Genomic DNA, 72,089 nt, shown 5'->3' on the forward strand with positions numbered 1-72,089 from the left:
AGGGATATAGGGTAGCTATTATTATTATTAATTATTATTATTAATTATTATTATGTACCCATTTTATCTAGATCTTGAAACCCTGTGCCTGTTTGAACCATCCCCTAAAACCCTGCACCTCCAAGACCAAGCCATTGATACCCTCTACCCCTGTGTACCCACTCATTCATAACTTGCACCCTTATGACCTAGTTTTTGATATCATTGACCCATATTTACTAACTACCTTCTCCACTAAACAAAAAAAAACCCTTTATTCATAACTCTCATGTCGTTTTATTATCAACCCCATCTCTTATTACAACCTTAACCCGTCGTCTCATAACCCTATAATCTTAACCACCCGGACATAACCTGACAGAATTACTTCTCCGTTTATTACAATCATTTAAGATCTGTTTTACATTCTTTTCTGGAGAATTATTTTGTTCTTATACACAACTTCAAGCTAGTTTCTGCTTTGTGAATTGCTTCACCAACAATTTACTCATCGGGTCAGGCACGAGGTCACTCGAGTTTAAACAAGCAATTATCTCCGTTCCTATAACACGTACGACCTCATTATGAATGGGGGAGATCTGTTAGATCTGTTTTACATTCTTTTCTGGAGAATGATTTTGTTCTTATACACAACTTCAAGCTATATTCTGCTTTGTGAATTGCTTCACTAACAATTTACTCATCGGGTCAGGCACGAGGTCACTCAAGTTTAAACAAGCAATTATCTCCGTTCCTATAACACGTACGACCTCATTTAACACTCTAACCTTTTGCCATCGCTGTTAGAATCCTTTGCCTTTCATGTTACTCCAACAATACCATATTTTCCGAACAAATTCGCATCATTTACGTGAGCTTATCTATTTCATGGTAACGCATCGGCTTGTGTCAAAGCGTTCGTTCGTTCTAAATTTGGTCGCATATTTTACTTACCGAATATGCATAAGTGCTACGTCACTTCCGTTCTATTCTTAACCCAGAAAAGTTAGTTTTCTTTGTTTACTTTAGTCTTATAATATTATTTCTTATAATATTTCTGCGCTACAATTTATTTTACAATTACTTTCGCTGTAATAGAAACTATTCTATTATTTGTGGTGTTTTTTTGTACACTTTTTTGACATATTTCCTGTTCATTTTTTACATCATTTAGGCATTAGATTCATACTCTATATTCACTGTTAGTTTCAGAGAGTAGTTTTAACTCCAAAAAGGGAGTAAAAAACTAAGGTACAAAATGACTCCCTTTTTGGAGTAATTTTTTACTCCCTTTTTTCTACTCTCTCAAGGGAGTAGATTTTACCCCTGTAGGGGAGTAACTAAAGGGAGTGATTTACTAGGTTGCTTGCTATTACTCCATTAAAGGAGTACAATTTACCCTCAAAATGGAGTTATTTTTACTCCTTTTTTTCCTACTCTCTCAGGGGAGTAGATTTTACCCACTTTAGGGGATAGCTAAGTGGAGTAATTTACTAGGTTGCTTGTAGTTACTCAATTAAAAGAGTACAATTCACCCTCAAAATGGGAGTCAATTTTTACTCCCTATTTTGTTATTTCCCCCTACTAATTGGGTAACTAAAGGGATGATTTCAACCCCTCCCCCCTGTTTTTACAAAATGGCCGTTTAAACTCCACCTACTTCAGGGGTTAATACTGGAGAAATTAGAGTAATTTAGAAACACCAAGGGAAAGACGTTATTATGAATTTGACAAATCATTTAATTAAACAATTCAGTTTAAGAAATAACAAAAATATAAGTTGAAAAAATGTTTGAAAAATAATAGTCATTTGACATAAAGTATCCAGGACAAAATTACTACAAGTGTCCCAACATAACAAAGCTGAAACAAACATACACAATATTATTTTTCTATAACAACTTTAACAGCTTTTGAACATTACCCTTTTTGGCATCATTACGGTTTTCCAAAAGAACTGCCTCCTCCTCCATCTTTGTATATTCAGATAAGAAGCTAGAAGCCTAATGCCTCTATATGCACCATTTAAATTTAAACCTGGTAGGCTAGCTTGAAAAGATAACTAGGTTATTCATATGCAGGGTTTACGGTGATCAGAATATACAGACAAAAACCAACTACAGTAACATTAGATATTCAGAATAAATATCTGGACAAATTTTAGGTGCAAGACTGATTACTAGGTTTTTACTAAGCTAAGTTATTCAATTAAACAAGAGACTCTTTCAGGGGTGTTAAGGTAAGGACGATGGCATTAGGGGGTGGGTGCACAGGGGTACAGGATATGAACGGCAGGGTCACAGGGGTGCAAGTTGGTAAGCGCTTGGTCATACATGGGTAAAGGGTAGTTATGTGATTAGGTGTCATAGGGGTGTAGGTCAGTTAGGGATGGGTAGGCAGGGATATAGGGTAGTAAGTGCTAGGTCATAGGGGTGTAGCTTTGTTAGGGGTTGGTACTCAGGGGTATAGGGTAGTAAGTGCTAAGTCATAGGGGTGTAACTTAGTTAGCGGTGGGTACTCATGGGTATAGGGTAGTCAGTGCTAGGTCGTAGGGGTTTAGCTTAGTTAGGGGTGGGTACTCAGGGGTATAGGGTAGTTACAGCCAAGTCATAAGGGTGTAGCTAAGTTAGGGGTAGGTATTCAGGGGTATAGGGTAGTTAGTGCTAGGTAGTAGAGGTGTAGTTTAGATAGGGTTGGGTATTCAGGGGTATAGGCCAGTTAGTGCTAGGTCGTAGGGGTGTAGCTTAGCTAGGTGTAGGTACTCAGGGGTAAAGGCTAGTTTGTGCTAGGACATAGGAGTGTAGTTTAGTTAGGAGTGGGTACACAGGGTTATAGGGGTGTAGTTTAGTTAGGGTATGGTTTTAAGGGGTATAGGGTAGTTAGTGCTACGTCACAGGGGTGTAGCTTAGCAAGGGTTGGGTACTCAGGGGTAAAGTGTAGTTATTGCTAGGTCATAGGGGTGAGGCTCAGTTAGGGGTAGGTATTCAGGAGTATAGCGTAGTTAGTGCTAGGTCGTAGGGGTGTAGCTTAGTTAGGCGTGGATACTCAGGGATATAGGGTAGCTATTATTATTAATTATTTTTATTAATTATTATAATGTACCCATATTACCTAGCTCTTGAAACCATGTCACTGGTTGAACCATCCCCTAAAACCCTGCATCTCCAAGACCAAGCCATTGATACCCTCTACCCCTGTGTACCCACTCATTCATAACTTGCACCCCTATGACCTAGTTCTTGATATCATTGACCCTTATTACCATCCCTTGAATTCTAGTACCCGTTTGACCAACTCTTGTTACCCTGTACACCTGTCAACTCACCCACTAACTCACTTATCTTAAAGTTCCCTTAACTTCCTTATCTTAACACCCCTGAAAAAATCCCAAGTTGATCTGACCTGGATTCGAACCACGGGCCTCTTGTTTGAGAAGCGAAGCCCGTACCACTGAGCTATCGCGCCACTCTTGAAAACTAGAAGTAACTACCGTATAGCCTTGTTTACCCAGCCTTATAAGGTATAGAGTAGTTTTTCCTTGATATCTCGAGAGTGGCGCTATGGCTCAGTGGTACAGGCTTCGCTTCTCAAGCAAATGGGCCAGGGTTCGAATCCAGGTAAGATAAACTAGAGACTTTTTCAGGGGTGTTAAGGTAAGGACGGTGGCATTAGGGGGTGGGTGCACAGGGGAAAAGAATGTAAACGACAGAGTCACAGGTGTGCAAGTTGGTAAGTGCTTGGTTATACATGGGTAAAGGGTAGTTATGTGATTAGGTGTCATAGGGGTGTAGGTCAGTTATTGATGGGTAGGCAAGGATATAGGGTAGTAAGTGCTAGGTCATAGGGGTGTAGCTTAGTTAGGGGTTGGTACTCAGGGGTATAGGGTAATAAGTGCTAAGTCATAGGGGTGTAGCTTAGTTAGCGGTGGGTACTCATGGGTGTAGGGTAGTTAGTGCTAGGTCGTAGGGGTTTAGCTTAGTTAGGGGTGGGTACTCAGGGGTATAGGGTAAGTACAGCCAAGTCATAAGGGTGTAGCTTAGTTACGGGTGGGTACTCAGGGGTATAGGCTAGTTAGTGATAGGTCGTAGGGGTGTAGCTTAGCTAGGTGTGGGTACTCAGGGGTATAGGCTAGTTTGTGCTAGGACATAGGGGTGTAGTTTAGTTAGGAGTGGGTACACAGGGTTATAGGGGTGTAGTATAGTTAGGGTTGGGTATTCAGGGGTATAAGGTAGTTAGTGCTACGTCACAGGGGTGTAGCTTAGCAAGGGTTTGGTTCTCAGGGGTAAAGTGTAGTTATTGCTAGGTCATAGGGGTGAGGCTCAGTTAGGGGTAGGTATACAGGACTATAGCGTAGTTAAAGCTAGGTCGTAGGGGTGTAGCTTAGTTAGGCGTGGATACTCAGGGATATAGGGTAGCTATTATTATTATTAATTATTATTATTAATTATTATTATGTACCCATTTTATCTAGATCTTGAAACCCTGTGCCTGTTTGAACCATCCCCTAAAACCCTGCACCTCCAAGACCAAGCCATTGATACCCTCTACCCCTGTGTACCCACTCATTCATAACTTGCACCCTTATGACCTAGTTTTTGATATCATTGACCCATATTTACTAACTACCTTCTCCACTAAACAAAAAAAAAAACCCTTTATTCATAACTCTCATGTCGTTTTATTATCAACCCCATCTCTTATTACAACCTTAACCCGTCGTCTCATAACCCTATAATCTTAACCACCCGGACATAACCTGACAGAATTACTTCTCCGTTTATTACAATCATTCAAGATCTGTTTTACATTCTTTTCTGGAGAATTATTTTGTTCTTATACACAACTTCAAGCTAGTTTCTGCTTTGTGAATTGCTTCACCAACAATTTACTCATCGGGTCAGGCACGAGGTCACTCGAGTTTAAACAAGCAATTATCTCCGTTCCTATAACACGTACGACCTCATTATGAATGGGGGAGATCTGTTAGATCTGTTTTACATTCTTTTCTGGAGAATGATTTTGTTCTTATACACAACTTCAAGCTATATTCTGCTTTGTGAATTGCTTCACTAACAATTTACTCATCGGGTCAGGCACGAGGTCACTCGAGTTTAAACAAGCAATTATCTCCGTTCCTATAACACGTACGACCTCATTTAACACTCTAACCTTTTGCCATCGCTGTTAGAATCCTTTGTCTTTCATGTTACTCCATCAATACACATATTTTCCGAACAAATTCGCATCATTTACGTGAGCTTATCTATTTCATGGTAACGCATCGGCTTGTGTCAAAGCGTTCGTTCGTTCTAAATTTGGTCGCATATTTTACTTACCGAATATGCATAAGTGCTACGTCACTTCCGTTCTATTCTTAACCCAGAAAAGTTAGTTTTCTTTGTTTACTTTAGTCTTATAATATTATTTCTTATAATATTTCTGCGCTACAATTTATTTTACAATTACTTTCGCTGTAATAGAAACTATTCTATTATTTGTGGTGGTTTTTTGTACACTTTTTTGACATATTTCCTGTTCATTTTTTACATCATTTAGGCATTAGATTCATACTCTATATTCACTGTTAGTTTCAGAGAGTAGTTTTAACTCCAAAAAGGGAGTAAAAAACTGAGGTACAAAATGACTCCCTTTTTGGAGTAATTTTTTACTCCCTTTTTTCTACTCTCTCAAGGGAGTAGATTTTACCCCTGTAGGGGAGTAACTAAAGGGAGTGATTTACTAGGTTGCTTGCTATTACTCCATTAAAGGAGTACAATTTACCCTCAAAATGGAGTTATTTTTTACTCCTTTTTTTCCTACTCTCTCAGGGGAGTAGATTTTACCCACTTTAGGGGGTAGCTAAGTGGAGTAATTTACTAGGTTGCTTGTAGTTACTCCATTAAAAGAGTACAATTCACCCTCAAAATGGGAGTCAATTTTTACTCCCTATTTTGTTATTTCCCCCTACTAATTGGGTAACTAAAGGGATGATTTCAACCCCTCCCCCCTGTTTTTACAAAATGGCCGTTTAAACTCCACCTACTTCAGGGGTTAATACTGGAGAAATTAGAGTAATTTAGAAACACCAAGGGAAAGACGTTATTATGAATTTGACAAATCATTTAATTAAACAATTCAGTTTAAGAAATAACAAAAATATAAGTTGAAAAAATGTTTGAAAAATAATAGTCATTTGACATAAAGTATCCAGGACAAAATTACTACAAGTGTCCCAACATAACAAAGCTGAAACAAACATACACAATATTATTTTTCTATAACAACTTTAACAGCTTTTGAACATTACCCTTTTTGGCATCATTACGGTTTTCCAAAAGAACTGCCTCCTCCTCCATCTTTGTATATTCAGATAAGAAGCTAGAAGCCTAATGCCTCTATATGCACCATTTAAATTTAAACCTGGTAGGCTAGCTTGAAAAGATAACTAGGTTATTCATATGCAGGGTTTACGGTGATCAGAATATACAGACAAAAACCAACTACAGTAACATTAGATATTCAGAATAAATATCTGGACAAATTTTAGGTGCAAGACTGATTACTAGGTTTTTACTAAGCTAAGTTATTCAATTAAACAAGAGACTCTTTCAGGGGTGTTAAGGTAAGGACGATGGCATTAGGGGGTGGGTGCACAGGGGTACAGGATATGAACGGCAGGGTCACAGGGGTGCAAGTTGGTAAGCGCTTGGTCATACATGGGTAAAGGGTAGTTATGTGATTAGGTGTCATAGGGGTGTAGGTCAGTTAGGGATGGGTAGGCAGGGATATAGGGTAGTAAGTGCTAGGTCATAGGGGTGTAGCTTTGTTAGGGGTTGGTACTCAGGGGTATAGGGTAGTAAGTGCTAAGTCATAGGGGTGTAACTTAGTTAGCGGTGGGTACTCATGGGTATAGGGTAGTCAGTGCTAGGTTGTAGGGGTTTAGCTTAGTTAGGGGTGGGTACTCAGGGGTATAGGGTAGTTACAGCCAAGTCATAAGGGTGTAGCTAAGTTAGGGGTAGGTATTCAGGGGTATAGGGTAGTTAGTGCTAGGTAGTAGAGGTGTAGTTTAGTTAGGGTTGGGTATTCAGGGGTATAGGCCAGTTAGTGCTAGGTCGTAGGGGTGTAGCTTAGCTAGGTGTAGGTACTCAGGGGTAAAGGCTAGTTTGTGCTAGGACATAGGAGTGTAGTTTAGTTAGGAGTGGGTACACAGGGTTATAGGGGTGTAGTTTAGTTAGGGTATGGTTTTAAGGGGTATAGGGTAGTTAGTGCTACGTCACAGGGGTGTAGCTTAGCAAGGGTTGGGTACTCAGGGGTAAAGTGTAGTTATTGCTAGGTCATAGGGGTGAGGCTCAGTTAGGGGTAGGTATTCAGGAGTATAGCGTAGTTAGTGCTAGGTCGTAGGGGTGTAGCTTAGTTAGGCGTGGATACTCAGGGATATAGGGTAGCTATTATTATTAATTATTTTTATTAATTATTATAATGTACCCATATTACCTAGCTCTTGAAACCATGTCACTGGTTGAACCATCCCCTAAAACCCTGCACCTCCAAGACCAAGCCATTGATACCCTCTACCCCTGTGTACCCACTCATTCATAACTTGCACCCCTATGACCTAGTTCTTGATATCATTGACCCTTATTACCATCCCTTGAATTCTAGTACCCGTTTGACCAACTCTTGTTACCCTGTACACCTGTCAACTCACCCACTAACTCACTTATCTTAAAGTTCCCTTAACTTCCTTATCTTAACACCCCTGAAAAAATCCCAAGTTGATCTGACCTGGATTCGAACCACGGGCCTCTTGTTTGAGAAGCGAAGCCCGTACCACTGAGCTATCGCGCCACTCTCTTGAAAACTAGAAGTAACTACCGTATAGCCTTGTTTACCCAGCCTTATAAGGTATAGAGTAGTTTTTCCTTGATATCTCGAGAGTGGCGCTATGGCTCAGTGGTACGGGCTTCGCTTCTCAAGCAAACGGGCCAGGGTTCGAATCCAGGTAAGATAAACTAGAGACTTTTTCAGGGGTGTTAAGGTAAGGACGGTGGCATTAGGGGGTGGGTGCACAGGGGAAAAGAATGTAAACGACAGAGTCACAGGTGTGCAAGTTGGTAAGCGCTTGGTCATACATGGTTAAAGGGTAGTTATGTGATTAGGTGTCATAGGGGTGTAGGTCAGTTATTGATGGGTAGGCAAGGATATAGGGTAGTAAGTGCTAGGTCATAGGGGTGTAGCTTAGTTAGGGGTTGGTACTCAGGGGTATAGGGTAATAAGTGCTAAGTCATAGGGGTGTAGCTTAGTTAGCGGTGGGTACTCATGGGTGTAGGGTAGTTAGTGCTAGGTCGTAGGGGTTTAGCTTAGTTAGGGGTGGGTACTCAGGGGTATAGGGTAAGTACAGCCAAGTCATAAGGGTGTAGCTTAGTTACGGGTGGGTACTCAGGGGTATAGGCTAGTTTGTGCTAGGATATAGGGGTGTAGTTTAGTTAGGAGTGGGTACACAGGGTTATAGGGGTGTAGTATAGTTAGGGTTGGGTATTCAGGGGTATAAGGTAGTTAGTGCTACGTCACAGGGGTGTAGCTTAGCAAGGGTTGGGTACTCAGGGGTAAAGTGTAGTTACTGCTAGGTCATAGGGGTGAGGCTCAGTTAGGGGTAGGTATACAGGACTATAGCGTAGTTAAAGCTAGGTCGTAGGGGTGTAGCTTAGTTAGGCGTGGATACTCAGGGATATAGGGTAGCTATTATTATTATTAATTATTATTATTAATTATTATTATGTACCCATTTTATCTAGATCTTGAAACCCTGTGCCTGTTTGAACCATCCCCTAAAACCCTGCACCTCCAAGACCAAGCCATTGATACCCTCTACCCCTGTGTACCCACTCATTCATAACTTGCACCCTTATGACCTAGTTTTTGATATCATTGACCCATATTTACTAACTACCTTCTCCACTAAACAAAAAAAAACCCTTTATTCATAACTCTCATGTCGTTTTATTATCAACCCCATCTCTTATTACAACCTTAACCCGTCGTCTCATAACCCTATAATCTTAACCACCCGGACATAACCTGACAGAATTACTTCTCCGTTTATTACAATCATTTAAGATCTGTTTTACATTCTTTTCTGGAGAATTATTTTGTTCTTATACACAACTTCAAGCTAGTTTCTGCTTTGTGAATTGCTTCACCAACAATTTACTCATCGGGTCAGGCACGAGGTCACTCGAGTTTAAACAAGCAATTATCTCCGTTCCTATAACACGTACGACCTCATTATGAATGGGGGAGATCTGTTAGATCTGTTTTACATTCTTTTCTGGAGAATGATTTTGTTCTTATACACAACTTCAAGCTATATTCTGCTTTGTGAATTGCTTCACTAACAATTTACTCATCGGGTCAGGCACGAGGTCACTCAAGTTTAAACAAGCAATTATCTCCGTTCCTATAACACGTACGACCTCATTTAACACTCTAACCTTTTGCCATCGCTGTTAGAATCCTTTGCCTTTCATGTTACTCCATCAATACCATATTTTCCGAACAAATTCGCATCATTTACGTGAGCTTATCTATTTCATGGTAACGCATCGGCTTGTGTCAAAGCGTTCGTTCGTTCTAAATTTGGTCGCATATTTTACTTACCGAATATGCATAAGTGCTACGTCACTTCCGTTCTATTCTTAACCCAGAAAAGTTAGTTTTCTTTGTTTACTTTAGTCTTATAATATTATTTCTTATAATATTTCTGCGCTACAATTTATTTTACAATTACTTTCGCTGTAATAGAAACTATTCTATTATTTGTGGTGTTTTTTTGTACACTTTTTTGACATATTTCCTGTTCATTTTTTACATCATTTAGGCATTAGATTCATACTCTATATTCACTGTTAGTTTCAGAGAGTAGTTTTAACTCCAAAAAGGGAGTAAAAAACTAAGGTACAAAATGACTCCCTTTTTGGAGTAATTTTTTACTCCCTTTTTTCTACTCTCTCAAGGGAGTAGATTTTACCCCTGTAGGGGAGTAACTAAAGGGAGTGATTTACTAGGTTGCTTGCTATTACTCCATTAAAGGAGTACAATTTACCCTCAAAATGGAGTTATTTTTACTCCTTTTTTTCCTACTCTCTCAGGGGAGTAGATTTTACCCACTTTAGGGGATAGCTAAGTGGAGTAATTTACTAGGTTGCTTGTAGTTACTCAATTAAAAGAGTACAATTCACCCTCAAAATGGGAGTCAATTTTTACTCCCTATTTTGTTATTTCCCCCTACTAATTGGGTAACTAAAGGGATGATTTCAACCCCTCCCCCCTGTTTTTACAAAATGGCCGTTTAAACTCCACCTACTTCAGGGGTTAATACTGGAGAAATTAGAGTAATTTAGAAACACCAAGGGAAAGACGTTATTATGAATTTGACAAATCATTTAATTAAACAATTCAGTTTAAGAAATAACAAAAATATAAGTTGAAAAAATGTTTGAAAAATAATAGTCATTTGACATAAAGTATCCAGGACAAAATTACTACAAGTGTCCCAACATAACAAAGCTGAAACAAACATACACAATATTATTTTTCTATAACAACTTTAACAGCTTTTGAACATTACCCTTTTTGGCATCATTACGGTTTTCCAAAAGAACTGCCTCCTCCTCCATCTTTGTATATTCAGATAAGAAGCTAGAAGCCTAATGCCTCTATATGCACCATTTAAATTTAAACCTGGTAGGCTAGCTTGAAAAGATAACTAGGTTATTCATATGCAGGGTTTACGGTGATCAGAATATACAGACAAAAACCAACTACAGTAACATTAGATATTCAGAATAAATATCTGGACAAATTTTAGGTGCAAGACTGATTACTAGGTTTTTACTAAGCTAAGTTATTCAATTAAACAAGAGACTCTTTCAGGGGTGTTAAGGTAAGGACGATGGCATTAGGGGGTGGGTGCACAGGGGTACAGGATATGAACGGCAGGGTCACAGGGGTGCAAGTTGGTAAGCGCTTGGTCATACATGGGTAAAGGGTAGTTATGTGATTAGGTGTCATAGGGGTGTAGGTCAGTTAGGGATGGGTAGGCAGGGATATAGGGTAGTAAGTGCTAGGTCATAGGGGTGTAGCTTTGTTAGGGGTTGGTACTCAGGGGTATAGGGTAGTAAGTGCTAAGTCATAGGGGTGTAACTTAGTTAGCGGTGGGTACTCATGGGTATAGGGTAGTCAGTGCTAGGTCGTAGGGGTTTAGCTTAGTTAGGGGTGGGTACTCAGGGGTATAGGGTAGTTACAGCCAAGTCATAAGGGTGTAGCTAAGTTAGGGGTAGGTATTCAGGGGTATAGGGTAGTTAGTGCTAGGTAGTAGAGGTGTAGTTTAGATAGGGTTGGGTATTCAGGGGTATAGGCCAGTTAGTGCTAGGTCGTAGGGGTGTAGCTTAGCTAGGTGTAGGTACTCAGGGGTAAAGGCTAGTTTGTGCTAGGACATAGGAGTGTAGTTTAGTTAGGAGTGGGTACACAGGGTTATAGGGGTGTAGTTTAGTTAGGGTATGGTTTTAAGGGGTATAGGGTAGTTAGTGCTACGTCACAGGGGTGTAGCTTAGCAAGGGTTGGGTACTCAGGGGTAAAGTGTAGTTATTGCTAGGTCATAGGGGTGAGGCTCAGTTAGGGGTAGGTATTCAGGAGTATAGCGTAGTTAGTGCTAGGTCGTAGGGGTGTAGCTTAGTTAGGCGTGGATACTCAGGGATATAGGGTAGCTATTATTATTAATTATTTTTATTAATTATTATAATGTACCCATATTACCTAGCTCTTGAAACCATGTCACTGGTTGAACCATCCCCTAAAACCCTGCATCTCCAAGACCAAGCCATTGATACCCTCTACCCCTGTGTACCCACTCATTCATAACTTGCACCCCTATGACCTAGTTCTTGATATCATTGACCCTTATTACCATCCCTTGAATTCTAGTACCCGTTTGACCAACTCTTGTTACCCTGTACACCTGTCAACTCACCCACTAACTCACTTATCTTAAAGTTCCCTTAACTTCCTTATCTTAACACCCCTGAAAAAATCCCAAGTTGATCTGACCTGGATTCGAACCACGGGCCTCTTGTTTGAGAAGCGAAGCCCGTACCACTGAGCTATCGCGCCACTCTCTTGAAAACTAGAAGTAACTACCGTATAGCCTTGTTTACCCAGCCTTATAAGGTATAGAGTAGTTTTTCCTTGATATCTCGAGAGTGGCGCTATGGCTCAGTGGTACAGGCTTCGCTTCTCAAGCAAATGGGCCAGGGTTCGAATCCAGGTAAGATAAACTAGAGACTTTTTCAGGGGTGTTAAGGTAAGGACGGTGGCATTAGGGGGTGGGTGCACAGGGGAAAAGAATGTAAACGACAGAGTCACAGGTGTGCAAGTTGGTAAGTGCTTGGTTATACATGGGTAAAGGGTAGTTATGTGATTAGGTGTCATAGGGGTGTAGGTCAGTTATTGATGGGTAGGCAAGGATATAGGGTAGTAAGTGCTAGGTCATAGGGGTGTAGCTTAGTTAGGGGTTGGTACTCAGGGGTATAGGGTAATAAGTGCTAAGTCATAGGGGTGTAGCTTAGTTAGCGGTGGGTACTCATGGGTGTAGGGTAGTTAGTGCTAGGTCGTAGGGGTTTAGCTTAGTTAGGGGTGGGTACTCAGGGGTATAGGGTAAGTACAGCCAAGTCATAAGGGTGTAGCTTAGTTACGGGTGGGTACTCAGGGGTATAGGCTAGTTAGTGATAGGTCGTAGGGGTGTAGCTTAGCTAGGTGTGGGTACTCAGGGGTATAGGCTAGTTTGTGCTAGGACATAGGGGTGTAGTTTAGTTAGGAGTGGGTACACAGGGTTATAGGGGTGTAGTATAGTTAGGGTTGGGTATTCAGGGGTATAAGGTAGTTAGTGCTACGTCACAGGGGTGTAGCTTAGCAAGGGTTTGGTTCTCAGGGGTAAAGTGTAGTTATTGCTAGGTCATAGGGGTGAGGCTCAGTTAGGGGTAGGTATACAGGACTATAGCGTAGTTAAAGCTAGGTCGTAGGGGTGTAGCTTAGTTAGGCGTGGATACTCAGGGATATAGGGTAGCTATTATTATTATTAATTATTATTATTAATTATTATTATGTACCCATTTTATCTAGATCTTGAAACCCTGTGCCTGTTTGAACCATCCCCTAAAACCCTGCACCTCCAAGACCAAGCCATTGATACCCTCTACCCCTGTGTACCCACTCATTCATAACTTGCACCCTTATGACCTAGTTTTTGATATCATTGACCCATATTTACTAACTACCTTCTCCACTAAACAAAAAAAAAACCCTTTATTCATAACTCTCATGTCGTTTTATTATCAACCCCATCTCTTATTACAACCTTAACCCGTCGTCTCATAACCCTATAATCTTAACCACCCGGACATAACCTGACAGAATTACTTCTCCGTTTATTACAATCATTCAAGATCTGTTTTACATTCTTTTCTGGAGAATTATTTTGTTCTTATACACAACTTCAAGCTAGTTTCTGCTTTGTGAATTGCTTCACCAACAATTTACTCATCGGGTCAGGCACGAGGTCACTCGAGTTTAAACAAGCAATTATCTCCGTTCCTATAACACGTACGACCTCATTATGAATGGGGGAGATCTGTTAGATCTGTTTTACATTCTTTTCTGGAGAATGATTTTGTTCTTATACACAACTTCAAGCTATATTCTGCTTTGTGAATTGCTTCACTAACAATTTACTCATCGGGTCAGGCACGAGGTCACTCGAGTTTAAACAAGCAATTATCTCCGTTCCTATAACACGTACGACCTCATTTAACACTCTAACCTTTTGCCATCGCTGTTAGAATCCTTTGTCTTTCATGTTACTCCATCAATACACATATTTTCCGAACAAATTCGCATCATTTACGTGAGCTTATCTATTTCATGGTAACGCATCGGCTTGTGTCAAAGCGTTCGTTCGTTCTAAATTTGGTCGCATATTTTACTTACCGAATATGCATAAGTGCTACGTCACTTCCGTTCTATTCTTAACCCAGAAAAGTTAGTTTTCTTTGTTTACTTTAGTCTTATAATATTATTTCTTATAATATTTCTGCGCTACAATTTATTTTACAATTACTTTCGCTGTAATAGAAACTATTCTATTATTTGTGGTGGTTTTTTGTACACTTTTTTGACATATTTCCTGTTCATTTTTTACATCATTTAGGCATTAGATTCATACTCTATATTCACTGTTAGTTTCAGAGAGTAGTTTTAACTCCAAAAAGGGAGTAAAAAACTGAGGTACAAAATGACTCCCTTTTTGGAGTAATTTTTTACTCCCTTTTTTCTACTCTCTCAAGGGAGTAGATTTTACCCCTGTAGGGGAGTAACTAAAGGGAGTGATTTACTAGGTTGCTTGCTATTACTCCATTAAAGGAGTACAATTTACCCTCAAAATGGAGTTATTTTTTACTCCTTTTTTTCCTACTCTCTCAGGGGAGTAGATTTTACCCACTTTAGGGGGTAGCTAAGTGGAGTAATTTACTAGGTTGCTTGTAGTTACTCCATTAAAAGAGTACAATTCACCCTCAAAATGGGAGTCAATTTTTACTCCCTATTTTGTTATTTCCCCCTACTAATTGGGTAACTAAAGGGATGATTTCAACCCCTCCCCCCTGTTTTTACAAAATGGCCGTTTAAACTCCACCTACTTCAGGGGTTAATACTGGAGAAATTAGAGTAATTTAGAAACACCAAGGGAAAGACGTTATTATGAATTTGACAAATCATTTAATTAAACAATTCAGTTTAAGAAATAACAAAAATATAAGTTGAAAAAATGTTTGAAAAATAATAGTCATTTGACATAAAGTATCCAGGACAAAATTACTACAAGTGTCCCAACATAACAAAGCTGAAACAAACATACACAATATTATTTTTCTATAACAACTTTAACAGCTTTTGAACATTACCCTTTTTGGCATCATTACGGTTTTCCAAAAGAACTGCCTCCTCCTCCATCTTTGTATATTCAGATAAGAAGCTAGAAGCCTAATGCCTCTATATGCACCATTTAAATTTAAACCTGGTAGGCTAGCTTGAAAAGATAACTAGGTTATTCATATGCAGGGTTTACGGTGATCAGAATATACAGACAAAAACCAACTACAGTAACATTAGATATTCAGAATAAATATCTGGACAAATTTTAGGTGCAAGACTGATTACTAGGTTTTTACTAAGCTAAGTTATTCAATTAAACAAGAGACTCTTTCAGGGGTGTTAAGGTAAGGACGATGGCATTAGGGGGTGGGTGCACAGGGGTACAGGATATGAACGGCAGGGTCACAGGGGTGCAAGTTGGTAAGCGCTTGGTCATACATGGGTAAAGGGTAGTTATGTGATTAGGTGTCATAGGGGTGTAGGTCAGTTAGGGATGGGTAGGCAGGGATATAGGGTAGTAAGTGCTAGGTCATAGGGGTGTAGCTTTGTTAGGGGTTGGTACTCAGGGGTATAGGGTAGTAAGTGCTAAGTCATAGGGGTGTAACTTAGTTAGCGGTGGGTACTCATGGGTATAGGGTAGTCAGTGCTAGGTCGTAGGGGTTTAGCTTAGTTAGGGGTGGGTACTCAGGGGTATAGGGTAGTTACAGCCAAGTCATAAGGGTGTAGCTAAGTTAGGGGTAGGTATTCAGGGGTATAGGGTAGTTAGTGCTAGGTAGTAGAGGTGTAGTTTAGATAGGGTTGGGTATTCAGGGGTATAGGCCAGTTAGTGCTAGGTCGTAGGGGTGTAGCTTAGCTAGGTGTAGGTACTCAGGGGTAAAGGCTAGTTTGTGCTAGGACATAGGAGTGTAGTTTAGTTAGGAGTGGGTACACAGGGTTATAGGGGTGTAGTTTAGTTAGGGTATGGTTTTAAGGGGTATAGGGTAGTTAGTGCTACGTCACAGGGGTGTAGCTTAGCAAGGGTTGGGTACTCAGGGGTAAAGTGTAGTTATTGCTAGGTCATAGGGGTGAGGCTCAGTTAGGGGTAGGTATTCAGGAGTATAGCGTAGTTAGTGCTAGGTCGTAGGGGTGTAGCTTAGTTAGGCGTGGATACTCAGGGATATAGGGTAGCTATTATTATTAATTATTTTTATTAATTATTATAATGTACCCATATTACCTAGCTCTTGAAACCATGTCACTGGTTGAACCATCCCCTAAAACCCTGCATCTCCAAGACCAAGCCATTGATACCCTCTACCCCTGTGTACCCACTCATTCATAACTTGCACCCCTATGACCTAGTTCTTGATATCATTGACCCTTATTACCATCCCTTGAATTCTAGTACCCGTTTGACCAACTCTTGTTACCCTGTACACCTGTCAACTCACCCACTAACTCACTTATCTTAAAGTTCCCTTAACTTCCTTATCTTAACACCCCTGAAAAAATCCCAAGTTGATCTGACCTGGATTCGAACCACGGGCCTCTTGTTTGAGAAGCGAAGCCCGTACCACTGAGCTATCGCGCCACTCTCTTGAAAACTAGAAGTAACTACCGTATAGCCTTGTTTACCCAGCCTTATAAGGTATAGAGTAGTTTTTCCTTGATATCTCGAGAGTGGCGCTATGGCTCAGTGGTACAGGCTTCGCTTCTCAAGCAAATGGGCCAGGGTTCGAATCCAGGTAAGATAAACTAGAGACTTTTTCAGGGGTGTTAAGGTAAGGACGGTGGCATTAGGGGGTGGGTGCACAGGGGAAAAGAATGTAAACGACAGAGTCACAGGTGTGCAAGTTGGTAAGTGCTTGGTTATACATGGGTAAAGGGTAGTTATGTGATTAGGTGTCATAGGGGTGTAGGTCAGTTATTGATGGGTAGGCAAGGATATAGGGTAGTAAGTGCTAGGTCATAGGGGTGTAGCTTAGTTAGGGGTTGGTACTCAGGGGTATAGGGTAATAAGTGCTAAGTCATAGGGGTGTAGCTTAGTTAGCGGTGGGTACTCATGGGTGTAGGGTAGTTAGTGCTAGGTCGTAGGGGTTTAGCTTAGTTAGGGGTGGGTACTCAGGGGTATAGGGTAAGTACAGCCAAGTCATAAGGGTGTAGCTTAGTTACGGGTGGGTACTCAGGGGTATAGGCTAGTTAGTGATAGGTCGTAGGGGTGTAGCTTAGCTAGGTGTGGGTACTCAGGGGTATAGGCTAGTTTGTGCTAGGACATAGGGGTGTAGTTTAGTTAGGAGTGGGTACACAGGGTTATAGGGGTGTAGTATAGTTAGGGTTGGGTATTCAGGGGTATAAGGTAGTTAGTGCTACGTCACAGGGGTGTAGCTTAGCAAGGGTTTGGTTCTCAGGGGTAAAGTGTAGTTATTGCTAGGTCATAGGGGTGAGGCTCAGTTAGGGGTAGGTATACAGGACTATAGCGTAGTTAAAGCTAGGTCGTAGGGGTGTAGCTTAGTTAGGCGTGGATACTCAGGGATATAGGGTAGCTATTATTATTATTAATTATTATTATTAATTATTATTATGTACCCATTTTATCTAGATCTTGAAACCCTGTGCCTGTTTGAACCATCCCCTAAAACCCTGCACCTCCAAGACCAAGCCATTGATACCCTCTACCCCTGTGTACCCACTCATTCATAACTTGCACCCTTATGACCTAGTTTTTGATATCATTGACCCATATTTACTAACTACCTTCTCCACTAAACAAAAAAAAAACCCTTTATTCATAACTCTCATGTCGTTTTATTATCAACCCCATCTCTTATTACAACCTTAACCCGTCGTCTCATAACCCTATAATCTTAACCACCCGGACATAACCTGACAGAATTACTTCTCCGTTTATTACAATCATTCAAGATCTGTTTTACATTCTTTTCTGGAGAATTATTTTGTTCTTATACACAACTTCAAGCTAGTTTCTGCTTTGTGAATTGCTTCACCAACAATTTACTCATCGGGTCAGGCACGAGGTCACTCGAGTTTAAACAAGCAATTATCTCCGTTCCTATAACACGTACGACCTCATTATGAATGGGGGAGATCTGTTAGATCTGTTTTACATTCTTTTCTGGAGAATGATTTTGTTCTTATACACAACTTCAAGCTATATTCTGCTTTGTGAATTGCTTCACTAACAATTTACTCATCGGGTCAGGCACGAGGTCACTCGAGTTTAAACAAGCAATTATCTCCGTTCCTATAACACGTACGACCTCATTTAACACTCTAACCTTTTGCCATCGCTGTTAGAATCCTTTGTCTTTCATGTTACTCCATCAATACACATATTTTCCGAACAAATTCGCATCATTTACGTGAGCTTATCTATTTCATGGTAACGCATCGGCTTGTGTCAAAGCGTTCGTTCGTTCTAAATTTGGTCGCATATTTTACTTACCGAATATGCATAAGTGCTACGTCACTTCCGTTCTATTCTTAACCCAGAAAAGTTAGTTTTCTTTGTTTACTTTAGTCTTATAATATTATTTCTTATAATATTTCTGCGCTACAATTTATTTTACAATTACTTTCGCTGTAATAGAAACTATTCTATTATTTGTGGTGGTTTTTTGTACACTTTTTTGACATATTTCCTGTTCATTTTTTACATCATTTAGGCATTAGATTCATACTCTATATTCACTGTTAGTTTCAGAGAGTAGTTTTAACTCCAAAAAGGGAGTAAAAAACTGAGGTACAAAATGACTCCCTTTTTGGAGTAATTTTTTACTCCCTTTTTTCTACTCTCTCAAGGGAGTAGATTTTACCCCTGTAGGGGAGTAACTAAAGGGAGTGATTTACTAGGTTGCTTGCTATTACTCCATTAAAGGAGTACAATTTACCCTCAAAATGGAGTTATTTTTTACTCCTTTTTTTCCTACTCTCTCAGGGGAGTAGATTTTACCCACTTTAGGGGGTAGCTAAGTGGAGTAATTTACTAGGTTGCTTGTAGTTACTCCATTAAAAGAGTACAATTCACCCTCAAAATGGGAGTCAATTTTTACTCCCTATTTTGTTATTTCCCCCTACTAATTGGGTAACTAAAGGGATGATTTCAACCCCTCCCCCCTGTTTTTACAAAATGGCCGTTTAAACTCCACCTACTTCAGGGGTTAATACTGGAGAAATTAGAGTAATTTAGAAACACCAAGGGAAAGACGTTATTATGAATTTGACAAATCATTTAATTAAACAATTCAGTTTAAGAAATAACAAAAATATAAGTTGAAAAAATGTTTGAAAAATAATAGTCATTTGACATAAAGTATCCAGGACAAAATTACTACAAGTGTCCCAACATAACAAAGCTGAAACAAACATACACAATATTATTTTTCTATAACAACTTTAACAGCTTTTGAACATTACCCTTTTTGGCATCATTACGGTTTTCCAAAAGAACTGCCTCCTCCTCCATCTTTGTATATTCAGATAAGAAGCTAGAAGCCTAATGCCTCTATATGCACCATTTAAATTTAAACCTGGTAGGCTAGCTTGAAAAGATAACTAGGTTATTCATATGCAGGGTTTACGGTGATCAGAATATACAGACAAAAACCAACTACAGTAACATTAGATATTCAGAATAAATATCTGGACAAATTTTAGGTGCAAGACTGATTACTAGGTTTTTACTAAGCTAAGTTATTCAATTAAACAAGAGACTCTTTCAGGGGTGTTAAGGTAAGGACGATGGCATTAGGGGGTGGGTGCACAGGGGTACAGGATATGAACGGCAGGGTCACAGGGGTGCAAGTTGGTAAGCGCTTGGTCATACATGGGTAAAGGGTAGTTATGTGATTAGGTGTCATAGGGGTGTAGGTCAGTTAGGGATGGGTAGGCAGGGATATAGGGTAGTAAGTGCTAGGTCATAGGGGTGTAGCTTTGTTAGGGGTTGGTACTCAGGGGTATAGGGTAGTAAGTGCTAAGTCATAGGGGTGTAACTTAGTTAGCGGTGGGTACTCATGGGTATAGGGTAGTCAGTGCTAGGTCGTAGGGGTTTAGCTTAGTTAGGGGTGGGTACTCAGGGGTATAGGGTAGTTACAGCCAAGTCATAAGGGTGTAGCTAAGTTAGGGGTAGGTATTCAGGGGTATAGGGTAGTTAGTGCTAGGTAGTAGAGGTGTAGTTTAGTTAGGGTTGGGTATTCAGGGGTATAGGCCAGTTAGTGCTAGGTCGTAGGGGTGTAGCTTAGCTAGGTGTAGGTACTCAGGGGTAAAGGCTAGTTTGTGCTAGGACATAGGAGTGTAGTTTAGTTAGGAGTGGGTACACAGGGTTATAGGGGTGTAGTTTAGTTAGGGTATGGTTTTAAGGGGTATAGGGTAGTTAGTGCTACGTCACAGGGGTGTAGCTTAGCAAGGGTTGGGTACTCAGGGGTAAAGTGTAGTTATTGCTAGGTCATAGGGGTGAGGCTCAGTTAGGGGTAGGTATTCAGGAGTATAGCGTAGTTAGTGCTAGGTCGTAGGGGTGTAGCTTAGTTAGGCGTGGATACTCAGGGATATAGGGTAGCCATTATTATTAATTATTTTTATTAATTATTATAATGTACCCATATTACCTAGCTCTTGAAACCATGTCACTGGTTGAACCATCCCCTAAAACCCTGCACCTCCAAGACCAAGCCATTGATACCCTCTACCCCTGTGTACCCACTCATTCATAACTTGCACCCCTATGACCTAGTTCTTGATATCATTGACCCTTATTACCATCCCTTGAATTCTAGTACCCGTTTGACCAACTCTTGTTACCCTGTACACCTGTCAACTCACCCACTAACTCACTTATCTTAAAGTTCCCTTAACTTCCTTATCTTAACACCCCTGAAAAAATCCCAAGTTGATCTGACCTGGATTCGAACCACGGGCCTCTTGTTTGAGAAGCGAAGCCCGTACCACTGAGCTATCGCGCCACTCTCTTGAAAACTAGAAGTAACTACCGTATAGCCTTGTTTACCCAGCCTTATAAGGTATAGAGTAGTTTTTCCTTGATATCTCGAGAGTGGCGCTATGGCTCAGTGGTACGGGCTTCGCTTCTCAAGCAAACGGGCCAGGGTTCGAATCCAGGTAAGATAAACTAGAGACTTTTTCAGGGGTGTTAAGGTAAGGACGGTGGCATTAGGGGGTGGGTGCACAGGGGAAAAGAATGTAAACGACAGAGTCACAGGTGTGCAAGTTGGTAAGCGCTTGGTCATACATGGTTAAAGGGTAGTTATGTGATTAGGTGTCATAGGGGTGTAGGTCAGTTATTGATGGGTAGGCAAGGATATAGGGTAGTAAGTGCTAGGTCATAGGGGTGTAGCTTAGTTAGGGGTTGGTACTCAGGGGTATAGGGTAATAAGTGCTAAGTCATAGGGGTGTAGCTTAGTTAGCGGTGGGTACTCATGGGTGTAGGGTAGTTAGTGCTAGGTCGTAGGGGTTTAGCTTAGTTAGGGGTGGGTACTCAGGGGTATAGGGTAAGTACAGCCAAGTCATAAGGGTGTAGCTTAGTTACGGGTGGGTACTCAGGGGTATAGGCTAGTTTGTGCTAGGATATAGGGGTGTAGTTTAGTTAGGAGTGGGTACACAGGGTTATAGGGGTGTAGTATAGTTAGGGTTGGGTATTCAGGGGTATAAGGTAGTTAGTGCTACGTCACAGGGGTGTAGCTTAGCAAGGGTTGGGTACTCAGGGGTAAAGTGTAGTTACTGCTAGGTCATAGGGGTGAGGCTCAGTTAGGGGTAGGTATACAGGACTATAGCGTAGTTAAAGCTAGGTCGTAGGGGTGTAGCTTAGTTAGGCGTGGATACTCAGGGATATAGGGTAGCTATTATTATTATTAATTATTATTATTAATTATTATTATGTACCCATTTTATCTAGATCTTGAAACCCTGTGCCTGTTTGAACCATCCCCTAAAACCCTGCACCTCCAAGACCAAGCCATTGATACCCTCTACCCCTGTGTACCCACTCATTCATAACTTGCACCCTTATGACCTAGTTTTTGATATCATTGACCCATATTTACTAACTACCTTCTCCACTAAACAAAAAAAAACCCTTTATTCATAACTCTCATGTCGTTTTATTATCAACCCCATCTCTTATTACAACCTTAACCCGTCGTCTCATAACCCTATAATCTTAACCACCCGGACATAACCTGACAGAATTACTTCTCCGTTTATTACAATCATTTAAGATCTGTTTTACATTCTTTTCTGGAGAATTATTTTGTTCTTATACACAACTTCAAGCTAGTTTCTGCTTTGTGAATTGCTTCACCAACAATTTACTCATCGGGTCAGGCACGAGGTCACTCGAGTTTAAACAAGCAATTATCTCCGTTCCTATAACACGTACGACCTCATTATGAATGGGGGAGATCTGTTAGATCTGTTTTACATTCTTTTCTGGAGAATGATTTTGTTCTTATACACAACTTCAAGCTATATTCTGCTTTGTGAATTGCTTCACTAACAATTTACTCATCGGGTCAGGCACGAGGTCACTCAAGTTTAAACAAGCAATTATCTCCGTTCCTATAACACGTACGACCTCATTTAACACTCTAACCTTTTGCCATCGCTGTTAGAATCCTTTGCCTTTCATGTTACTCCATCAATACCATATTTTCCGAACAAATTCGCATCATTTACGTGAGCTTATCTATTTCATGGTAACGCATCGGCTTGTGTCAAAGCGTTCGTTCGTTCTAAATTTTGTCGCATATTTTACTTACCGAATATGCATAAGTGCTACGTCACTTCCGTTCTATTCTTAACCCAGAAAAGTTAGTTTTCTTTGTTTACTTTAGTCTTATAATATTATTTCTTATAATATTTCTGCGCTACAATTTATTTTACAATTACTTTCGCTGTAATAGAAACTATTCTATTATTTGTGGTGTTTTTTTGTACACTTTTTTGACATATTTCCTGTTCATTTTTTACATCATTTAGGCATTAGATTCATACTCTATATTCACTGTTAGTTTCAGAGAGTAGTTTTAACTCCAAAAAGGGAGTAAAAAACTAAGGTACAAAATGACTCCCTTTTTGGAGTAATTTTTTACTCCCTTTTTTCTACTCTCTCAAGGGAGTAGATTTTACCCCTGTAGGGGAGTAACTAAAGGGAGTGATTTACTAGGTTGCTTGCTATTACTCCATTAAAGGAGTACAATTTACCCTCAAAATGGAGTTATTTTTACTCCTTTTTTTCCTACTCTCTCAGGGGAGTAGATTTTACCCACTTTAGGGGATAGCTAAGTGGAGTAATTTACTAGGTTGCTTGTAGTTACTCAATTAAAAGAGTACAATTCACCCTCAAAATGGGAGTCAATTTTTACTCCCTATTTTGTTATTTCCCCCTACTAATTGGGTAACTAAAGGGATGATTTCAACCCCTCCCCCCTGTTTTTACAAAATGGCCGTTTAAACTCCACCTACTTCAGGGGTTAATACTGGAGAAATTAGAGTAATTTAGAAACACCAAGGGAAAGACGTTATTATGAATTTGACAAATCATTTAATTAAACAATTCAGTTTAAGAAATAACAAAAATATAAGTTGAAAAAATGTTTGAAAAATAATAGTCATTTGACATAAAGTATCCAGGACAAAATTACTACAAGTGTCCCAACATAACAAAGCTGAAACAAACATACACAATATTATTTTTCTATAACAACTTTAACAGCTTTTGAACATTACCCTTTTTGGCATCATTACGGTTTTCCAAAAGAACTGCCTCCTCCTCCATCTTTGTATATTCAGATAAGAAGCTAGAAGCCTAATGCCTCTATATGCACCATTTAAATTTAAACCTGGTAGGCTAGCTTGAAAAGATAACTAGGTTATTCATATGCAGGGTTTACGGTGATCAGAATATACAGACAAAAACCAACTACAGTAACATTAGATATTCAGAATAAATATCTGGACAAATTTTAGGTGCAAGACTGATTACTAGGTTTTTACTAAGCTAAGTTATTCAATTAAACAAGAGACTCTTTCAGGGGTGTTAAGGTAAGGACGATGGCATTAGGGGGTGGGTGCACAGGGGTACAGGATATGAACGGCAGGGTCACAGGGGTGCAAGTTGGTAAGCGCTTGGTCATACATGGGTAAAGGGTAGTTATGTGATTAGGTGTCATAGGGGTGTAGGTCAGTTAGGGATGGGTAGGCAGGGATATAGGGTAGTAAGTGCTAGGTCATAGGGGTGTAGCTTTGTTAGGGGTTGGTACTCAGGGGTATAGGGTAGTAAGTGCTAAGTCATAGGGGTGTAACTTAGTTAGCGGTGGGTACTCATGGGTATAGGGTAGTCAGTGCTAGGTCGTAGGGGTTTAGCTTAGTTAGGGGTGGGTACTCAGGGGTATAGGGTAGTTACAGCCAAGTCATAAGGGTGTAGCTAAGTTAGGGGTAGGTATTCAGGGGTATAGGGTAGTTAGTGCTAGGTAGTAGAGGTGTAGTTTAGATAGGGTTGGGTATTCAGGGGTATAGGCCAGTTAGTGCTAGGTCGTAGGGGTGTAGCTTAGCTAGGTGTAGGTACTCAGGGGTAAAGGCTAGTTTGTGCTAGGACATAGGAGTGTAGTTTAGTTAGGAGTGGGTACACAGGGTTATAGGGGTGTAGTTTAGTTAGGGTATGGTTTTAAGGGGTATAGGGTAGTTAGTGCTACGTCACAGGGGTGTAGCTTAGCAAGGGTTGGGTACTCAGGGGTAAAGTGTAGTTATTGCTAGGTCATAGGGGTGAGGCTCAGTTAGGGGTAGGTATTCAGGAGTATAGCGTAGTTAGTGCTAGGTCGTAGGGGTGTAGCTTAGTTAGGCGTGGATACTCAGGGATATAGGGTAGCTATTATTATTAATTATTTTTATTAATTATTATAATGTACCCATATTACCTAGCTCTTGAAACCATGTCACTGGTTGAACCATCCCCTAAAACCCTGCATCTCCAAGACCAAGCCATTGATACCCTCTACCCCTGTGTACCCACTCATTCATAACTTGCACCCCTATGACCTAGTTCTTGATATCATTGACCCTTATTACCATCCCTTGAATTCTAGTACCCGTTTGACCAACTCTTGTTACCCTGTACACCTGTCAACTCACCCACTAACTCACTTATCTTAAAGTTCCCTTAACTTCCTTATCTTAACACCCCTGAAAAAATCCCAAGTTGATCTGACCTGGATTCGAACCACGGGCCTCTTGTTTGAGAAGCGAAGCCCGTACCACTGAGCTATCGCGCCACTCTTGAAAACTAGAAGTAACTACCGTATAGCCTTGTTTACCCAGCCTTATAAGGTATAGAGTAGTTTTTCCTTGATATCTCGAGAGTGGCGCTATGGCTCAGTGGTACAGGCTTCGCTTCTCAAGCAAATGGGCCAGGGTTCGAATCCAGGTAAGATAAACTAGAGACTTTTTCAGGGGTGTTAAGGTAAGGACGGTGGCATTAGGGGGTGGGTGCACAGGGGAAAAGAATGTAAACGACAGAGTCACAGGTGTGCAAGTTGGTAAGTGCTTGGTTATACATGGGTAAAGGGTAGTTATGTGATTAGGTGTCATAGGGGTGTAGGTCAGTTATTGATGGGTAGGCAAGGATATAGGGTAGTAAGTGCTAGGTCATAGGGGTGTAGCTTAGTTAGGGGTTGGTACTCAGGGGTATAGGGTAATAAGTGCTAAGTCATAGGGGTGTAGCTTAGTTAGCGGTGGGTACTCATGGGTGTAGGGTAGTTAGTGCTAGGTCGTAGGGGTTTAGCTTAGTTAGGGGTGGGTACTCAGGGGTATAGGGTAAGTACAGCCAAGTCATAAGGGTGTAGCTTAGTTACGGGTGGGTACTCAGGGGTATAGGCTAGTTAGTGATAGGTCGTAGGGGTGTAGCTTAGCTAGGTGTGGGTACTCAGGGGTATAGGCTAGTTTGTGCTAGGACATAGGGGTGTAGTTTAGTTAGGAGTGGGTACACAGGGTTATAGGGGTGTAGTATAGTTAGGGTTGGGTATTCAGGGGTATAAGGTAGTTAGTGCTACGTCACAGGGGTGTAGCTTAGCAAGGGTTTGGTTCTCAGGGGTAAAGTGTAGTTATTGCTAGGTCATAGGGGTGAGGCTCAGTTAGGGGTAGGTATACAGGACTATAGCGTAGTTAAAGCTAGGTCGTAGGGGTGTAGCTTAGTTAGGCGTGGATACTCAGGGATATAGGGTAGCTATTATTATTATTAATTATTATTATTAATTATTATTATGTACCCATTTTATCTAGATCTTGAAACCCTGTGCCTGTTTGAACCATCCCCTAAAACCCTGCACCTCCAAGACCAAGCCATTGATACCCTCTACCCCTGTGTACCCACTCATTCATAACTTGCACCCTTATGACCTAGTTTTTGATATCATTGACCCATATTTACTAACTACCTTCTCCACTAAACAAAAAAAAAACCCTTTATTCATAACTCTCATGTCGTTTTATTATCAACCCCATCTCTTATTACAACCTTAACCCGTCGTCTCATAACCCTATAATCTTAACCACCCGGACATAACCTGACAGAATTACTTCTCCGTTTATTACAATCATTCAAGATCTGTTTTACATTCTTTTCTGGAGAATTATTTTGTTCTTATACACAACTTCAAGCTAGTTTCTGCTTTGTGAATTGCTTCACCAACAATTTACTCATCGGGTCAGGCACGAGGTCACTCGAGTTTAAACAAGCAATTATCTCCGTTCCTATAACACGTACGACCTCATTATGAATGGGGGAGATCTGTTAGATCTGTTTTACATTCTTTTCTGGAGAATGATTTTGTTCTTATACACAACTTCAAGCTATATTCTGCTTTGTGAATTGCTTCACTAACAATTTACTCATCGGGTCAGGCACGAGGTCACTCGAGTTTAAACAAGCAATTATCTCCGTTCCTATAACACGTACGACCTCATTTAACACGCTAACCTTTTGCCATCGCTGTTAGAATCCTTTGTCTTTCATGTTACTCCATCAATACACATATTTTCCGAACAAATTCGCATCATTTACGTGAGCTTATCTATTTCATGGTAACGCATCGGCTTGTGTCAAAGCGTTCGTTCGTTCTAAATTTGGTCGCATATTTTACTTACCGAATATGCATAAGTGCTACGTCACTTCCGTTCTATTCTTAACCCAGAAAAGTTAGTTTTCTTTGTTTACTTTAGTCTTATAATATTATTTCTTATAATATTTCTGCGCTACAATTTATTTTACAATTACTTTCGCTGTAATAGAAACTATTCTATTATTTGTGGTGGTTTTTTGTACACTTTTTTGACATATTTCCTGTTCATTTTTTACATCATTTAGGCATTAGATTCATACTCTATATTCACTGTTAGTTTCAGAGAGTAGTTTTAACTCCAAAAAGGGAGTAAAAAACTGAGGTACAAAATGACTCCCTTTTTGGAGTAATTTTTTACTCCCTTTTTTCTACTCTCTCAAGGGAGTAGATTTTACCCCTGTAGGGGAGTAACTAAAGGGAGTGATTTACTAGGTTGCTTGCTATTACTCCATTAAAGGAGTACAATTTACCCTCAAAATGGAGTTATTTTTTACTCCTTTTTTTCCTACTCTCTCAGGGGAGTAGATTTTACCCACTTTAGGGGGTAGCTAAGTGGAGTAATTTACTAGGTTGCTTGTAGTTACTCCATTAAAAGAGTACAATTCACCCTCAAAATGGGAGTCAATTTTTACTCCCTATTTTGTTATTTCCCCCTACTAATTGGGTAACTAAAGGGATGATTTCAACCCCTCCCCCCTGTTTTTACAAAATGGCCGTTTAAACTCCACCTACTTCAGGGGTTAATACTGGAGAAATTAGAGTAATTTAGAAACACCAAGGGAAAGACGTTATTATGAATTTGACAAATCATTTAATTAAACAATTCAGTTTAAGAAATAACAAAAATATAAGTTGAAAAAATGTTTGAAAAATAATAGTCATTTGACATAAAGTATCCAGGACAAAATTACTACAAGTGTCCCAACATAACAAAGCTGAAACAAACATACACAATATTATTTTTCTATAACAACTTTAACAGCTTTTGAACATTACCCTTTTTGGCATCATTACGGTTTTCCAAAAGAACTGCCTCCTCCTCCATCTTTGTATATTCAGATAAGAAGCTAGAAGCCTAATGCCTCTATATGCACCATTTAAATTTAAACCTGGTAGGCTAGCTTGAAAAGATAACTAGGTTATTCATATGCAGGGTTTACGGTGATCAGAATATACAGACAAAAACCAACTACAGTAACATTAGATATTCAGAATAAATATCTGGACAAATTTTAGGTGCAAGACTGATTACTAGGTTTTTACTAAGCTAAGTTATTCAATTAAACAAGAGACTCTTTCAGGGGTGTTAAGGTAAGGACGATGGCATTAGGGGGTGGGTGCACAGGGGTACAGGATATGAACGGCAGGGTCACAGGGGTGCAAGTTGGTAAGCGCTTGGTCATACATGGGTAAAGGGTAGTTATGTGATTAGGTGTCATAGGGGTGTAGGTCAGTTAGGGATGGGTAGGCAGGGATATAGGGTAGTAAGTGCTAGGTCATAGGGGTGTAGCTTTGTTAGGGGTTGGTACTCAGGGGTATAGGGTAGTAAGTGCTAAGTCATAGGGGTGTAACTTAGTTAGCGGTGGGTACTCATGGGTATAGGGTAGTCAGTGCTAGGTCGTAGGGGTTTAGCTTAGTTAGGGGTGGGTACTCAGGGGTATAGGGTAGTTACAGCCAAGTCATAAGGGTGTAGCTAAGTTAGGGGTAGGTATTCAGGGGTATAGGGTAGTTAGTGCTAGGTAGTAGAGGTGTAGTTTAGATAGGGTTGGGTATTCAGGGGTATAGGCCAGTTAGTGCTAGGTCGTAGGGGTGTAGCTTAGCTAGGTGTAGGTACTCAGGGGTAAAGGCTAGTTTGTGCTAGGACATAGGAGTGTAGTTTAGTTAGGAGTGGGTACACAGGGTTATAGGGGTGTAGTTTAGTTAGGGTATGGTTTTAAGGGGTATAGGGTAGTTAGTGCTACGTCACAGGGGTGTAGCTTAGCAAGGGTTGGGTACTCAGGGGTAAAGTGTAGTTATTGCTAGGTCATAGGGGTGAGGCTCAGTTAGGGGTAGGTATTCAGGAGTATAGCGTAGTTAGTGCTAGGTCGTAGGGGTGTAGCTTAGTTAGGCGTGGATACTCAGGGATATAGGGTAGCTATTATTATTAATTATTTTTATTAATTATTATAATGTACCCATATTACCTAGCTCTTGAAACCATGTCACTGGTTGAACCATCCCCTAAAACCCTGCATCTCCAAGACCAAGCCATTGATACCCTCTACCCCTGTGTACCCACTCATTCATAACTTGCACCCCTATGACCTAGTTCTTGATATCATTGACCCTTATTACCATCCCTTGAATTCTAGTACCCGTTTGACCAACTCTTGTTACCCTGTACACCTGTCAACTCACCCACTAACTCACTTATCTTAAAGTTCCCTTAACTTCCTTATCTTAACACCCCTGAAAAAATCCCAAGTTGATCTGACCTGGATTCGAACCACGGGCCTCTTGTTTGAGAAGCGAAGCCCGTACCACTGAGCTATCGCGCCACTCTCTTGAAAACTAGAAGTAACTACCGTATAGCCTTGTTTACCCAGCCTTATAAGGTATAGAGTAGTTTTTCCTTGATATCTCGAGAGTGGCGCTATGGCTCAGTGGTACAGGCTTCGCTTCTCAAGCAAATGGGCCAGGGTTCGAATCCAGGTAAGATAAACTAGAGACTTTTTCAGGGGTGTTAAGGTAAGGACGGTGGCATTAGGGGGTGGGTGCACAGGGGAAAAGAATGTAAACGACAGAGTCACAGGTGTGCAAGTTGGTAAGTGCTTGGTTATACATGGGTAAAGGGTAGTTATGTGATTAGGTGTCATAGGGGTGTAGGTCAGTTATTGATGGGTAGGCAAGGATATAGGGTAGTAAGTGCTAGGTCATAGGGGTGTAGCTTAGTTAGGGGTTGGTACTCAGGGGTATAGGGTAATAAGTGCTAAGTCATAGGGGTGTAGCTTAGTTAGCGGTGGGTACTCATGGGTGTAGGGTAGTTAGTGCTAGGTCGTAGGGGTTTAGCTTAGTTAGGGGTGGGTACTCAGGGGTATAGGGTAAGTACAGCCAAGTCATAAGGGTGTAGCTTAGTTACGGGTGGGTACTCAGGGGTATAGGCTAGTTAGTGATAGGTCGTAGGGGTGTAGCTTAGCTAGGTGTGGGTACTCAGGGGTATAGGCTAGTTTGTGCTAGGACATAGGGGTGTAGTTTAGTTAGGAGTGGGTACACAGGGTTATAGGGGTGTAGTATAGTTAGGGTTGGGTATTCAGGGGTATAAGGTAGTTAGTGCTACGTCACAGGGGTGTAGCTTAGCAAGGGTTTGGTTCTCAGGGGTAAAGTGTAGTTATTGCTAGGTCATAGGGGTGAGGCTCAGTTAGGGGTAGGTATACAGGACTATAGCGTAGTTAAAGCTAGGTCGTAGGGGTGTAGCTTAGTTAGGCGTGGATACTCAGGGATATAGGGTAGCTATTATTATTATTAATTATTATTATTAATTATTATTATGTACCCATTTTATCTAGATCTTGAAACCCTGTGCCTGTTTGAACCATCCCCTAAAACCCTGCACCTCCAAGACCAAGCCATTGATACCCTCTACCCCTGTGTACCCACTCATTCATAACTTGCACCCTTATGACCTAGTTTTTGATATCATTGACCCATATTTACTAACTACCTTCTCCACTAAACAAAAAAAAAACCCTTTATTCATAACTCTCATGTCGTTTTATTATCAACCCCATCTCTTATTACAACCTTAACCCGTCGTCTCATAACCCTATAATCTTAACCACCCGGACATAACCTGACAGAATTACTTCTCCGTTTATTACAATCATTCAAGATCTGTTTTACATTCTTTTCTGGAGAATTATTTTGTTCTTATACACAACTTCAAGCTAGTTTCTGCTTTGTGAATTGCTTCACCAACAATTTACTCATCGGGTCAGGCACGAGGTCACTCGAGTTTAAACAAGCAATTATCTCCGTTCCTATAACACGTACGACCTCATTATGAATGGGGGAGATCTGTTAGATCTGTTTTACATTCTTTTCTGGAGAATGATTTTGTTCTTATACACAACTTCAAGCTATATTCTGCTTTGTGAATTGCTTCACTAACAATTTACTCATCGGGTCAGGCACGAGGTCACTCGAGTTTAAACAAGCAATTATCTCCGTTCCTATAACACGTACGACCTCATTTAACACTCTAACCTTTTGCCATCGCTGTTAGAATCCTTTGTCTTTCATGTTACTCCATCAATACACATATTTTCCGAACAAATTCGCATCATTTACGTGAGCTTATCTATTTCATGGTAACGCATCGGCTTGTGTCAAAGCGTTCGTTCGTTCTAAATTTGGTCGCATATTTTACTTACCGAATATGCATAAGTGCTACGTCACTTCCGTTCTATTCTTAACCCAGAAAAGTTAGTTTTCTTTGTTTACTTTAGTCTTATAATATTATTTCTTATAATATTTCTGCGCTACAATTTATTTTACAATTACTTTCGCTGTAATAGAAACTATTCTATTATTTGTGGTGGTTTTTTGTACACTTTTTTGACATATTTCCTGTTCATTTTTTACATCATTTAGGCATTAGATTCATACTCTATATTCACTGTTAGTTTCAGAGAGTAGTTTTAACTCCAAAAAGGGAGTAAAAAACTGAGGTACAAAATGACTCCCTTTTTGGAGTAATTTTTTACTCCCTTTTTTCTACTCTCTCAAGGGAGTAGATTTTACCCCTGTAGGGGAGTAACTAAAGGGAGTGATTTACTAGGTTGCTTGCTATTACTCCATTAAAGGAGTACAATTTACCCTCAAAATGGAGTTATTTTTTACTCCTTTTTTTCCTACTCTCTCAGGGGAGTAGATTTTACCCACTTTAGGGGGTAGCTAAGTGGAGTAATTTACTAGGTTGCTTGTAGTTACTCCATTAAAAGAGTACAATTCACCCTCAAAATGGGAGTCAATTTTTACTCCCTATTTTGTTATTTCCCCCTACTAATTGGGTAACTAAAGGGATGATTTCAACCCCTCCCCCCTGTTTTTACAAAATGGCCGTTTAAACTCCACCTACTTCAGGGGTTAATACTGGAGAAATTAGAGTAATTTAGAAACACCAAGGGAAAGACGTTATTATGAATTTGACAAATCATTTAATTAAACAATTCAGTTTAAGAAATAACAAAAATATAAGTTGAAAAAATGTTTGAAAAATAATAGTCATTTGACATAAAGTATCCAGGACAAAATTACTACAAGTGTCCCAACATAACAAAGCTGAAACAAACATACACAATATTATTTTTCTATAACAACTTTAACAGCTTTTGAACATTACCCTTTTTGGCATCATTACGGTTTTCCAAAAGAACTGCCTCCTCCTCCATCTTTGTATATTCAGATAAGAAGCTAGAAGCCTAATGCCTCTATATGCACCATTTAAATTTAAACCTGGTAGGCTAGCTTGAAAAGATAACTAGGTTATTCATATGCAGGGTTTACGGTGATCAGAATATACAGACAAAAACCAACTACAGTAACATTAGATATTCAGAATAAATATCTGGACAAATTTTAGGTGCAAGACTGATTACTAGGTTTTTACTAAGCTAAGTTATTCAATTAAACAAGAGACTCTTTCAGGGGTGTTAAGGTAAGGACGATGGCATTAGGGGGTGGGTGCACAGGGGTACAGGATATGAACGGCAGGGTCACAGGGGTGCAAGTTGGTAAGCGCTTGGTCATACATGGGTAAAGGGTAGTTATGTGATTAGGTGTCATAGGGGTGTAGGTCAGTTAGGGATGGGTAGGCAGGGATATAGGGTAGTAAGTGCTAGGTCATAGGGGTGTAGCTTTGTTAGGGGTTGGTACTCAGGGGTATAGGGTAGTAAGTGCTAAGTCATAGGGGTGTAACTTAGTTAGCGGTGGGTACTCATGGGTATAGGGTAGTCAGTGCTAGGTCGTAGGGGTTTAGCTTAGTTAGGGGTGGGTACTCAGGGGTATAGGGTAGTTACAGCCAAGTCATAAGGGTGTAGCTAAGTTAGGGGTAGGTATTCAGGGGTATAGGGTAGTTAGTGCTAGGTAGTAGAGGTGTAGTTTAGATAGGGTTGGGTATTCAGGGGTATAGGCCAGTTAGTGCTAGGTCGTAGGGGTGTAGCTTAGCTAGGTGTAGGTACTCAGGGGTAAAGGCTAGTTTGTGCTAGGACATAGGAGTGTAGTTTAGTTAGGAGTGGGTACACAGGGTTATAGGGGTGTAGTTTAGTTAGGGTATGGTTTTAAGGGGTATAGGGTAGTTAGTGCTACGTCACAGGGGTGTAGCTTAGCAAGGGTTGGGTACTCAGGGGTAAAGTGTAGTTATTGCTAGGTCATAGGGGTGAGGCTCAGTTAGGGGTAGGTATTCAGGAGTATAGCGTAGTTAGTGCTAGGTCGTAGGGGTGTAGCTTAGTTAGGCGTGGATACTCAGGGATATAGGGTAGCTATTATTATTAATTATTTTTATTAATTATTATAATGTACCCATATTACCTAGCTCTTGAAACCATGTCACTGGTTGAACCATCCCCTAAAACCCTGCATCTCCAAGACCAAGCCATTGATACCCTCTACCCCTGTGTACCCACTCATTCATAACTTGCACCCCTATGACCTAGTTCTTGATATCATTGACCCTTATTACCATCCCTTGAATTCTAGTACCCGTTTGACCAACTCTTGTTACCCTGTACACCTGTCAACTCACCCACTAACTCACTTATCTTAAAGTTCCCTTAACTTCCTTATCTTAACACCCCTGAAAAAATCCCAAGTTGATCTGACCTGGATTCGAACCACGGGCCTCTTGTTTGAGAAGCGAAGCCCGTACCACTGAGCTATCGCGCCACTCTTGAAAACTAGAAGTAACTACCGTATAGCCTTGTTTACCCAGCCTTATAAGGTATAGAGTAGTTTTTCCTTGATATCTCGAGAGTGGCGCTATGGCTCAGTGGTACAGGCTTCGCTTCTCAAGCAAATGGGCCAGGGTTCGAATCCAGGTAAGATAAACTAGAGACTTTTTCAGGGGTGTTAAGGTAAGGACGGTGGCATTAGGGGGTGGGTGCACAGGGGAAAAGAATGTAAACGACAGAGTCACAGGTGTGCAAGTTGGTAAGTGCTTGGTTATACATGGGTAAAGGGTAGTTATGTGATTAGGTGTCATAGGGGTGTAGGTCAGTTATTGATGGGTAGGCAAGGATATAGGGTAGTAAGTGCTAGGTCATAGGGGTGTAGCTTAGTTAGGGGTTGGTACTCAGGGGTATAGGGTAATAAGTGCTAAGTCATAGGGGTGTAGCTTAGTTAGCGGTGGGTACTCATGGGTGTAGGGTAGTTAGTGCTAGGTCGTAGGGGTTTAGCTTAGTTAGGGGTGGGTACTCAGGGGTATAGGGTAAGTACAGCCAAGTCATAAGGGTGTAGCTTAGTTACGGGTGGGTACTCAGGGGTATAGGCTAGTTAGTGATAGGTCGTAGGGGTGTAGCTTAGCTAGGTGTGGGTACTCAGGGGTATAGGCTAGTTTGTGCTAGGACATAGGGGTGTAGTTTAGTTAGGAGTGGGTACACAGGGTTATAGGGGTGTAGTATAGTTAGGGTTGGGTATTCAGGGGTATAAGGTAGTTAGTGCTACGTCACAGGGGTGTAGCTTAGCAAGGGTTTGGTTCTCAGGGGTAAAGTGTAGTTATTGCTAGGTCATAGGGGTGAGGCTCAGTTAGGGGTAGGTATACAGGACTATAGCGTAGTTAAAGCTAGGTCGTAGGGGTGTAGCTTAGTTAGGCGTGGATACTCAGGGATATAGGGTAGCTATTATTATTATTAATTATTATTATTAATTATTATTATGTACCCATTTTATCTAGATCTTGAAACCCTGTGCCTGTTTGAACCATCCCCTAAAACCCTGCACCTCCAAGACCAAGCCATTGATACCCTCTACCCCTGTGTACCCACTCATTCATAACTTGCACCCTTATGACCTAGTTTTTGATATCATTGACCCATATTTACTAACTACCTTCTCCACTAAACAAAAAAAAAACCCTTTATTCATAACTCTCATGTCGTTTTATTATCAACCCCATCTCTTATTACAACCTTAACCCGTCGTCTCATAACCCTATAATCTTAACCACCCGGACATAACCTGACAGAATTACTTCTCCGTTTATTACAATCATTCAAGATCTGTTTTACATTCTTTTCTGGAGAATTATTTTGTTCTTATACACAACTTCAAGCTAGTTTCTGCTTTGTGAATTGCTTCACCAACAATTTACTCATCGGGTCAGGCACGAGGTCACTCGAGTTTAAACAAGCAATTATCTCCGTTCCTATAACACGTACGACCTCATTATGAATGGGGGAGATCTGTTAGATCTGTTTTACATTCTTTTCTGGAGAATGATTTTGTTCTTATACACAACTTCAAGCTATATTCTGCTTTGTGAATTGCTTCACTAACAATTTACTCATCGGGTCAGGCACGAGGTCACTCGAGTTTAAACAAGCAATTATCTCCGTTCCTATAACACGTACGACCTCATTTAACACTCTAACCTTTTGCCATCGCTGTTAGAATCCTTTGTCTTTCATGTTACTCCATCAATACACATATTTTCCGAACAAATTCGCATCATTTACGTGAGCTTATCTATTTCATGGTAACGCATCGGCTTGTGTCAAAGCGTTCGTTCGTTCTAAATTTGGTCGCATATTTTACTTACCGAATATGCATAAGTGCTACGTCACTTCCGTTCTATTCTTAACCCAGAAAAGTTAGTTTTCTTTGTTTACTTTAGTCTTATAATATTATTTCTTATAATATTTCTGCGCTACAATTTATTTTACAATTACTTTCGCTGTAATAGAAACTATTCTATTATTTGTGGTGGTTTTTTGTACACTTTTTTGACATATTTCCTGTTCATTTTTTACATCATTTAGGCATTAGATTCATACTCTATATTCACTGTTAGTTTCAGAGAGTAGTTTTAACTCCAAAAAGGGAGTAAAAAACTGAGGTACAAAATGACTCCCTTTTTGGAGTAATTTTTTACTCCCTTTTTTCTACTCTCTCAAGGGAGTAGATTTTACCCCTGTAGGGGAGTAACTAAAGGGAGTGATTTACTAGGTTGCTTGCTATTACTCCATTAAAGGAGTACAATTTACCCTCAAAATGGAGTTATTTTTTACTCCTTTTTTTCCTACTCTCTCAGGGGAGTAGATTTTACCCACTTTAGGGGGTAGCTAAGTGGAGTAATTTACTAGGTTGCTTGTAGTTACTCCATTAAAAGAGTACAATTCACCCTCAAAATGGGAGTCAATTTTTACTCCCTATTTTGTTATTTCCCCCTACTAATTGGGTAACTAAAGGGATGATTTCAACCCCTCCCCCCTGTTTTTACAAAATGGCCGTTTAAACTCCACCTACTTCAGGGGTTAATACTGGAGAAATTAGAGTAATTTAGAAACACCAAGGGAAAGACGTTATTATGAATTTGACAAATCATTTAATTAAACAATTCAGTTTAAGAAATAACAAAAATATAAGTTGAAAAAATGTTTGAAAAATAATAGTCATTTGACATAAAGTATCCAGGACAAAATTACTACAAGTGTCCCAACATAACAAAGCTGAAACAAACATACACAATATTATTTTTCTATAACAACTTTAACAGCTTTTGAACATTACCCTTTTTGGCATCATTACGGTTTTCCAAAAGAACTGCCTCCTCCTCCATCTTTGTATATTCAGATAGGAAGCTAGAAGCCTAATGCCTCTATATGCACCATTTAAATTTAAACCTGGTAGGCTAGCTTGAAAAGATAACTAGGTTATTCATATGCAGGGTTTACTGTGATCAGAATATACGGACAAAAACCAACTACAGTAACATTAGATATTCAGAATAAATATCTGGACAAATTTTAGGTGCAAGACTGATTACTAGGTTTTTACTAAGCTAAGTTATTCAATTTTGTGCTTCAAGTAACAGTTTATAAAGCATAGGCGCTTTAGATGTAAGTACAGTGATTAGTGAATAACTTAATTTACAAAGTTTTTATTCGTTTCTTGCGATTTACGCATTGATACATTCCTTATACCTCAAACTTCTTTCTTTTCTGGCTTTGCAACTCGAGCACATTTTACTATCTCTATCATAATGTCCTGCGAAGATAATAAGAGAAACACATAAGAAGGTAGTATTGCTTTGGAAGATAACAAAGAATCACAAAACATATCAGTCTAGTTCGAGAAATCCGCCCACGAACGATGATTTGATGCTGAAGTTGGTCGCAAAAAGCACATTTACTATTGAACCTATCACATTATAAAGCCCATTACATACTAACCTTTAACTTCAATCCATGTTCTGCCATCAAATCCTTAAAAAAGGAGAATTACGCGTTGAAAAGACCGGAATAAATGGCTATCCGTTTGGAGGCTGTGATAATGGCTTTCGTTCGAAACCGTTATGATTTTGCGCCTTGGGCCCAAGCCCCTCTCGGCCACTAAAGCGAAGGACGCCCGGTACATTTTGCTTTTACGGGCCCTGGTGAGCCGTCTTCTATCTGCAAAGCGGGACTTCTTTTTTTTTTATATAATCTCAAGTAGCATTTCTATTAGAAACAATATATATATTATTTTATAATGTTCAAATCGGATCTAAGAATTTTATACAATTATCAACCTACCTATCTTTCTTTTCAATGCAGTACTAATTATTCTGAGCGAATTCTGAAAGTACACCACATAAAACTCGTGTTCGAGTCCAATGCCTGTCTTTGATTACATTTCTTATTGTTGTAATATAGCTGACAATATATGTAAGTATGGTGAGGCCTGTTCTTGTATTGAAAATGTTCTTTTAGGATTTCCTAAGAATTTCCTAAGAGTTCCTAAATTGTAGAATGCTTCAAATCTTCTTCCTAAGATTTTCTTATCCAAATTATTCCGATTTTCTGGTCTACTGCTTATACGCTAGAAAATCCTAGGAATTTTTAGGAAGTTTAATCATATTTTGTTGTTTTGATCGAACTTAGGAAATCTTAGGAAACTCCTAGGCACATGGTAGAGTTTTTAGTCTCAATACCAATAAATACGATAAATTATTATTTTTATCTTTTGTCTTATATAATAAAGACTATCGTTTTCCTTCTTAAATTCAGCTAATTCAGAGTAAAAAAACAACTCCCTTTATTTTATATATTTGGAGTGGTTTGTAACTGCTCTAAAAAGATACAGCTGGAGTAAAAACTACTCTTTCAACACGAGATGGCTGGAGTAGTTTTTACTCTTCAAAACCTACCCCCTCAAAGGAGTATTTTTACTCCATTTCTTGACCATCTGGAGTAAAAATAACTCTTTTTACTTCAGATAGTTGGAGTAGCTTTTACTAGTAGCTAAAATTACCTCCCAGAAAAGAGTACTTTTTAATCTATTATTTGACCAACAAGAGTGAAAATTACTCTTTTTCTAATAAACATTCGATACTCATTCTCAGCAGAGTAAAACTTACTCCGTTAAGGGAGTAAACAAAAAAAATACTCCTCAGTGGAGTAGTTTTTACTCCAATAAAGGAGTTCAAATTACTCCTTTAAAAGTACTCCATCGCAAAGAGCAGTTTTTACTCTCTGAGTGGAGTAAAAATAACTCCCTGAAACAAACAGTGTTGTCATAGTAATGGTCATGATATACTATTTCATACCTAGTAGTTCCCACAACTACATCTACTCCACATCTCCCTCACCACCACTCTTACCTACACACCGTACCAATTTTTTTCCCCCACCAACACAGACATTAGCCATCTCCATACCACACCATATTATTACTAATTTTTTTTTCACCTACCCACCACACACTACCACAACCTATTCTATAGTCCCACTATCGTTTCACCACCCCCCACCACCTACTAGTCTAACCTATCCACCTCTTCACCGTAATTACATTACTACCATCTCCACTCTGCATTGCTTTACTAGCCATCCTTCACCGTCACCCTCCAACATTACCATACCACATGATCACACCCACCTCACTACCACACCACTTTAGGCCCCTACGTCTTGGTACGAATACCCGACCCAAACCATAAAGTCCAACACCTTACGATCACCTAACATCATAACGATACATCATCACCCACATTTACACCATAACCTCACAAATTTTAAACCGTCCTCCGCACCACCACCATTTTAAAACACATAGACCCATCACGCTAAATTATAAGCCTTATCTACTCCACATCCCCCTCACCACCACTCTCACCTATACACCGTACCAAAATTTTTTCACCACCAACACAGCCATTAACCATCTCCCTACCACACCATATTATTATTACTATTATTACTACTATTATTATTTCACCTACCCACCACACTACCACAACCTTTTTTAAAGTCCCACTTTATCTTTCAACCACCCTCCACCACCTACCAGTCTAACCTATCCACCTCCCCACCGTAATTACATTACTACCATCTCCACTCCACATTACCTTACGAGCCATCCCTCACCATCACCCTCCAACATCACCATACCATACGATTACACCCACCTCACTACCACACCACTTTAGGCCCCTACGTCTTGGTACGAATACCCGATCCAAACCAAAAAGGTAGTTAGTGCTACGTCACAGGGGTGTAGCTTAGCAAGGGTTGGGTACTCAGGGGTAAAGTGTAGTTATTGCTAGATCATAGGGGTGAGGCTTAGTTAGGGGTAGGTATTCAGGATTATAGCGCAGTTATTGCTAGGTCGTAGGGGTGTAGCTTCGTTAGGCGTGGATACTCAGGGATATAGTGTAGCTATTATTATTAATTATTATAATGTACCCATATTACCTAGCTCTTGAAACCCTGTGACTGGTTGAACCATCCCCTAAAACCCTGCACCTCCAAGACCAAGCCATTGATACCCTCTACCCATGTGTACCCACTCATTTATAACTTGCACCCCTATGACCTAGTTCTTGATATCATTGACCCTTATTACCATCCCTTGAAGTCTAGTACCCGTTTGACCAACTCTTGTTACCCTGTACACCCTGTCAACTCACCCACTAACTCACTTATCTAAACGTCCCCTTAAAGAGCCTGAGTCACGAAAAATAATATTAGCCTATATTAAGATCAACATTCCTTGGGTACTTTGCCAAAATCTGATGTAAATTTGTTTAAAACCCGTTTAAAAGTTATGGTATTTTCTTCCGAGACGATTGACGGCAATTCGGTATCAATTTTTGTCCCCCTTTTGGAGGACTAGGTTCTAGAAAACTCGCTTTGATTATCGACCTCGCTCTCATGAATGGCCTCGCTTTCGTGTGATAATGCGTCGTTTTGCGTCATAATGTTGGCTTTTCTTTCCCGCGTTCACTGAGTCTCTTCAAATATATATGGTCAAGGTCAAAACAATACATACAAGACACGATTCATCATACATTCAAATAATTATACCGGATTGCAAGTATCACGCAGTATGACTGAGGCTTCGTCGAGTTCATCAGACGAAAACGAAGGCTACGAAAGTGAGGAGTTTGCTGAGGTAGAGACCCAGTTTGAGCCCTACACGGATGAACCTCTCGCACCTCCGGGCTACAGGGAAAAAGTTGATGAGGAATCGAACGACCCCGATGGCCTGAGGCCCCAGATCCTGGCCGACAGAGAGGATGAGATAATACCTGTCCAGGAATGGTAAATTGTTTACCCTATGTTTTGTCTGAGAAACGATCGAGTCGCGACATCTCACGTTTGTTGTTAATTATAGGTGCCAGTGTCAACATTGTGCAGAGAATGAGCTAAGCGGCGCTCTTGAGCATCGATGCTGTAGAGAAATTGAGAATGTTCAAGGCAAACTAACATTCGACGGTTCGATTGAGAACTTATCATGCATCACACTGCACGAGGACTACAGAGCAATGACTAACAAGGCCGTCCTTCAAAACGTGGCGCCATTGCTGAAGGCAAGGACAGGGCAAGCATACAGGCGGCGTACAGGAGTATCGGAGAACGAGTAAGGAACTTTTTGTTATACGTAGTTGAGAATCATATAAATATAAAATGCCATATACGAAGTTCTAACCCATGCGATTACAGGTTTTGGTTCAGGGTCTTCGCTCTTTGATATCTGTTATTTTCGCATAGTCGGACCATTTGAAATTGAGGGAGTAGACGAGCTATCTCCATATTTTTTTTAGCCCAAAAGCATTGCAGTTTTTCACAAATTTCCCCTTACCTCATGGGCTATTGAGGATACAAGCACCATTTAACTTATTGCTGTTATAAATTGTTTTTCGAAGTTTTTTTATTAATAAAGACATCGTTAACTGTGATTTTTATTATGGGGTATAATTTATAAAAAAATCTACATTGATGTTGAATAAAAATAATCAGCAAAACAATATCTGTGAATTCCATCTACAAATGTAAAATAGAGAGTGGTATCAATTAACACTAACTGTTTCACAAATTGAAATCACTCTAATTTAATCCAACTCCCACTAACTTAATCTAACTGGTGGCTCTATCAGGACATGTTTTCTTACTGTGGCCTTTCATTGGTGCATTGCATTTTTTACAACAAGGTTTTTTCTTTCTTGCTTTTGGGGCAGCTGTGGGTTGTTCCTGCGCAGCAGCTCTCATGTCCTCTTGGACATCAACTACAAAATCATGTTTAAAAAGAGAACTATTAAGTCTAGTTCTGTGCTACATAGAAAGGGTGGATTATTTTTTTTATCTGGCTGGCTATAAAACAAAAAGACAATTATCAACAAAATCAACCTGTAATATTTATTAAAAAAACAACAACAACAATAGAAATAGCTGCAAGAGCAAAAAAGGATCTAAATTGAACAGTCCAGACAAGTATGTTGTACTATAGGCATCAATCTGAGTAGTAAGTCTTCGCAAATGCTTTCACGGTGCATTTTGTTTGTGGTTCTTTTTTAGTTATTTTTTCACTGCTGTTGAAGGTGTGGATATCCACCAAATGCAATGTTTGACAAACATGTTTAAATGTTTAGCCAGGCCTTAAGCCATTGCCACACGTACCTGATGGATAAAGGGGGGTGGTGCTATGCCTTTTCCTCTTCTCATAAACCTGGATGGCTTCACTTCTGGACACTCTATTTGGAAATTGTTGGCTAAGGGGCTCTGGCACCTTTTTTTGGTATCTCTCACGAGAACTCCTCCAGTGGTACAGTGAAAAGTACCTTGCTGATATCATCTACATAGTCTGCAAACAATAAGATAAATAATTATGACAGGCATAGATTGTACAATAAAACCTTAGCTTTGTGAGCAAAGTTTCCATTCAAAACAATTGTCTCTCACCCTAAGGTTGAGGGGTTAGGACATTCCCTAGAGAAATTTAAATATCCCAACTACTTCTAGAATAAAATGTGTTTGCGACAATACCCAATCAGAGACCAAGTTAAATAACAATACCCTCTCTGGAATTATTAGTTGGAACATAGCCCTTTAGGAGGCCTGAAATAGTTGTCTTTTGTAAGCCTTCGGTAATAAGACACCAAAGACAACTATTTCAGGCCTCCTCAAGGGCTATGTTCCAATTAATAATTCCAGATGAGAGGGATGTCTTTGGTGTCTATTTTATGGGAAAACATCTCTGTTACTCAACTCTTCTGTTTCATAGAGTTAAAAGAAATCACCATAGCAACGAAGTAGTCTCATAAAATGAAGGAAAATAATAAATAATATTGAAACCAGGTGGTAAATTTAGTTTAGAGTGAATTTTCCTTGGAGTGTTGCAATTATTTGTTTGCTAGAAAAAAAACCCAAAAGGTCTGTTACATGAAAAATAACATTTTTAGGGATAAATTTTTTTTTCTCTTTTTGTCTAGATTGCTTTACAGCCAGTTTATCCAACTTGTGTGATGCATGGTGTCTAGGCTACGAAACCCTTTGCATATATATAAAAAGGATATAAATATATCATGGTAAAATGGCCTATCTGCGGTATTGGCATGAAAATTATTACTTAAAACAGGCGAACATGCTTACAGATTTCACACATTTGAAAACTTACGTGTCTTTGCTCACGAGCGGACGGTTCCTCTTCTGTCTTCTTACCGCCGTCCTCGGTTGGAATCGACCCGGGGATTAGCCGTCTATTAAACTTTAAATTTCCAACATTGAGCTTCGGCCCATCATAACACTCTTTCTTGAAGTGGTCCGAATATAGTGAGATGTTGTCACCTCGTGCACGAAAGTCCGGTCAATGTTTCCGTACAAATTTCTCCCACTCGTGCCTCAATTTGCGGTCTTTGGGAAAGTTATGCATCGAAATATTATCCGTGTAAGACGTATTTTTGCAGCTAACATTATTCGGTAGGCCTGCTACACAAAATCGGCCCTTATTTTTTCTTTTTATCGCGAGGGTCACCGTCGCACGTCTTACTTTCTCTGTCCGCCATATTGAACTAAACCAACATTATGACGCCGAGCACGCACACGTGATCGAAAGCGTCGTCACGTGATTGCTTGGCCGAGCGATTGATGGAGGGGACAAAAAGCGCGGAAAGTTTGAAATTCCCTAAAAAACAATAACTTTTCGAGGTTTTAAACGATTTCGCTCAAATTTTCAGCCAGTGTTTTTCAGATATCAATATTCAAATAAACTCTATTTTCGTTTCGTGACTGAGGCTCTTTAACGTCCTTATCTTAACACCCCTGAGAAAATCCCAAGTTGATCTGACCTGGATTCGAACCACGGGCCTCTTGTTTGAGAAGCGAACCCCGTACCACTGAGCTATCGCGCCACTCTCTTGAAAACTAGAAGTAACTACCGTATAGCCTTGTTTACCTAGCCTTATAAGGTATAGAGTAGTTTTTCCTTGATATCTCGAGAGTGGCGCTATGGCTCAGTGGTACGGGCTATTTTTTTGCTAATATCACGAACGTTTTATAAAACGCATATAAATAGCTTTAAGAATATTCGGTTTCTTGTTTAACCAAGTGATTTGTATTTTGGCAGAAAGAAAAAGCGATGAAAAATTGATATTCGCATTATTTTAGGATTACTTTGCCTTTAGCAGTAATAATAACAGCTTCACCGGCGGGGAGGAAGTCAGTCATATGCGAGAGGAAGTGACGCGCAAGCGTATCTATTGTTTTCCCTTCACATGACTACCAAGGCGGGCTATTCGCATAGCGTGTTTAGAAGTGTGACTTTGGTTCATCTAACTTCTCTCTAAATCCACTCCAAAAAGATGCGCTATTTCTTTCAATGACATCAAATCGAATGGCAAAGCCTACCAATGAAAACATGTTGACCACATAACCTTCAAGTTTTGAGGGAAAACAGAGCTTTAAATGCGGGAAATCAGCGACTGCGTGCGTGAGGTGAGAATTCAACAGTGAAGACAAATCTCGCTGAAATTGTCGCCGAAAGGGAGCCCCAGAGACTTTCAGGTAAGCCTAACTGATCGGAACCAGTTCTTGTTTATTCGTTTCTTGAATATTTTTGTCTTTAAGGGCAACCTTTCGAGTTTAGGCGTTTTTTTCCTCTTTGAGTAGTGTCTATCATTCGATTCGAATCAGCGTTCCGCCGTACGCTAAAGAGCCTTCGGTTCTATCTTATCTGGCCAGCGGAGAAATCTTATATTCTTCACATGAAGCACTTGTTTTATTGAATTGTATTTTATACAAATCAATGTTTTTTTTTTTAAGATTATGCTCGCTTGTTATTGAGCTAGTACATTGCTTGGCATCTCTTTATTTTTCTGGTAATCATTAAGAATAATTAATCACAGAACAATGCCAATATTCTCAGCCTAGATTTCAAATACCAAATCAATTGTTGTTATAATTATTGTTGTTTTTTCCTGGGATAATGCTATCCCAGAAAAAAAAAACACAACAAATGCAACCAGATATAGAATGATGATTTTCAATGGTAAGAACTACCCTTTTACATTTTCAGCAGAAAATCCCTAAGAAATGTTGCATTTTTTATTGTGTCTGTTTACTATAAGTTTTAGTTGTCCAGTATTTTATGCTTTGGTTCAAAAAAAGGATGACACTTAATTCAAAGTCAGTCAACATAATCAATATAAGCAATCAATATCAGGGGTTTTATTAGAAGGCAGGTACTGGCAGTTAACCGCCGCCGTCAACTTAAAACGCTGATCTCAGATCTAATAAAGTTTGCAAATGAAGCATGATTCGTGATAAAATACCATTTGACATTATGCTATGGTCACTATCATCTATTCTTGATTTTGATTGTTTTTCATTAAGTTAATTGTCTGTTACTTTTGAACATATTCATTTTTTATTGCTTGAGAGTCGTAGCGTTTTTTTTTTGCCACCATCCTTGATGTGAAGCAAGAAAGATGTTTCTGCGATTCGAGCCTGCCAATTGATTTTTTCCCTTTTAGCTGCATTTAACAGTATTTCCAAAGCCTGAAGGATAACACATATAGAAAGTATGATGGGACACTGGATGCTCATAGGAAATCATGCAGACAGTACCAGACGGTCATCATAGTGAGTATTTAAAATTGAATATTGTTGGTGTAGTTAAACCCTCTGAATTTTCTCATTAAAATTTTCTCTTTAACACAGTAGCATTTTAGTTTTTATGAACTCCTTTTATTCTTAAAATTTCCACAAAGGTTTTGATAGGTTGGTATCAATATTGCTATTATACTTGCTTGAATGGCTCTTTTAAAGGATTGTATTAAAATTTTAAATGCTGTATTTGCTGGAAAAAGTAGACTTGCACTTGTGCAACACTTGTGTGTTTGTAAACAAATCAAATGACTTTTTGTTTGGTGAACTTGCACTCTCTCCAGCCTTTGGTGGCAGAATAACAGCACAACAAGTAACTAATTCAGCATTTACAAACTATCCAGAAAATTAGAGATTGTCAGTAAGGGCTTATCCCCTTGTGTGAGGGTGCCACACAAAAAGCCATCGGATCACCTTAGTGCAAGTTTACTTGGGGAGTGCTCTAATGAAAAAACAATATAGATTCCAAAAAGGATGACAAAATAAAATAATAGTTTCTGAAGCCATAGTCACTTCTCTTTCCTGGTCAAGAAAATATGAAACTGTGCAAAGCTTTTCCTGCATTTATGGCTATGAAGAAGGGAATAATCAATTGAGCTCGACAAGTATAGGCTTTATAAAACAGTGCAGATACTTATCAAACAATTTCTTCCTTTACAGAAACAGCAGAAAGTCCTAAATGCTGCGGAGACTATTAACTGGCCAGAGGAGAAGGAGAGGTTTGCCGATGTTCTGAATGATGTACAAAACATTTCGACAGAGAAGAGCGAGGAAGAGGGAGATGGGGTTGTCTTCTTCTTTAAATCATTGAATTGGGAGAGAAAAAAGCTTAGGATTTTGAAAGTGTTAGAAAGCCATCACTGACAATGTAACTTAGTCGCAGGGCTTTGCTCAAGATGGCAAAGAGAGTGAGAGGAGTAAGACGATCAGACAGACCCTGTCCAGAGAACACCAAGAAATAGGCAGTATTAAAGCGAACCTCCAATGAGATGCTTGACGGCAGTGCACCAAGATCTCTACATACCTCTACCCCGCAGCGTCCAACACAATCCAATAGTATTTAGTCCATATTTGTCAGCAGGGAATAGGGTTATGTAAGTCTATTTCTTTTTATATCATCAATACAAAATATTTCTTAAAAATCAAATACGATTTACAAGGCTCTTGTTAATTTTTGGCTAGAGCTTTTCAGCCTTTTTAAATAATTTTCATGATGTTTTTGTCTCTATTCTACATTTGTATATACATATAAAAACATTGATTATTTCCTACTTTCATAAAATATGCTTTTGAGTCAAGCTGACTGTTTGATTTTTGTTCTACATTAGTTTTCGTAGTTAGCATTTTATCACATAAAAGATGGCTTTTTAGATGTAAGTTATAAGATTTGTATATCAAATCAGATTTCATGCCATTATGCACATGTAAGAGACGACAGAGGATTTAAATAAAAATAGAATGGAAGCTTAATATTGATTGTGTCTCCCTGCTCAAAAATTATTATGATGATGTGGATTAAACTATGCAAAATTCTCAGCGCTCCAGCCGTGAACGCTGTAGAACCACACACAATCTATATTGAAAAACACCTAGAAACGTTATTTATAGGTTCTTAAATATGAAATTGAGATAAACTTTCTAAATGTTAAAAGGTGAAATTTAATGAGTTCATAATAGTTATATAAAGGTACACTTGAATGGCTTTAAAAATTCAGGATAGTCACATAAACGTTTATTTAAGGACCTTAAAAGAAATTTAAAGATAATATTTAATGGCTTTAAAATTCAGGAAAGTTACATTAATGTTTATTTAAGGAACTTAAAAGTTATTAAAGATAAGATTTACTGAGATTTACGTGTTCAGGATAGTTTCATAAAGTTTAAATTTTTGTATCTTTCAGTGGTTTTCTTAAAGGTTTCGAAATGAACGTTTCGAAACCCTTAAAAAAGCGCTGAAAGGTACTTATAGTTAATATTTCAGCCTACTGAAAGATACACTGAAATGTATCTAAAGTTTAAATTTCTTCGCCTTTTTGTATACATTTAAAGGTACTTATTTCCTTTTTTTCGTCCAGTGAGGGGTATAGGGTAGTAAGTGCTAAGTCATATGGGTGTAGCTTAGTTAGCGGTGGGTACTCATGGGTATAGGGTAGTTAGTGCTAGGTAGTAGAGGTGTAGTTTAGTTAGGGTTGGGTATTCAGGAGTATAGGCTAGTTAGTGCTAGGTCGTAGGGGTGTAGCTTAGCTAGGTGTGGGTACTCAGGGGTATAGGCTAGTTAGTGCTAGGACATAAGGGTGTAGTTTAGTTAGGGGTGGGTACTCGGGGTTATAGGGTAGGTAACTGCTCGGTTATAGGGGTGTAGTTTAGTTAGGGTTGGGTATTCAGGGGTATAGGGTAGTTACAGCCAAGTCATAAGGGTGTAGCTTAGTTAGGGGTGGGTATTCAGGGGTAAAGTGTAGTTATTGCTAGGTCATAGGTGAGGCTTAGTTAGGGGTAGGTATTCAGGAGTATAGCCTAGTTAGTGCTAGGTCGTAGGGGTGTGGCTTAGTTAGGGGTGGATACTCAGGGATATAGGGTAGCTATTATTATTAATTATTATCATTAATTATTATTATTAAATATTATAATGTACCCATATTACCTAGCTCTTTAAACCCTGTGCCTGTTTGAACCATCCCCTAAAACCCTGCACCTCCAAGACCAAGCCATTGATACCCTCTACCCCTGTGTACCCACTCATTCATAACTTGCACCCCTATGACCTAGTTCTTGATATCATTGACCCTTATTACCATTTCTTGAAACCTAGTACCCCTTTGACCAACTCTTGTTACCCTGTTCACCTGTCAACTCACCCACAAACTCACTTATCTTAACGTCCCCTTAACGTCCTTGTCTTTACACCCCTGAAAAAATCCCAAGTTGATCTGACCTGGATTCGAACCCCGGCCCTCTTGTTTGAGAAGCGAAGCCCGTACCACTGATGAGCTATCGCGCCACTCTCTTGAAAACTAGAAGTGACTACCGTATAGCCTTGTTTACCCAGCCATATAAGGTATAGAGTAGTTTTTCCTTGATATCTCGAGAGTGGCGCTATGGCTCAGTGGTACGGGCTTTGCTTCTCAAGCAAACGGGCCAGGGTTCGAATCCAGGTAAGATAAACTAGAGACTTTTTCAGGGGTGTTAAGGTAAGGACGGTGGCATTAGGGGGTGGGTGCACAGGGGTACAAGATATAAACGGCAGGGTTACAGGGGTGCAAGCTGGTAAGCGCTTGGTCATACATGGGTAAAGGGTAGTTATGTGATTAGGTGTCATAGGGGTGTAGGTCAGTTAGGGATGGGTAGGCAGGGATATAGGGTAGTAAGTGCTAGGTCATAGGGGTGTAGCTTAGTTAGGGGTTGGTACTCAGGGGTATAGGGTAGTAAGTGCTAAGTCATAGGGGTGTAGCTTAGTTAGCGGTGGGTACTCATGGGTATAGGGTAGTTATGTGATTAGGTGTCATAGGGGTGTAGGTCAGTTAGGGATGGGTAGACAGGGATATAGGGTAGTAAGTGCTAGGTCATAGGGGTGTAGTTTAGTTAGGGTATGGTTTTAAGGGGTATAGGGTAGTTAGTGCTACGTCACAGGGGTAGTGGGTGCTAGGTATTAGATGTGTAGTTTAGGGTACTTATATGATTAGGTGTCGTAGGGGTGTAGCTTAGTTAGCGGTGGGTACTCATGGGTATAGCGTAGTTAGTGCTAGGTCATAGGGGTTTAGCTTAGTTTTAGGGGTGGGTACTCAGGGGTATAGGGTAGTTACAGCCAAGTCATAAGGGTGTAGCTTAGTTAGGGATGGGTATTCAGGGGTATAGGCTAGTTAGTGCTAGGTCGTACGGGTGTAGCTTAGCTAGGTGTGGGTACTCAGGGGTATAGGCTAGTTAGTGCTAGGACATAGGGGTGTAGTTTAGTTAGGGGTGGGTACACAAGGTTATAGGGTAGTTAGTGCTACGTCACAGGGTGTAGCTTAGCAAGGGTTGGGTACTTAGGGGTAAAGTGTAGTTATTGCTAGGTCATAGGGATGACGCTTAGTTAGGGGTAGGTATTCAGGAGTATAGCTTAGTTAGTGCTCAGGGATATAGGGTAGCTATTATTTTTAATTATTATTATTATTATTAATTATTATTATTATTATTAATTATTATTAATTATTATTATTAATTATTACTATTATTATTATCATTAATTATTATGTACCTATATTACCTAGCTCCTGAAACCCTGTGCCTGTTTGAACCATCCCCTAAAACCCTGCACCTCCAAGACCAAGCCATTGATACCCTCTACCCCTGTGTACCCACTCATTCAAAACTTGCACCCCTATGACCTAGTTCTTGATATCATTGACCCTTATTACCATTTCTTGAAACCTAGTACCCCTTTGACCAACTCTTGTTACCCTGTTCACCTGTCAACTCATCCACAAACTCACTTATCTTAACGTCCCCTTAACGTCCTTGTCTTTACACCCCTGAAAAAAGTTGATCTGACCTGGTGGGCAATCAGGGTTATTATTATTATTATTATTATTATTATTATTATTATTATTATTATTATTATTATTATTATTATTATTATTATTATTATTATTATTATTATTATTATTAATTATTATTATTATTATTAATTATTATTATTATTAATTATTACTATGTAATCATATAACCTAGCTGTTGAAACCCTGTGCCTGTTCGAACCATCCCCTAAAACCCTGCACCCTTACTTTAAAAACCCTTAATTTTAATTCTTCTTACTATTAATTATTATTACTATTAATTATTATTATTTTTTAATATCATTATTTATTGTTATTATTAATAATTTTAACTATTAATTAATATTAATAATTATTAATTAATTATTAAAAATATATAAAATATATAAAATATTAATAATTATTAATTATTAATATTAAATAATTATTAATATTAATTAATTATTATTATTTATTAATTATTAATTATTACTATTCATAAAGAAATTATTAATAAATAATTTTTATTATTGTTTGTTATTATTAATTAACTTTTTTTATTAATTTATTATTATTATTAATTATTATTATTAATGAGTGTTATTAATTATTATTATTTATTATTATTATTAATTATGATTATTAGTTATTATTTATTATTATTATTAATTAATTTTGTATCTTATTATCCTTATTCTTATTCTTATTATTTATTGTTATTATTAATAATTATTATCATTATTTTTTATTATTAATTATTATTAATTATTATAATTATCAATTAATGATTATTATTAATTATTATTTATTATTATTATTATAAATTATTATTATTGTTATTAATTAATATTATTATTAATAATTATTATCAATTATTATTATTATTATTATTATTATTATTATTGTTATTGCTATTGCTATTGCTATTGCTATTGCTATTGCTATTGCTATTGCTATTGCTATTGCTATTGCTATTGCTAATGCTATTGTTATTGTTATTGTTATTGTTATTGTTATTGTTATTGTTATTGTTATTGTTATTGTTATTGTTATTAATAATAGATATTGTTATTAATTATAGATATTGTTATTAATTATAGTTATTGTTATTAATTATAGTTATTGTTATTAATTATAGTTATTGTTATTAATTATTGTTAGTATTATTAATTATTGTTAGTATTATTAATTAACTATTACTAATAAAAAATGTTTAATTATTAATTATTATTATTATTATTATTATTATTATTATTATTATTATTATTATTATTATTATTATTATTATTATTATTATTATTAATAATAATAGTATAGGGTAGTTATGTGATTAGGTGTCATAGGGGTGTAGGTCAGTTAGGGATGGGTAGGCAGGGATATAGGGTAGTAAGTGCTAGGTCATAGGGGTGTAGTTTAGTTAGGGTATGGTTTTAAGGGGTATAGGGTAGTTAGTGCTACGTCACAGGGGTAGTGGGTGCTAGGTATTAGATGTGTAGTTTAGGGTACTTATATGATTAGGTGTCGTAGGGGTGTAGCTTAGTTAGCGGTGGGTACTCATTGGTATAGCGTAGTTAGTGCTAGGTCATAGGGGTTTAGCTTAGTTTTAGGGGTGGGTACTCAGGGGTATAGGGTAGTTACAGCCAAGTCATAAGGGTGTAGCTTAGTTAGGGATGGGTATTCAGGGGTATAGGCTAGTTAGTGCTAGGTCGTACGGGTGTAGCTTAGCTAGGTGTGGGTACTCAGGGGTATAGGCTAGTTAGTGCTAGGACATAGGGGTGTAGTTTAGTTAGGGGTGGGTACACAAGGTTATAGGGTAGTTAGTGCTACGTCACAGGGGTGTAGCTTAGCAAGGGTTGGGTACTTAGGGGTAAAGTGTAGTTATTGCTAGGTCATAGGGATGACGCTTAGTTAGGGGTAGGTATTCAGGAGTATAGCTTAGTTAGTGCTCAGGGATATAGGGTAGCTATTATTATTAATTATTTTTATTATTATTATTATTATTATTATTAATGTTTAATTATTAATTATTATTATTAATGTTTAATTATTAATTATTAATTATTATTAATTGTTATTGATGAATATTTCTTAATTATTTTTAATTATTAATGATTAATTATTGTAAGTTTTTTATTATTAATTATTAATTATTATTAATTATTTTAAATTATTAATTATTGATAACTATTAATCATTATTAATTATTCTTTATTATTAATTATCAATTATTATATATTAGTTTTTATTAATTATCCTTACTTAATATTAATTTATTATTATTAATTACTAATTATTAATCTTTATTGTTAATTATTATTATAAATTATTATCATCATTATTATTATTATTATTACTATTAATTATTAATTATTATTTTAAATTATTATTATTAGAAATTATTATTATTATTAATTATTGTTATTACTAATAATTATTACCATTTTTTTTTATTAATTATTTTTAATCATTATAATTATTCATTAATTTTTAATTATTATTAATGATTATTATTAGAAATTGTTATAAATATTTTTAATTGTTATTATTTTATTATTGTAAATTATTATTATTATTATTAATTATTAATTATTATTATTTTTATTAATTTGGTATTATTAATAATTTTTATCATTATTTTTTATTATTAATTATTAATTATTACAATTATTAATTAATGACCATTATTAATTTATTTTTATTACTATTAATTAATTTTTAATTATTATTTATTATTATTATTATAAATTCTTATTATTGTTTATTATTATTATTGTTAATTATTATTAATTATTATTATTATTATTATTAATTATTGTTAGTATTATCAATTATTATTAATTATTACTAATAACAAATGTTTAATTATTATTATTATTATTAATTATTGTTAGTTTTATCAATTATTATTAATTATTACTAATAACAAATGTTTAATTATTATTAATTTATTATTACCAGTAATTAATGTTTAATAATTATTATTATTATTATTATTTATTAATGTTTAATTATTTATTATTATTATTATTGTTTTTATTAATTATTAATTATTATCAATTATTTTAAATTATTTTTTATTAATAACAAATGTTTAATTATTATTAATTGATTATACCAGTAATTAATGTTTAATTATTATTATTATTCTTATTATTTATTAATGTTTAATTATTAATTATTATTATTATTATTATTGTTTTTATTAATTATTAATTATTATCAATTATTTTAAATTATTATTTATTAATAACTATTAATCATTATTAATTATTTATTATTATTAATTATTAATTACTAATTATTAATCTTAATTATTAATTATTATTATTATTTATTATGATTATTAATTATTATTGTTAATTATGATTATTAATTATTATTTATTATTATTATTAAATATTATTGTTTATTATTATTTTTATTAATTTTTATTACTATTAATTATTATTATTGTTTATTATTATTATTTATTATTATTACTATTATTTATTATTACTATTTATTATTATTATTAATGATTATTATTGATTATTAGTATTGATTAATGATTATTATTAATTAATTATTACTATTGATTAATTATTATTGATTATTATAATTATTATTAATGATTTTTATTAATTAATTGTTATTAGTTAATTTTTAATTAGTATTATTATTAATTATTATTATATTATTAGTATTATTATTATTATTACTATTATTATTGTTATTATTATTATTATTATTATTATCATTATTATTATTATTATTATTATTATTATTATTATTATCATTATTATTATTATTATTATAACTAATTTTTAATTATTATTTATTATTATTATTATAAATTCTTATTATTGTTTATTAATATTATTAATTATTATTATTATTATTATTATTATTATTATTATTATTTTTATTATTATTATCAATTATTATCATGTATTACTATTAATTAATGTTTAATTATCATTAATTAATCAATTATTATTAATTATAAAGTACCAATTATTAATCTTTATTATTAATTATTATTATTAATTATTATAATGTACCCATATTACCTAGCTCTCGAAACCCTGCACCCGTTTCAACCATCCTGCACCTCCTAGACCAAGCCATTAATACCCTGTACCCCTGTGTACCCACTCATTAATAACTTGCACCCCTATGACCGTTCTTGATATCATTGACCCTTATTACCATTTCTTGAAACCTAGTACCCTTTGACCAACTCTTGTTACCCTGTACACATGTCAAATCACCCACAAACTCACTTATCTCAACGTCCCCTTAACACCCTGAAAAAATCTCAAGTTGATCTTACCTGGATTCGAACAAGAGTTTGAGAAGCAAAGCCGTACCACTGAGCTATCGCGCCACTCTCTTGAAAACTAGAAGTAACTACCGTATAGCCTTGTTTACAAAGCCTTATAAGGTATAGAGTAGTTTTTCCTTGATATTTCGAGGGTGGCGCTATGGCTCAGTGGTACGGGCTTCGCTTCTCAAGCAAACGGGCCAGGGTTCGAATCCAGGTAAGATAAACTAGAGACTTTTTCAGGGGTGTTAAAGGTAAGGACGATGGTATTAGGGGGTGGGTGCACAGGGGTACAGGATATGAACGGCAGAATCACAGGGGTGCAAGTTGGTAAGCGCTTGGTTGTACCCACTCATTCATAACTTGCACCCCTATGACCTAGTTCTTGATATCATTGACCCTTATTACCATTTCTTGAAACCCTGTACCCCTTTGACCAACTCTTGTTACCCTGTTCACTTGTCAACTCACTTACAAACCACTTATCTTAACGTCCCCTTACGTCCCTTTACACCCCTGTTGATCTGACCTGGATTCGAACCCCGGCTCTCTTGTTTGAGAAGGGAAGCCTGTGTACCACTGAGCATCCTTAGGGTCGAGATCTTGCTGTCCGTTTCGTAGGAAAGTGCGCTCGCCATGGCGACGAGTCCTCGATCGTAGTTCGCGACCGTGAAGAAGCTGCTTATCTGACAAACCTCCTTGTGGGCACGTACCACTTATTAACTTAGCATGCCGACGAGGCTCATCTGATCTAAAGACGGTGTCCGACGCTCACAAAATGGTACCATATCAAGGCCAATCCGCCTGGGGCGGATTGCTCGCGAAGACGTCCTCCGGGTGTGTGCACAGATGCCACAAACTTATAGGCGGTGCCCAGTGGAGCCTCACGGTATGCTCGAGGAGTGGGAACATCCGCTGGTTCGAGTCCGACTACCGCTGCCTATGTGAAGACCTGCGGAAAGCCGTACAGTACATGCGACGGCCTGCTCTCCAGGCTCAACTATCCAAACTGCGAGACGTCTTATCATAGACCACAGCTTAGAGTGCTGCATCACGAATGCTGTACACACCTAACCCTACGCCCAGTGAAGAACTCATCATAGCGCGAATCAAGCGATACGCTATAGACTACAAGCAGAAGGGTCGCACAAAGTATACGGGATCGCACTACGTTCTAACGGTAGACCACGTAGTCGTCATGATTGCTGACGCGATAAAGAAGTGCACGGCCTGTGGCACTCAGCTTCTGTTTCAGGGATACACCAAGAGCCAATGCTTCAGTATCGAAAGGCTGGACGACAGTCAGGAATGTACAAGTGGAATGTCAGACTCACGTCCTGTTTCAATACATTGCCGACACATAATGGCGGCGAAGCGCATGTCCGACGAAGAACTCACATGGCCTAAAGTCCTCATTGTTGATGACGTGCTGGTTGATTACAAAAGCATGGTTGATGACAAAGCTCCTAACAGACCACGGGGTGGAGGTCTAACGGGCTGAGCCAGGTCCAGTCTCCAACAGGCGGTTGCCGTTTGCTCAGGTAGTGCCGAGGCGGTCTTTCTGACGTCGGTAGGCCCTCGGAAAACGACATTACGAATCTCTTAACGCACTCGCTGTCTGCGTGCCACAACTCGAGGCTTCGGTTAGCAATGTCACCAAAGCCAACGACACCTTCGGTGTCATCGACTTGTCTAGCTTAGCAGCGACTGCTACCTCGTGCATAGCACTCCACAACCGGTCTGCAATACGCGCAGTATGGAAAAGGGCCGCCAGATCTAAATCACAGCGAGCGGCTTTATGCCATCTTGCCGTACTTTGCGCTTGCCAATCGAAGATTTTTTTCGCCGCTGTTGGTAGCGTCCATATGTTGGTATTTTTCGAGTGCCTTGTCGTGCCTCTTCTTCTCAGCTAACGCAGGGCTCTCATCGTTCGGCAGGAACTTCAAAGCGACGCAAAGGCGGATGCAAAGCATCCGCAATTGCTGACAACATTTTTGCGTAGTTCATGGCGTTCGCGGTGAAGTCTTCGCGCCAAACCTTGCGCCCAATCCAGCCAATACCGGTGATTGGTGATGGTCTGTGTAATCTTGCTTTGCTGCGTCTTCGACATTGCGATGCACCAACGTACGGATATGGAGTGGGCTCTCGTGATAAAATGTCTGCTTATCCCATGGCTAACAATCGTGGTTTTATTGTCCGGGTCGGCCCGCCGGAACGGCGAGCGGTGGTTGCTGTGCATTCGTGGGCGAGTCACGTGAGTCACGTCGTCGGTACATTCGGCCTACGTGTGTGTGTAGGCCGATCAATGACACTAGAAGACCAGCGACCCCGATAACCGAGCTGGCCGACAAAGCAGAGTTGCTTTCCGGGACTGGTGTGCGTTGAGTCGCCGGTCGCTAGCGAGTCGCAGGGAGCATGATAGCTCTCGCGTCCCTGCGACTCGCTAGCGACCGGCGACTCAACGTGTTGCACAGCTTTTTTCTGTGTTCGGTTCCACTTTTACAAGCGCCTTCCAACTTCGACTTGTCCAGGGTGTATAGGTCGGGTCGCGGGTGGTCCGTGGCTAGTGATTCTCTCAACTAACGCCGAAAGCGTACGTGCAGGTTAATGAGCAGTTTGTTAGTCAGGTTGCACGAGATGCTGTGCACTAATAATTCCATGAGGTTCCTCCATTTGTGATGCAACTATTTGGTTGCTGAAGAAGTGGGATTGGGGACTTGGATTGCAGACTCGCAATCTGGTGAGTCCGCGACTGCTACCTCGTGTTGACACCGCGTCACATGACGTGCTACGTGTAACGCCACGACGGCTAAAGCCATCAAACGACCGCAGCGTAGAGAGTTTTGTTGTAGACAAAGGTAGGGCGTACGATGTAGTCAAACTTGCCTCAGAAAGTGCCGCGTAGCCGGTCCACTATGAATCTAGTCTTCCCGCATGACGTTGGGCACACGATGAGAGCGTTAAATGGGATGCTCAGTATGGACTCTAGCTGTCCGTTCATAAGCTTCATTTGGGCGTCGGCCACCACAAACACGTGACAGTTTACGGTACCCATGCCTGAAACTAGGCGCTCCGCTGCCACTGACGGACCTCCTCTTCGCCTCCCTCAAAAAATCCGTTGGGCGTAGTCGTTTGTGACGCGAACGTTCTTGATGGCGGGGTACACGAACTTCTCAGAGTCGCGAGCCCCTGCCGTGTATGGCTTCACAAAGAGGAGCAGCAGACCACTCATAGACCTTCGCGGCAGGTTGTCACTCTCGTTGATTATGCTGTCTGTCCCTTTGTTAATCACGAAGTTCTTGTGGAGGTTCACTTTCTATTTGAAGAACGTTGTGCCGTTTTGGTAGGCGGCAGCTGCAGACGAGGTTGTCGTCCTCGCAGAGCGCCCTTGGGTACAACGCCGTCGTCAGCGGAGAATGGTCTAGCGGGATGGTGTACTACTCCCGTGGGCGGCGTTTAGAGCTTTCTCCTTGGCGTTACTAGTCGCTTTATCGCCAGCCCTGGAGCGAAGCTTGCGCATGTTTTCTGACTTTATGCCCTGCTCCAATCGATCTTGGACAGGTAAAGCTCCTCATAAGTCTTGAAGACATCGTAGCGGTTGGTGTCCTGGAGCGTTTCTCCTGCAAACGTGATTGTGAGGCGGCTCACGAGATTTCGGACGACGTTGTTCTCGACTGTATTATTTGCTTGGCCTGAGATGGAGAGATCGAAACCGACCCTCAAGGAGCCAGGCACGAGCGTGACGCCTTCCGATAGCTTTAGGATCGCCACATATAGCGTCTCGCCGGAAGAAGCCGTCGACGGGTTGAGAGGAGTTCTCAATGTTCGTTGGGGGTCAAGTTTATCGATGACTGACATTCCTAGTAGTACGGAGTCACGTGACTATTGCTGCGATATCGTAGATCGAACGCAATGCCTCTCCTTAGGCAAGCCTTCAAACGTTCTCGCTTGCCTAGAAACCCGCGAGAGACCGCACGAGAAAGTCGTCTATGGACCCGACATCCCCGTTTGTGTCGCAACATCTTCCTCTGAGTATGTCTCCAGTATCCAAAGATGGATCAGGGATGACTGCGGTAGACGGATAGAGTTTAAGGGCAAGCCTGTTCGCCTCGTATTAGAGCTGACCTAGTTCCGACATAACAAACATGGCAAATAGCGACGTTAGCGCTGGTGCCATACACCACTTGCTTCCCAGTATACATATACATATATATTTGAATGATTATTAATTATTATTCTTTATAATTATTAATTATTATAATGTACCCATAGTACCTAGCTCTTGAATCCCTGTACCTGTTTGAACCATCCCCTAAAACCTTCTACCTCCATCCTTCGTTCGGTTCCACTTTGCCAAGCGCCTTCCAGCTTCGACTTGTGTATAGGTCGGGTCGCGGGTGGTTCGGTGCTCGTGATTCTCTCAACTAACCCCGAAAGCGTACGTGCAGGTTAATAAGCAGTTTGTTAGTCAGGTTGCGCGAGATGCTGTGCACTTATAATTCCATGAGGTTCCCATTTGTGATGCGACTATTTGGTTGCTGAAGAAGTGGGATTGGGGACTGGGATTGCAGACTCGCAATCTGGTGAGTCCGCGACTGCTACCTCGTGTTGACACCGCGTGTCAGTGCCGTTGGTGTTCACATGACGTGCTACGTGTAACGCCACGACGGCTAAAGCCATCAAACCGACCGCAGCGTAGAGACAGGCTTCCGCACAATGTGCGAAGCTCGTTGGTGATGATGTAGTCAGACACGAGGTAATTGTGAAGATCGATCACACTGTCTATCGGCAGCGTCTATCTGCCAGGGCTTATGTAGTCAGGCTGGCTAGAGCGGTCTCGTATCGCATCTCGTACTTTCTCACCTCCTCGGCGCTCATGCGTTGTTTGACGACGTCGTGAGTCACGGCCTTGCCTACCATTCTCTCGACTTCCCCGAGGCTACGAGAATCGCGGGTTTCTCCCTCGCGTCTGCTATCTCAGTTTGCTTACCTCCGGTAGCTGACTGCGTCAAGCATTCCAATGACTCGATATCTGCGGCGCCCCCCTCAAGAAGACTCAAAGGATTCGTCGCTCATCATGGTACACGTGCGTCGTCAAGTGTGATCAATGCGTTTTCGTGGGCGGTGGTTTATTGCGCTTACCGTTCAACTAGAGCGAGTATAAGGGTGACGCAAGCAAAATTCTAACTTCGAGAACTTTTTCGTCTTGAGGGCCTTATGTACTCTTTCATCCTCTCTTCTGAGAGCTCCGCGCCGTAGTTATGCAGGATTGCTTTCATGTCCGCCTTGCTAAAGGTGTAGGAGACTTATACCCATGGCGCGCGCTGAACTCCAAGTTAACGAGCTGGTCAGAGCGCCTCTTAACGTCTTACGAAGACTGCGAAGACAAACCTCAGCAGTATGTCGATCTGACCCACCTCAGGTGTGACGATAAACAGATGCGACTATTTGGTTGCTAAAGAAGTGGGATTGGGGACTGGGATTGCAGACTCGCAACCTGGTGAGTCCGCGACTGCTACCTCGTGTTGACACCGCGTGTCAGTGCCGTTGGTGTTCACATGACGTGCTTACGTGTAACGCCACGACGGCTAAAGCCATCAAACGACCGCAGCGTAGAGACAGGCTTCCGCACAATGTGCGGAGCTCGTTGGCGATGATGTAGTCAGACACGAGGTAATTGTGAAGATCGATCACACTGTCTATCGGTAGCGTCTGTCTGCCAGGGCTTATGTAGTCAGGCTGGCTGGAGCGGTCTCGTATCGCTTCTCGTACTTTCTCACCTCCTTGGCGCTCATGCGTTGTTTGAAGTCGTCGTGAGTCACGGCCTTGACTACCATCTCTCTCGACTTCCCCGAGGCTACGAGAATCGCGAGTTTCTCCCTCGCGTCTCCTATCTCAGTTTGCTTACCTTCGATAGCTGGCTGCGTCAAGCATTCCAATGACTCGATATCTGCGGCGCCCCCGTCAAGAAGACTCTCAAAGTATTTGTCGCTCATCATGGTACACGTGCGTCGTCAAGTGTGATCAATGCGTTTTCGTGGGCGTTGGTTTACTGCGCTTACCGTTCAACTAGAGCGAGTATATGGTGACGCAAGCAAAACTCTAACTTCGAGAACTTTTTCGTCTTGAGAGCCTTTATGCACTCTTTTATCCTCTCTTCTGAGAGCTCCGCGCCGTAGTTATGCAGGATTGCTTTCATGTCCGCCTTGCTAGGGGTGTAGAAGACTTATACTTATGGCGCGCGCTGAACGCCAAGTCAACGAGCTGGTCAGAGCGCCTCTTAACGTCTTTCGAAGACAGCGTCGACAAACCCCAGCAGTATGTCGATCTGACCCACCTCAGGTGTGACGATAAACAGAAGATCGTCGCCCTCGCGAAGCCTTCGCATGTTTTGTTGTAAACAAAGGTAGGGCGTACGATGTAGTCAAACTTGCCTCCCCGGAGAGCGCCCTTGGGTACAGAATGTCGTGGCCCTTAACGTCCTTATCTTTACACCCCTGAAAAAATCCCAAGTTGATCTGACCTGGATTCGAACCCCGGCCCTCTTGTTTGAGAAGCAAAGCCCGTACCACTGCGCCACTCTCTTGAAAACTAGAAATAACTACCGTATAGCCTTGTTTACCCAGCCTTATAAGGTATAGAGTAGTTTTCCCTTGATATCTCGAGGGTGGCGCTATGGCTCAGTGGTCCAGGTAAGATAAACAAGACACTTTTTCAGGGGTGTTAAGGTAAGGACGATGGCATTAGGGGGTGGGTTCACAGGGGTATAGGATATAAACGGCAGGGTCACAGGGGTGCAAGTTGGTAAGCGCTTGGTCATACATGGGTAAAGCGTAGTTATGTGATTAGGTGTCATAGAGGTGTAGGTCAGTTAGGGATGGGTAGGCAGGGGTATAGGGTAGTAAGTGCTAGTTCATAGGGGTGTAGCTTAGTTGGGGGTGGGTACTCAGGGGTATAGGGTAGTTACAGCCAAGTAATAAGGGTGGGTGAGGGTATTCAGGGGTATAGGGAACTTTGTGCTAGGTAAGAGAGGAGTAGTTTAGTTAGGGTTGGGTACTCAGGAGTATAGAATAGTTATTATTAATTAATGATTATTATTAACCAATTATTACTTTTAATTAATGTTTATATATTCTTATATATTATTATTAATAATTCTTAATAATTAAATATTACTCATAATTTATTAATAATAAATTAATATTAATTATTAATTATTATTAATTATTTTAATTAAATATTATTAATTAATATTTGTTATTAATTGTCATTGATTATTATTTATTATTATTCATTGTTATTTATTATCAATTATTATCAATTTTTAATTATTATTATTAATTATCATTAATTTTTATTGATTATTATAAATTATTATTAATTACTAATTATTATTAATTATTATTAATTATAATTTATTATTTATTAAATTAATTATTGATTATTAATCATTGATTATTGAATATTGATTATTAATTATTGTTTATTAATTATTAATTAGTTAATATTAATTATTATTGATAATTAATTATTATTAAATATTATTAATTATTTTTGTTATTATTAATTATTATTAATTATTAATTATTAAATATAATAATTAATTAATCATATAATAATCATTATTAATTATTATTATTGATCATTAATTATTTTTATTATTATTATTATTATTATCAATAATGATTAATTATTATTATTAATAATAATTATTATTAATCAATTATTACTTTTAATTATTGTTTAATTATTGTTTAATTATTATTATTATTATTATTATTATTATTATTATTATTATTATTATTATTATTATTATTATTATTATTATTATTATTATTATTATTATTTTTATTATTATTATTATTATTATTATTATTATTATTATTATTATTATTATTATTATTATTATTATTATTATTATCTTAATAAATAATTATTACTCTTATTTTATGTTTAATTATTATTAATTATTATTACTATTTATTATTATTTATTACTAATTAATAATTATTATGAATTATTATTCATTCTTATTCATTATTATTCATTATCAATTATTATCAATTATTATTAATTATTAATTTTTATTAATTATTAATTATTATTAATTTTTATTAATTATTAAATATTAATAATTTTTATTAATTATTAAATATTATTAATTAATAATTGTTATTTATTATTAATTGTTATTATTATCTGTTATTATTTATTATTATTATTAATTGTTATTAATTATTATTATTATCATTTATGATTATTATTAATTGTTATTAATTATTAATTATTATATATTATTATTAATTATTATAAAATATTATTATTTATTAATTTTTAATTATTATTAATCATTATTTATTATTAATTATTATTTATTATTATTAATTATTATTAAATATTAGTAATTATTATTAATCATTACTAAACATTACTTATTATTATTAATTAATATTAATTATCACTAATTATTATTAATTATTACTAGTTATTACTAATTATTATTAATCATTAATAATTATTACTAATTATTACTAATTATTATTAATCATTATTAATTATTTTTAATCATTATTAATCATTATTAATCTTTATTAATTATTATTAATTATTATAAATCATTAATTATTATTAATCATTAATTAATGTCAATTATTTTTAATCATTATTAATTATTATAAAATTTTATTGATTATTATTAATTATTATTAATTATGATTAATTATTGTTAATCATTATTAATCATTGTTAATCATTATTAAATTTTTTAATCATTATTAATCATTGTTAATCATTATTAATTTTTTTAATCATTATTAATCATTTTTAATCATTATTAATCATAATTAATCATTATTAATTATTATTAATTATTATTAATCATAATTAATCATTATTAATTATTATTAATCATAATTAATCATTATTAATCATAATTATTCATTATTAATTATTACTAATCGTAATTAATCATTACTAATTATTACTAATCATAATTAATCATTACTAATTATTACTAATCATAATTAATCCTTACTAATTATTACTAATTATTACTAATCATAATTAATTATTACTAATTATTACTAATCATAATTAATCATTGATCAATGATGATCAATGATGATTAATGATGATTTATGATGATCAATGATGATTAATGATGAGTAATGATGATTAATGATGAGTAATGATGAGTAATGATGATTAATGATGAGTAATGATGATTAATGATGAGTAATGATAAGTAATGATGAGTAATGATGAGTAATGACGAGTAATGATGAGTAATGATGATTAATGATGAGTAATGATGAGTAATGATGATTAATGATGATTAATGATGATTAATGATGAGTAATGATGATTAATGATGAGTAATGATAATTAATGATGAGTAATGATGATTAATGATGAGTAATGATGATTAATGATGATTAATGATGATTAATGATGATTAATGATGATTAATGATGAGTAATGATGAGTAATGATGAGTAATGATGAGTATTGATGAGTAATGATGAGTAATGATGAGTAATGATGAGTGATGATGAGTAATGATGATTAATGATGAGTAATGATGAGTAATGATGAGTAATGATGATTAATGATGAGTAATGATGAGTAATGATGAGTAATGATGATTGATGATGATTGATGATGATTGATGATGATTGATGATGATTAATGATGAGTAATGATGATTAATGATGAGTAATGATGAGTAATGACGAGTAATGATGAGTAATGATGATTAATGATGAGTAATGATGAGTAATGAGGATTAATGATGAGTAATGATGATTAATGATGAGTAATGATGATTAATGATGATTAATGATGAGTAATGATGATTAATGATGAGTAATGATGAGTAATGATGATTAATGATGAGTAATGATGAGTAATGACGAGTAATGATGAGTAATGATGATTAATGATGAGTAATGATGAGTAATGAGGATTAATGATGAGTAATGATGATTAATGATGAGTAATGATGAGTAATGATGATTAATGATGAGTAATGATGAGTAATGATGATTAATGATGATTAATGATGAGTAATGATGAGTAATGATAAGTAAGGATGATTAATGATGAGTAATGATGAGTAATGATGAGTAATGATGAGTAATGATGATTAATGATGATTAATGATGAGTAATGATGAGTAATGATGAGTAATGATGAGTAATGATGAGTAATGATGAGTAATGATGATTAATGATTAGTAATGATGAGTAATGATGAGTAATGATGAGTAATGATGATTAATGATGATTAATGATTAGTAATGATGAGTAATGATGAGTAATGATGAGTAATGATGATTAATGATGAGTAATGATGATTAATGATGAGTAATGATGAGTAATGATGATTAATGATGATTAATAATGATTAATGATGATTAATGATGATTAATGATGATTAATGATAAGTAACGATGAGTAATGATGATTAATGATGAGTAATGATGATTAATGATGAGTAATGATGAGTAATGATGATTAATGATGATTTATGATGATTTATGATGATTAATGGTGATTAATGATGAGTAATGATGAGTAATGATGATTAATGGTGATTAATGATGAGTAGTGATGAGTAATGATGAGTAATGATGAGTAATGATGAGTAATGATGAGTAATGATGATCAATGATGATTAATGAGGATTAATGATGATTAATGATGATCAATGATGATTAATGATGATCAATGATGATTAATGATGATCAATGATGATTAATGATGATTTATGATGATTAATGATGATCAATGATGATTAATGATGATCAATGATGATTAGTGATGATCAATGATGATTAATGATTAATGATTTCTACGGTCATAGGTGAGTTGAGCTTGCTTCCTTGTGTGTCTCAAGGCCGACTCCAAACTGTCTTTCATTGCGTCGGTGCACTGGCTGATAAAACAAAAGAAAGAAAGTCCTGGTTGTGAATTTTGCTTGCGGTGTGTAATTACTAATAGTTCTAAGTTATCATTACAGAATCGTTTTATTCGTGAAGAAAATGGCTGATAAACACAGCATGGTGCCGTCCAGAGTCTTGTGGGGGAGTGAGTGATAATAGTCTGCAATGTCATCTACTTAGCATGGAATTCTCACCTGTCCCCATAACAATAAGTCACGAAGGAGCTTCTCAGAAGGTGCAAGTTGACACTCACTCCTGTTAGGTGGTAAAAGACAGACTTCATGTGGGTTGAGAATGCGGGACCACTAAAGGGTTTTCCTTTATCTGTCTAATAACAAAAAGAAGTAAAGAATCACTCATCAATTCAATATCAATTCAAATGCAATGTTTTTTTCCATGTAACCCCCCCCCTCCCCCCCTCCCCCCAAATTAGGGGGTTATAAAATGACCCCACAAAGGGATAGTAGTTGTTTTAGATGCTTTCATAGTCACCCTATGTAGGATTGTTAGATGTTCAAAATATTAATTCACCACCAAAACTAACCCTTCCTAGGATTGTAATGAGAGTATAACCTTTCCTGGGATGAGTGATGATGTACAAAATGTCTTGTTGGGGTGAGACAATTGGTTGAGATAACTTTTCAAAGATGACTATTTCGCTGGATTACTTTAGAATAATAATTCGCAACCTTATAAGAATTAGGGTCCCATGTTCTATCCAACAATCACTAGTTCCAAGAAGATCAGTGAGCCCTTTGAAGAAATATAATTGGAAACTGAAGAGTCATAACTTACCAGGAGAAGAAAATTGTTGGTTGTGCCATCGTCAGAGGCGTCGAGAAGAATATCTCTGTATTTGTCCAGATATTCCCTTATGATGACGTTCAATCTGTGATCTTCCTGAAAGTGAAAAAAAAAAAAAGAGAGTCAGCTAATATGATCACGTCACGGAGTCTACACAGAGTATTTAATTAGAAAATATGTGAAAACAGTAGTAGCACACATAAAATTCCATTTGTGATAAGAAGAAGATTAAATGGTTACTTTATTATAGTTTAAACAAATAATCGTGTTTTCCCATATGGTGTTGTCACGCAATCTACAAGCACATGTCAAAATAAAGGATAAATCACAAATGAAAGACTTACTGGCAAATTTGTGACATCAACCCCATGAGAGCCATATGTTTTGTAATCCTCGAATCTGAACATGAGGGTGCCATCTGAATTCAAGACTAATGAATTCAGTCCCTGGACGTGTTCTCTGTCACCGGACGGGGCAATTCGCAGTGTCCGGATCTCTTGTCCTCTGGAAGGAGGTATCAATACGAAAAGCGCGATCGACAGCAGATTCCTGCTCTCCCTAGCCTTGGCACTCTAGACAAATCAAAGCAAACTTTTTTTTAGCAAAATTGTGAGTCGAGTTCCGCTACCGCCGACCCAAGACGGTATGCCTAGGCCTTTCCAACAATGCAGTGCAATGCCCACAAATTACAGCTTTCACACATCAGGACTGCTGGTTGAAATCGTTACCTGTGAGCGTGCCATGTCAAATCTTTCTGTCTGCATGTCCACACAATGAATCACCTCATCCCTGCAATGAATCACATGAAACCATTAGTAACCAGTTTCAAGTTCTCTGGGTTCTGTGAGAGATAGCTAGCCGTGATACGGGGAGCTGTTGCCTACTCTTATGAATAGCACACAGTCATACCCCCCTTTAAAATCTAAGTGAAGTGTTAGGAGACACGCACTGAATCACCTCATCCCTGCAATGAATCACATGAAACCGTGAGTAACCAGTTTCAAGTTCTCTGGGTTCTGAGAGAGGTAACTGTTCCCTACTTCTACGAATAGCACACAGGTATCCCCTCCCTATAAATTGTAAGTCAAGTGTTAGGAGACTGTTAAAGAGTGGAAATGCAGGCGAAACAAGTTCTATCCTCTTTCAACCCCAACCTCCAGTCCAGAACTGAACCCAGAGCCGGATTCGAACTAGTTATTCGAACTACTTATTGGATTTATCATTGCAGCATACCATGGCAACCACTTATTTGCATTGACAAGGTCCTCTTGCGTGGGCTGCGCAGCGCGGGCCTGCCTCTGAAACGCATTGCAGGCACCCCTCAGCTGCGAAACGACTTTGACATCCCTGTAGAGGGTGACGGCGTGTTCTCGGTTCAAGAATTTTGCTGGGTAGATCAAGGAGGCAGCGTGATTGGCTGAAGTAAAGAATGATATAATAATGGCGTATGTTGTAACATATCATTAACACAGTCCAACATCTATTAAGCGAGTGTAAATCCCCGACATTAAATAACAACCGTTACAATATAAACATCAGTAGCAACCATGTTAACCCTGACATGAGCGCTCTTTCCAAATGTTAAACCCGGGACTTTCCACCGAATCACACACCACGACACAAGGGTAAAAACAGATATATTCGGTATCAGTCGTCTTGCATACAACTCTCTTCGAAATCCGTAATTGTCCAGTTACACAATAGCGCGATCAAATATCAGATTACTCTATCCGGCGATACTTACTTAAGCATACTTATTACTACTAAGTTTTGCGAAATGTGAATTTAGCATTCTAGACCGACCGCAGTTGTTAAAAAGCAGATGAATTGAACATGCTCACCTAGAGTAGACGATGCAAGCTTCCTGTCCGTCTGCAACGAGAAATGTTTAGCTCAGTTTTACGTTCGCTCGCGTCGTGTAGGTTCCAAAAATTCAAAACATGCCGCCGCCATTTTTAAAAGGAAGAATTGGGAGGGAGGCCTGGGTACTAGTACCGAGTTTCTTCGCGACGCGCTGACACCACTTCGACGCGACGCGCAAATTATTGATTAAGCATATTTTCGACGGACTTACCTTTAAATAATCCAGATACCTTTCGAGTAACCGTGTTCTTAAAAATAGATCTGGGCTGATGTCTTTGTAATGAAGCGTGTCTCTACAGAACCCAAGATAACCAAGGGGGGTTGAGGGAATATAAGTCGTCACAAGTTGTTGTCATGGTAACAGCTAGCAGCAAGGTGCGAAATCTGACTCTAAAAGAACGCTTACGCATGAAACTCACGAGACAAAATAAAACTTACATAGAATTCTCTCATTTGCCTTCGTCCAGGTCGAGGGAGAAATGGCCGACCCTTGTCTTTCGAAATTAATGTCTTTGGTGAAAAAAACCTTAACATCTCTTAAAAGCTTAGCCATCTCCGTTGTGAGTTCAGCGATCGGTATGGCATATTTTCGCGAAGAACGTTCATCCGCATGCACTTTTTTTTGCTGTGTCGTCTGTTGAGGCCTGCGGGTCAGTAGCGGTGCTTTCATCGGCGGGCACGTGATTCTCCGTTTCTTCACTGTCATCTGTGATACTGTCATACTGGACCAAGCCCGCGGCCTGCGCCATCGTGTGCACTAAGACGGCTCGCGAGCAAGTGTGACTTGACGCTGACGCGCGCGTCCTTGACAATAGATAATGCGTATTCCAATGAATATGATAGATATGATCAGATATGATTGTTGCGTCGTGTTGGGTTCCCTGTTGATTTCTCGTCATTGGGCAATCACACTGTATAAGATAAGGGTTTGGTGCTGTTGACCGCGATGTATGGTTCAAAACACTAGGCGAACGCGGCATAGAGATAGCCAAGGAGATGGTAATTTATATTTAGTCCGATGCCCTGAAACAAAATTGTTCTTACTGTGGGAGCTGTTCGGTATGCCTGTGGTGGTGACGTCATCACTTCAATGAAGCAATAATCAGAGACCCTAGCGTGAAGGTTAGATCGAGACGATTTTGAGGTAGTGCACACGTGAAGCCGACTTTGATTTCACCTTGACAACGCGTCGTTTTTAGCGTGGCCTGTGAAGTGTCTCCCGAGATGCCTTACGGTCTTATTGTTCTCACTGTGGGGGAGGGGGGTTGCCTGTGGTGGTGACGTCATCACTTCAATGAAGCAATAATCAGAGATCCTAGCGTGAAGGTTAGATCGAGACAATTTTGCGGTAGTGCACACGTGAAGCCGACTTTGATTTCACCTTGACAACGCGTCGTTTTTAGAGTGGCCTGTGAGGTTTCTCCCGAGATGCCTTACGGTCTTATTGTTCTCACTGTGGGGGAGGGGGGTTGCCTGTGGTGGTGACGTCATCACTTCAATGAAGTAATAATCAGAGATACTAGCGTGAAGGTTAGATCGAGACGATTTTGCGGTAGTGCACACGTGAAGCCGAATTTGATTTCACCTTGACAACGCGTCGTTTTTAGCGTGGCCTGTGAAGTGTCTCCCGAGATGCCTTACCGTCTCATTGTTCTCACTGTGGGGGAGGGGGGTTACCTGTGGTGGTGACGTCATCACTTCAATGAAGCAATAATCAGAGATCCTAGCGTGAAGGTTAGATCGAGACGATTTTGCGGTAGTGCACACGTGAAGCCGACTTTGATTTCACCTTGACAACGCGTCGTTTTTAGCGTGGCCTGTGAAGTGTCTCCCGAGATGCCTTACCGTCTTATTGTTCTCACTGTGGGGGAGGGGGGTTGCCTGTGGTGGTGACGTCATCACTTCAATGAAGCAATAATCAGAGAACCTAGCGTGAAGGTTAGATCGAGACGATTTTGCGGTAGTGCACACGTGAATCCGACTTTGATTTCACCTTGACAACGCGTCGTTTTTAGCGTGGCCTGTGAGGTGTCTCCCGAGATGCGTTACGGTCTTATTGTTCTCACTGTGGGGGAAGGGTGTTACCTGTGGTGGTGACGTCATCACTTCAATGAAGCAATAATCAGAGATCCTAGCGTGAAGGTTAGATCGGGACGATTTTGCGGTAGTGCACACGTGAAGCCGACTTTGATTTCACCTTGACAACGCGTCGTTTTTAGCGTGGCCTGTAAGGTGTCTTCCGAGATGCCTTACGGTCTTATTGTTCTCACTGTGGGGGAGAAGGGTTGCCTGTGGTGGTGACATCATCACTTCAATGAAGCAATAATCAGAGATCCTAGCGTGAAGGTTAGATCGAGACGATTTTGCGGTAGTGCACACGTGAAGCCGACTTTGATTTCACCTTGACAACGCGTCGTTTTTAGCGTGGCCTGTGAAGTGTCTCCCGAGATGCCTTACGGTCTCATTGTTCTCACTGTGGGGGGGGTTGCCTGTGGTGGTGACGTCATCACTTCAATGAAGCAATAATCAGAGATCCTAGCGTGAAGGTTAGATCGAGACGATTTTGCGGTAGTGCACACGTGAAGCCGACTTTGATTTCACCTTGACAACGCGTCCTTTTTAGCGTGGCCTGTGAGGTGTCTCCCGAGATGCCTTACGGTCTTATTGTTCTCACTGTGGGGGAAGGGGGTTACCTGTGGTGGTGACGTCATCACTTCAATGAAGCAATAATCAGAGATCCTAGCGTGAAGGCTAGATCGGGACGATTTTGCGGTAGTGCACACGTGAAGCCGACTTTGATTTCACATTGACAACGCGTCGTTTTTTGCGTGGCCTGTAAGGTGTCTTCCGAGATGCCTTACGGTCTTATTGTTCTCACTGTGGGGGAGAAGGGTTGCCTGTGGTGGTGACATCATCACTTCAATGAAGCAATAATCAGAGATCCTAGCGTGAAGGTTAGATCGAGACGATTTTGCGGTAGTGCACACGTGAAGCCGACTTTGATTTCACCTTGACAACGCGTCGTTTTTAGCGTGGCCTGTAAGGTGTCTTCCGAGATGCCTCACGGTCTTATTGTTCTCACTGTGGGGGAGAAGGGTTGCCTGTGGTGGTGACGTCATCACTTCAATGAAGCAATAATCAGAGATCCTAGCGTGAAGGTTAGGTCGAGACCATTTTGCGGTAGTGCACACGTGAAGCCGACTTTGATTTCACCTTGACAACGCGTCGTTTTTAGCGTGGCCTGTAAGGTGTCTCCCGAGATGCCTTACGGTCTTATTGTTCTCACTGTGGGGGGGGTTGCCTGTGGTGGTGACGTCATCACTTCAATGAAGCAATAATCAGAGATCCTAGCGTGAAGGTTAGATCGAGACGATTTTGCGGTAGTGCACACGTGAAGCCGACTTTGATTTCACCTTGACAACGCGTCGTTTTTAGCGTGGCCTGTAAGGTGTCTTCCGAGATGCCTTACGGTCTTATTGTTCTCACTGTGGGGGAGAAGGGTTGCCTGTGGTGGTGACGTCATCACTTCAATAAAGCAATAATCAGAGATCCTAGCGTGAAGGTTAGGTCGAGACGATTTTGCGGTAGTGCACACGTGAAGCCGACTTTGATTTCACCTTGACAACGCGTCGTTTTTAGCGTGGCCTGTAAGGTGTCTCCCGAGATGCCTTACGGTCTTATTGTTCTCACTATGGGGGGGGGGGGGGGTTGCCTGTGGTGGTGACGTCATCACTTCAATGAAGCAATAATCAGAGATCCTAGCGTGAAGGTTAGGTCGAGACGATTTTGCGGTAGTGCACACGTGAAGCCGACTTTGATTTAACCTTGACAACGCGTCGTTTTTAGCGTGGCCTGTGAAGTGTCTCCCGAGATGCCTTACGGTCTTATTGTTCTCACTGTGGGGGAGGGGGGTTGCCTGTGGTGGTGACGTCATCACTTCAATGAAGCAATAATCAGAGATCCTAGCGTGAA

General features: G+C 38.8%; 2 protein-coding genes and 7 long non-coding RNA genes across 9 annotated transcripts in view; 2 read left to right on the plus strand and 7 right to left on the minus strand.

The window, feature by feature from the left end:
* The window catches only part of LOC125561866, an 8,762-nt gene extending 8,066 nt beyond the window's left edge, over positions 1-696 (minus strand). Inside the window, exon 1 of the long non-coding RNA XR_007307568.1 lies at positions 558-696. This is a non-coding gene — a long non-coding RNA (uncharacterized LOC125561866). The remainder of the gene's footprint in view (positions 1-557) is intronic.
* Positions 697-5,032: 4,336 nt separating this feature from the next.
* LOC125561865 lies at positions 5,033-9,399 on the minus strand. Its single transcript, XR_007307567.1, has 2 exons — positions 9,261-9,399; positions 5,033-5,130 (listed from the first exon to the last, which is right to left on the minus strand). It is a non-coding gene; the product is annotated as an uncharacterized LOC125561865 (long non-coding RNA).
* A 4,337-nt stretch (positions 9,400-13,736) lies between these two features.
* On the minus strand, positions 13,737-18,717 carry LOC125561863. Its single transcript, XR_007307565.1, has 2 exons — positions 18,027-18,717; positions 13,737-13,834 (listed from the first exon to the last, which is right to left on the minus strand). It is a non-coding gene; the product is annotated as an uncharacterized LOC125561863 (long non-coding RNA).
* Positions 18,718-22,053: 3,336 nt separating this feature from the next.
* On the minus strand, positions 22,054-22,586 carry LOC125561867. The gene is made up of 2 exons (XR_007307569.1): positions 22,541-22,586; positions 22,054-22,348 (listed from the first exon to the last, which is right to left on the minus strand). It is a non-coding gene; the product is annotated as an uncharacterized LOC125561867 (long non-coding RNA).
* Positions 22,587-26,822: 4,236 nt separating this feature from the next.
* Positions 26,823-31,803, minus strand: LOC125561864. Its single transcript, XR_007307566.1, has 2 exons — positions 31,113-31,803; positions 26,823-26,920 (listed from the first exon to the last, which is right to left on the minus strand). It is a non-coding gene; the product is annotated as an uncharacterized LOC125561864 (long non-coding RNA).
* Positions 31,804-37,196: 5,393 nt separating this feature from the next.
* LOC125561973 lies at positions 37,197-37,648 on the minus strand. Its single transcript, XR_007307678.1, has 2 exons — positions 37,505-37,648; positions 37,197-37,319 (listed from the first exon to the last, which is right to left on the minus strand). It is a non-coding gene; the product is annotated as an uncharacterized LOC125561973 (long non-coding RNA).
* Positions 37,649-40,580: 2,932 nt separating this feature from the next.
* Positions 40,581-42,465, plus strand: LOC5518703. The gene is made up of 2 exons (XM_032363456.2): positions 40,581-40,855; positions 40,929-42,465. The coding sequence occupies exons 1-2, from the start codon at positions 40,641-40,643 to the stop codon at positions 41,176-41,178; spliced, it is 465 nt and encodes a 154-aa protein (XP_032219347.2). The 5' UTR covers positions 40,581-40,640; the 3' UTR covers positions 41,179-42,465.
* A 1,925-nt stretch (positions 42,466-44,390) lies between these two features.
* Positions 44,391-47,164, plus strand: LOC125561911. The gene is made up of 2 exons (XR_007307602.1): positions 44,391-45,670; positions 46,355-47,164. It is a non-coding gene; the product is annotated as an uncharacterized LOC125561911 (long non-coding RNA).
* Positions 47,165-65,349: 18,185 nt separating this feature from the next.
* On the minus strand, positions 65,350-67,957 carry LOC125561908. Its single transcript, XM_048726709.1, has 6 exons — positions 67,488-67,957; positions 66,983-67,043; positions 66,599-66,826; positions 66,246-66,350; positions 65,645-65,778; positions 65,350-65,443 (listed from the first exon to the last, which is right to left on the minus strand). The coding sequence occupies exons 2-6, from the start codon at positions 67,016-67,018 to the stop codon at positions 65,350-65,352; spliced, it is 597 nt and encodes a 198-aa protein (XP_048582666.1). The 5' UTR covers positions 67,019-67,043; positions 67,488-67,957.
* Between the last annotated feature and the right edge of the window lie 4,132 nt (positions 67,958-72,089).

This window comes from Nematostella vectensis, chromosome 4 (assembly GCF_932526225.1).
Source record: "Nematostella vectensis chromosome 4, jaNemVect1.1, whole genome shotgun sequence".
Taxonomy (NCBI): domain Eukaryota; kingdom Metazoa; phylum Cnidaria; class Anthozoa; order Actiniaria; family Edwardsiidae; genus Nematostella; species Nematostella vectensis.

What these genes read in the sequence shown, in the direction of transcription:
- LOC5518703 (XM_032363456.2), top strand. Translation starts at nt 40,641, where the DNA reads ATGACTGAGGCTTCGTCGAGTTCATCAGACGAAAACGAAGGCTACGAA. An exon ending in ATAATACCTGTCCAGGAATG is followed by an intron (nt 40,856 to 40,928) that starts GTAAATTGTTTA and finishes TGTTAATTATAG; the next exon opens with GTGCCAGTGTCAACATTGTG.
- LOC125561908 (XM_048726709.1), bottom strand. Translation starts at nt 67,018, where the DNA reads ATGCAGACAGAAAGATTTGACATGGCACGCTCACAG. An exon ending in TTGACATGGCACGCTCACAG is followed by an intron (nt 66,827 to 66,982) that starts GTAACGATTTCA and finishes TGATTTGTCTAG; the next exon opens with AGTGCCAAGGCTAGGGAGAG. An exon ending in TTGATGTCACAAATTTGCCA is followed by an intron (nt 66,351 to 66,598) that starts GTAAGTCTTTCA and finishes TTTCACTTTCAG; the next exon opens with GAAGATCACAGATTGAACGT.